At 42.3% G+C, this 72089-nt stretch overlaps 1 protein-coding gene and 1 long non-coding RNA gene across 2 annotated transcripts in view; one reads left to right on the top strand and one right to left on the bottom strand.

Annotated features, from left to right (window-relative positions):
- Positions 1-1279, top strand: part of LOC118501352 — a 5275-nt gene extending 3996 nt beyond the window's left edge. Inside the window, exon 3 of the long non-coding RNA XR_004903991.1 lies at positions 953-1279. This is a non-coding gene — a long non-coding RNA (uncharacterized LOC118501352). The remainder of the gene's footprint in view (positions 1-952) is intronic.
- Positions 1280-42431: 41152 nt separating this feature from the next.
- On the bottom strand, positions 42432-70277 carry EGLN3 (egl-9 family hypoxia inducible factor 3). The gene is given in 6 exon segments (XM_036029428.1): positions 42432-45377; positions 46258-46331; positions 48066-48202; positions 49764-49883; positions 69608-69721; positions 69723-70277. Coding segments are annotated over 6 exon segments (714 nt in total). The 5' UTR covers positions 69966-70277; the 3' UTR covers positions 42432-45351.
- Between the last annotated feature and the right edge of the window lie 1812 nt (positions 70278-72089).

The following is a 72089-nucleotide window of genomic DNA, read 5'->3' as shown; positions in this document are numbered from 1 at the left end:
ATTAAAGTCATTTAATTACTCCAGTACCTCTCTTAATTGTGACAGTACTATAGGATGCACCCCCTATTATAATACTCATACTGGGACCATTAGCCCATTTGAAGCCCTGGCCTTTCAAGTTCCAGCTTTCTAGAAAATCTTTCTGAGGGAGAAATTTTCAAACTTTTGAATTGGTCACATATACTATGCTCCCCTAATTATGGTTTTAACTGCATTCCTAATAGTACCTATTGCTGCTTTAACAAAACTCATAATGCAGATACCAACAATACTTCAAAATGTGTCAGCTGGAAATTGAACCAATCCCTTCAAGAGATATTAGCAAAATTTCTACCACCTCCTACAGGAGAGGAATATCAGGAAAATAATTTAGGGCCCCTTAGGGATTGCTTTTCCCCATTGCCATATGCCCTCCTTAACAAATATAACTCCACCAATGCCACAGTCATTGCAACACCCCTGGGCCTCATCTGGCTATGTGGAACTCCCAATAACTGGTTAACAGATCATTCAGAACTTCATAAAGCTATTGCTTATACACATCTCAGCAGCTCTAAAAGTGGGGATGACTGTACCTTAGGGGCCTTGGCACCCCAAGACCTTACCATTATAAACATAACCCAGAGTCCTAGAAGTCTGTCTCTCATCAGAAAAAAAAAAAAAAAAAAACAAGCTTGGTCTAGTAGTGGCTGGGGCTGCTGCCACTATAGCCACCGCAGCCCTCTGGGGAGGCTCTGCCTACCGTGAGGCCACTCCAAGGGAACTCACTAAGATTATAGAATAAGTCTTCAAAGACACCACTGATACTCTACTTGGACTATCAAGATCAGTAGACTCACTGGTAAATGTCATGGATAACCATCTTGCCCTTGACTATCTTCTAGCAGAACAAGGTGGGGTATGTGCTGTTATCAATAAAACCTGCTGTGCCTATGTAAGTAACATAATTGAGACTAATGTAAGGAAAATTTATGAACAGGCAGAGTAGCTACATAAATATAGTCAACAGGGCCAAGGAATTAGGGATACCCTGACCTCCTGGCTCCCTAACTTAACATGGGTACTACCCCTAGTAGGTCCCCTAATAACTTTGTTGCTCTTATTACTTTTAGAACCTTGTTTAATTTACTTGTTAAATTTGTATCTTCTAGACTTAAGCAGTTCCATGTCAAATTGATGATTCTCCAGGGTTTCCAACCAATCCCTGAGAGTGATGTTGAAGCTGACCAACACACAGCATCCATGATGGCCTCAGGAATCCCTCTTCAACCACTAGATAGAATGGCATGAGAATTTTGTGGTTCTTGATAGGCAGGGACTATTGCCCCATCTAAGTCAGAAAAAGTTACAGAAGAATGATTTTTGCCCTTCAACCACCCCCAAAGGATTTTTGAGAACCTTGTCTCTCAGGGGGAAAGTTGAGGCAGGAGAGTCAGGATGGAGAAAACTCCAGAGGTGCCCCAGGGCTAAGATAAAGGACATGAATACAGGACAGAGACCCTGTTCTAAGACCGGTTGTTCCTGCCTTCTGGAAAAGCACTGAATCATGGTGAAACATGAATGCACCTACACAGAAAATGCTACATGACCCCTGCTTCATTATAATAGCATTGTAATAAATTAACATTGTGGGACCCCCTTTCCCAGGTGACCAATCAAGGAAAATCATGGGAGACCACATGCACAGTAACTTTAAAGTAATATAACTACTTGTACATGTGCAATAAAACCCCACCAAAACTAGCCAGGAAATATCCTCTCTATAAGAATAGAATCCCTCCAGCCCTTAAGGATAATTTCTGCTCAGAGTGGCCTATTCCCATGTTCTGTGGAGTGTACTATTGCTTAATAAATCTGCCCACTCGCTCTCTTTCTACTCTAAACTCTCTGTGTTTGGTTCAATTCTTTGTCTGCAATCACCAAGAACCTGGTTACCTGTGCCCACTTGTGATACCTAGGTCACTAGACCACTTAAATGCTTGATAAGTAGACACAGTATAGACAGACCGAAGGGGAATCCTCAAGGAGGAGAAAGGAAGAAGAGGAATAATCACTAAAACCACCACCAAAAAGCAGGAAAAGAAGGGAGATGGTAGTAAGTCTGAAAACAACTCTGATTAGTAATAGTAAACTTGATGAGGTTTGGGAAACAACATCTTTCTCACAAGCACTTTAAAAACTAGTAGCACCAAGAAAGAATGGAATACAGAGACATGGTGATTGATAAAGTGTTGAAACAGCACAGTTGTATAACAAGAATGTATTTCTCTCAAACTTTACTGAAAATAAGTCTGTAAGAACAAAGCTAGAACATTGGCAGTAATAGAAATAGGTAATTTAAATAAAGTAATTATCAGAACTGAGACTAGTTATAAGCCTGAGGCATAACCCATCCCCTTAAACTTCATTTGCTTATCAAATGCTGACTGCCTTAAGGACTCATCTGGAATGTCTCAACTCTGCAGATTTCTGTTTGGATTATCTCTGAAGCTACCCTCTAAAGACCAACAATGTACTCATTCTACTTCAGAAACTTTAGAAGTGGTACAGTAAATTAGAAGAAAGTTTCAGCGTTAACACTTTGGGGTTTGGGGAGAGATGGGACAGTGGCACTGGGCAGGAAAGGGAATGTCCCAAAGGCATTTTTTAATCCAGAATGAGGAAAGAACACAAGATCAGGGAGATGGGCTCCATGTGCAAACAGTTGAAGGGTCAGTCTTTCTCCCCCATTTTTACTGAGAGGAAAATCAGAGCTCATATATATAAACTTGTTATTCCTTCATTTAAAACCTTTCAACAACTTCAGGCTGCAAAAACCAGTGGGGATTGAGTCTCCAGTGGAAGAAACTACTGGAACCTCAAGCAGTTCCTCTTAAAGAACCTACATACAGACTTACCTACTCAGACTTACTCCCTCTTAGCTCTAGTACCAGGGTAGCAGCTTGAAGGGCACCACTGGCATACTGGGAAAGGCTGAAGTGTCTGTCTTCAAGGCCAGCAGAGGCCATTGTCACTTTTCTAAACCCTCCCCACACAGAGCTGGCAAGATGGTGCTGTATTTGAGACTCCATCAACCTGGCTAACACTGTTTGACCCTCCTTGAAGATCCCCAGAGACTCCACCCCACCCAATTTATGGGTCCACCCAAGCTGCCTTTCCATATGAATGGCTGGTCTTGGCTCATGCCTCACAACTTCCTAAATCCTATCAAAAAGGCAACAGCTGGCAATATCAGCAACCAGATTAGTTTCACAGCTTGACTTCACCTGGGAATCTCCAAACCCAACACAAGGAGAAGCCTTATCACAGAGGTGCCAAATCTGGCCCTCCACCTTGTTTTATCTGGCCTAGCACTTTGTTTCTACCTGGTGGCAGTGCCAAGCTCTCACTTAAAGGAGTAATTACATTCATACAGTCCTAAAATTACATTTGACCCTTTGAAGGCAACCATGAGGCTGATGTGGCCTCCGGTGAAAATGAGTTTGACACCCCTGCCTTATCAGATTGCTTTATAACTCAGCAAGGGCAGCCCCGGGTGGGGGCTGACCTTGGCCTGCACCACCTGAGAAACCCCAGGGTACCCCAGGGACAGTGCACCCAGTGGACAGCTACAGACCATGTTGGAGCACCATCACCCTGCCCCTGCCCAGTTGATCCTCCATGGAAGGTGAAGTTTGGTTGTCTGTGGTCACAGCCAGTCCTTGCAGCTGATGGACCTAAGTAAATTCCTCCCATTGATCTGCCAACAACAACCAACTCTCATCTACAAAAGGAGACTGTACTCAGCCCACATGAAGGGCACACCTCAAGTACCCAGTCTGGCTGACAGAGGAGGCTGTGCCACTGACCCTACAGGATACCTACTACATTAGGCCACTCTGCCAAGACACAGAGTCAAAGCAGCTCTACTTAATACATAGAAACAAACACAGGGAGGCTGCCAAAATGAGGAGACAAAGAAACATGGCCCAAATGAAAGAACAGATTAAAACTCCATAAAAAAAGAACAAAACAAAATGAAGATAAGCAATCTATCAGTTGCAGAGTGCTAAACACTGGTTATAAGGATGTTTGAGGAACTTAGTGAGGACCTCAGCAGCATAAAAAGATCCAGTCAGAAACAAAGAATTTACTAATTGTAATAAAGAACAATTTGCAGGGAAACAACAGTAGAGTGGATGAAGCTGAGAATCAAATAAATGGTTTGGAACAGAAGGAAGCAAAAGCAGAACAACAAGAAGAAAAAAGAATTTAAAAAATGAGGGTAGTATAAGCAGACTACGGGACAACTTCAAGAGGTCCAACATTCACATCATAGGGGTACCAGAAGGAGAAGAGAAAGAGAAGGAAATTGGAAATCTATTTGAAGAAATAATAAAAGGAAACTTCCCTAGTTTGGTGAAGGAAATAGACATGCAAGTCCAGAAAGCACAGAGTCCCAATCAAATTAGACCCAAAGAGGACCACAGCAAGACACATCATAATTAAAATGCCAAGGATTAAAGATAAAGAGAATATTACAAGCAGCAAGAAAAAAGCAGAGAGTTACCTATAAAGGAGTTTTTGCAAGACTATCAGCTAATTTCTCAAAAGAAATCTTGCAGGCAAGAAAGGGCTGGAAAGAAGTATTCAAAGTCATAAAAAAAAAAAAAAACCAAGGACCTACAACCAAGATTATTCTATTCAGCAAAGCTGTCATTTAGAATGGAAGGGCAGATAAAATGTTTCCCATACAAGGTAAAGCTAAAGAAATTCACCATCACCAAGCCATTATTATATGAAATGTTAAAGAGACTTACTTAAGAAAAATAAGATTGCCCTGGCTGGTGTAGCTCAGTGGATTGAGCGCAGGCTGCGAACCAGGCATCGCAGGTTCAATTCCCAGTCAGGGCACATGCCTAGGTTGCAGGCCATGGCCCCCAGCAACCGCACATTGATGTTTCTCTCCCTCTCTCTCTCTCTCTCTCTCTCTCTCTCTCTCTCTCTCTCTCTCTCTCTCCCGCTGTAAAAATAAATAAAATCTTTATTTTAAAGATTTAAAAAATCTTTAAAAAAAAAAGAAAAATAAGATCAAAACTATGAACATTAAAATGACAGCAAACTTACAACTATTAGCAACTGAATCTAAAAAAATAAAAATGAAACCAAAAACAAAGTAAACAACCAGAACAGGAACAGAATCATAGTATTGGGGATCATTTGGAGGGTTATCAGCTGGAAGGGGGTGGGAGAGAAATGGTGCAGGGATCAAGAAGCATAACTGGTAGGAACAAAATAGATTGGGGGGGGTATCAATCATAGTATAGGAAAGGGAGAAGCCAAAGAACTTACACACATGACCCATGGACAGGAACTAAGGGGAGGGGGCATTGCTGGAAGGAAGGGGGGGTACTGGGCAGAGGGGGACATAAGGAAAAAATTGGGACAACTATAACAGTATAATCAATAAAATATACTTAAAAATAAAAATAAAACCCTTCAAAAAGTTCCCAGTAACTTTGAATCAGGTATAAACTCTTCAGCCTGGATTTAACCCAATGTGTCTCCCTCTCTGCCCACCCCTGCCTATCCCCACATGATCTGGTTCTTTCTTCTGCTGCCTTAGTCAATGTTGAAACTAAGACTAAGCCATACTTAGGAGGAAGGTGGTTGAAAGGCAGATGGGTCTTCTATTGCTGTGAAACAAATTGCCACAACTCAGCAGTATAAAACAACACACTTATTATCTAAATTTCTGGGAAGCAGAAGGAGTCTGGGCACAGCTTAAATGGGTCCTCTATTTAGGACCTCACAAGGCTCTAATCACGGTATTGCCCAGGATTGGGTTCTCCTGGAGTTTCAACTGGGGAAGTGTTCACATCCTCATGCTCATGGTTTTGGGGAGCATTCAGCTCCTTTGGGCCATAGGATTCATGGCAGCTTGCTTATTCAAATTCAGAGACACAGATGCTTGCAAGATGCATGTGACAATGTTATGTAATCACATAAACATGATCATACCCATGCCTTTGTTTTTGCCATATGCCATGGATTAAAACCAAGTCACAGGTGCTACCCACACTCAAGAGGACAGGATTATACAAGGGTGTGAACACAAGGAGGTGGGGGATCACAGGGCCACTTTATGTCCACCCACCCACCAAGTCTATAGTTGATAGCCTACCAGCTGCACTAAAGCTCTGGAGAGTTTTCCCAACAAGCAGGATTAATGTAAAAGGAGAAGGGGAGGGGAAAGGTTGGACTTTGGCTCTAGTTTGACAGCTCACTAATATTTTCCTTGGGGATTTATAACCTTCTAGAGTATCCCCCAACTTCCCAGTGAAAAGACACATGTGAACGCCTTTGCAATATGAGCCTTTGCAGGGAGAAATGAGAACTATCCTCAGGTGCAAAATAATAAGCAGAAAGAAAACCCATTGACTGAACCTTCCACATTGGATATGTAATGCATTAAATATTCTACACAAATGCTTAATTTGTGTTTCCTTCTGGGCATGTGCCAATTAAACACCTATTACATGGTACCCATGTAATGCCAGTTGGTTCAATGTCATTGCTCTCTTACAAACCAATAGATGAATGTGGTTTGTGGGAGTAGAGAATGAACAGAGCAGCGTGACTCATCCTACAAACTAAAAAAAGCCTATAAACCATTACATTTCTGTACTTCCTGGGAAATCAAGCAAATTGAAAACCCACTCACATGTTCAAAAAGATTCTTTGGGTGCACCAAATTCTACTGAAACCAAACAGATTTTCAGCTTTACTCCCCATCCCAGAGTTCTAGCAGAATAACCAGTCAAAGACATTTCTTATGTTTTGTTAAAGTAAACACAACAAGAGGCTCTGCCTACATGCAGTTAACAACCTAGAAGGAGAACCATAAGCTACACTAGTAGCTAAATAACTATTGAGCAATCTTAAATGTTAAGTATTATGGGGGGTTGAAAGTATCCCCCCAAAACTATCCACATCCTAATCTCTGGAACCTGTAATTATTACCTGATGTGGCAAAAAGGACTGCAGATGTGATTAAACAAGGATGCTGTGATGATAGATTATCCTGCATTATTGGTATAAGCTTTAAATGCAAATGCATGTATTCTTATGACATGGAAACAGAGGGAGATTATATGCACACACATGCACACTCACACAAGAGAAGGCAATGTGATCACAGAAGCAGAGATTAGAGTAAACAGCCACAAGCCAAGGATCATGGAGAGCCACCACAAGTTGTTAGAGGCAAGGAATAAATTCTTCCCTAGGGCCTTACACAGAAGGGAGCACTACCTCACCTACACCTTGATTTCAGCTTAGAGAAACTGACTTGGGATCTCTGGCCTCAAGAAATGTTGGAAGAATAGATTTCTGTTGTTTTAAGCCAGCAAGTTTGTGGTAATTTGTTACACACGTCTGAGGAAACCAATACAAGTACCATGAAGAAAATAATACAGGAGGATTTCAAGTATCGCAGGGAGCAGGAGCAGGCAGCTATGATGGACGGGAGAGGCAGGGACAGGCTGAGATGACAGAGAGCTCAGAGCTAATGGTGAGAAATGGCTGACCAAGGAGACTGAGAGCGACCATTTGGAGGGGTGGGAGGGAGGTCATGGCTCTCCTGATAAGGACGATTTTAGAGGAAAGGTGACACCTGTTGGAGTGAGTTCAAGAGAGAATGAGAAGTGATGGAGTAAAGACAGAATCGAAGATACTTTAAGAGAAAAGGGACAGTGACCGGAGGGAAGCATGGGGTGGAAGGCCTGTGTATATGCTGTGTTTAATTTAATACAACAATCCTGAAAGAAGGAGCCCCTGAGGTTCTGCAGAGGTTCTGTGATTTGCCTGCAGTCATATGGCAGAAAAGAGACTGAGCAAAAATTCAAAACAGTTTTAACTTAGTACAGAACTCTTTATGATACAGTAACAAAAAAGATAAAAATGGCTTATACTGGGAGGACGGAGAACTGAGCCTGGGAAGATAACTGGGTCCACTGAGCCACGCACACCAACAGAGGCCCAGGCTTCTCAGCACCGGCTCTGCCGCTGGGAGTCCCCGTGGAGACGAACGGCAAACATTCCTGACCAGAAACTTGGTGATAAATACAGGTTCAAGGAGTGAATTAAAAATAAGACTTGTCATCCTCATGTATTGTGTGAGCAACTCCAAGGAATCTTAGTGAAGAAAATGTTGTTAGTAATAAAAGAAAATATTTTGATTATAAATGCTAACTGGTTAGACAGAGTAGACAAGTGAAAGAGCGATAGCATATGTTCTGGTGTTAAAAAGAGTGAATATTTTCAGAAGATCCCTAATAAAACTAAACTGAAAAGAAATATAAGAACTTTAATTTAACAATGAAATCAATCATAAGCACCCAGTATATGTTTTGATCATATTGAGTGCGATTCAGATGACTTGCAGGATCCTGCAAGTAATCTGAAACACTGAAGGAAGTGAGAGCTACTTAGGGCTCTTATTTCACAGTCGATCTTTATGAAGTGTAGATGGCAGTCCCTACTTCCCGGGGTTGTTGGGGGGATTAAGTGAGATGAAGATGTATGAACTCCTAGCCATCAGCTGTCCATAGGAGGCCAGATATACAAAATATCCTCCCCTATCCTCTTCCTCCACTTCCTCCTCCTCCTCCCCCTCTCCTACCCCCACCACTACCCCTACCACCAGCCACAGGTCCTGGGAGATCTGGCTCTGCCTACCCCTGCGAGCTCATTTCCACCCACTCTTCTTCCTGCTGATTATGCTCCAGCTACACTGGCCTTCATTCTGTTCCTTGGACACGCTCTTCTTGTCCTCCCCTGAGGACTTCTGCTCAAGCTAGAAAGCTCGCCCTCAAGATCTTGGCATTGGGGATTCTCTCTCTTCATTCAGATCTGAGCTCATATGCCATCTCTTTAAAGAGGCATTCCACAACCACCACATTAAATCCTTTTCCAGTAATTCATCCTAAATCATAGCACCCTATTTTATTCTCTCCATAGCTCTCATTTTCTGGAATGACCTTTGTCTTCTGTCTCTACACTGATGGAAAAGACCTGGTCTGTCATATTTCTTGCTTCTCACCCAGCACCTGGGACAGTGCCTGGCACAGAGAAATGGCAGTCAATAAATATTTGATGAAGCGAATCATTATCTATGGAGAACATACACATGCTACTTTATGTATAGGTAGCTGTATGATCACAGGTAAGATGCCTGGGATCTTTATTCCAATTCCCTGTCAGTGAAGGGTGACTAAGATCTCCCTGCATCATGAGCATTCAATGAAGTGCTCCAAGTCAAGCACTTAACAGTGCTCGATACAACAGAGTAAGCTCTTAATAACTGTTAACATGCATTTCCTGTCAAGCAGAGAATCATTATCATATGGTACAGACTGTAATACTGTACCCACACTTAGCAAGTTCTCAGGACTACTCGGAGCAAAATCTTAAAAAAAAAAAATTCTAGGATACCCAACTTTAAGGCAGAACCATGGCTACAAATAGGCTTCCTGTTTCTAGATTCAGTGTAGGTTCATTTTAATAACTGGCAAACTGGTTTGTGCCTATTTGTGGTCCACTGCAGGAGGGGATGGCCGCACAGAACACCTTCCAGTTTTTAGGAATACATGTAAATCTCTTGGTTTGTCTGCAGAGCCCTTTGTAACAGGATGACTCAATCTAAACTCAGGTGTAAAAAGAAGCATAAAGTTCTATGTTTCTTTACATCCTTTTGAATGCTCTGCCTCTGAGCTGTTATTCCATCTCAGTAATTATTGAGGCTTCCGTCCCCATAGTCCCACCCCGCGGTTGGGCCAAGTGCTTGAGAGTTTCATACACCACCAAAGCTTTCCACTACCCCTGTAGTTATCAATCCATATCAGTTAGCTCAACAACTTGAGTATCTTGGATGAGGCTGGAAACTCTCATGCCTGGGACCCAGCCTTTCCAGGTGGCCAGCGGAGGTCCTGCAGGTCCCCTGGGGCAATGCCACAAAGCAGAGTTCCCGTCCTCTCTACCCCTTGAACTCCTCTGCCAACGGTCTCCTGCCTCTGGGCCTCTGGGACTGACTCCTCACCACCCCAGCACTCCCTTCTCTCCCCTCACCGCTGGGATCCCCAGCATTATCTTTTCAAAAAACTTGGCATGTCGAGAAAAAGGGAAAAGAGGCACTGACTGCAAGCAGCTTCTTCTTTCAGGTCCTGCAAAAACCCCTCAGGCGGAGAATACTAGGGCTCTAGCTACCTAATTAAAATTCAGAAGAAGAAAAAAATCAGCAAATAAAATTCAAGTAAGTATCTCAAAACATTGCTTTGCCTTACCATCACAGGTCTTGCTGCCTCTGGTTCCCTGGTGCTATCATATTACATTTTTCTAAAACTAATGGGAAAGCTTTAGCTAGACACCCAAGACAATTTGATTTAAAGTATGTATCCTTTGTGCATGCACAAACACACAGACACAATTTTGGAGCAATACACTATTTGTGTCTGTATATGCATAAAATATTTAGAGATCTATTTCAGAGCTTTTTAGAATTGTTTCCCAAAATAAAGGTAATACAAAACTATGTTAAAAACACTGCCTATCAGAATACTCTAAGCTATTTGTCTCACCCCAGAGGGTTAGTTGAGCTGGTAAGGAATATACAGCCCAGTTGCCATTAGCTAAACATTTCATCAAAAAAAGTTCTATATTCCAGAAGTAACTGCTACAAGTTCTTCAGTTACCCCTTTCTCATCAATATCAGACATTTTGCTACCACAATGCATGTTCAAATTGAGTTCTTGTTAGTGAAAGCAATAATATGCAACATATACACAGTGGCTAAACTATCTTGGAGACGTGCCCAACCCTTAAAAGAAAAGGGTTGAAGAATGTGGGCTGTGCTGTCCAATGTGGTAGCCGCTAGCCACACAGGGCTGTGGAGCAATTGTAATGTTGCTAGTTCCACATGTTAAGATGATAGTATTTTGGAGGTTCCAGGTCATATAAAATATATCATTTCAATTATATGTTTGTTTTTACTGTTTAAATATGGTTCCCATCATACAGTCATTGAACAGCACTGGTCTTAAAGCCCTTTGAACTGTAGGGATGGTACCCTGGGTTTGATCCCTAAATGGTCTTGGGTCCTGCCACTTGTTCAATAGATCGTTCTGTGTTCCCAGCAGAACTATCTGACATACCTGAGTCCTGCCACTGGAACAGGGACTCATGTAACTCAGGCCTCGTGCATTGTTGTAGACACTAAGGCAAGGAAAACAGAGGTCAATGCACCAACCTACACGGACCTTACAGAAGAGGTGCTTTTGTATCAATTTACTAAAAATTGAACATACGACAAAATTTGATCAGAAAACTTCCTTTCATTATAACCTAGTAGCAAAGTTGCAAAGAAAAAAAAAATAGCTAATCTCACCTATCCCAGAACACTGCCTCTAGCTTAGAGGCTCTGGCCCTGAACAAACACTTTAAAGGGCCCTTTTCTGGGCTTTTCCTGACACATCCCTCCCCAAAGGCAGCGGTATGTGCCAGAGCCCTGCAGCCTGGTGGGGCTCCGTACAGTGCTGGTGAAAGTGTTGATGTAATGTAGGGGGCCACAGGATGCTTGTCAATGACCAAAGTATCAAATGGCCAAGCCGGATTACTGCCTGGTATAGACCATTCCCCTGGTGACTGATAGGTATGGCTGCAGAACTGTAAATGGGCTGTCTGTTTGCACTGAAATGGGCTGGGACTTGAAGGCTGTACATTGGTCTTCTCCATCATACTAAAATAAAGGTGCAGCAATACCTGAGAGTTGTGTGTGTGTTTTTTTTTAAGATATTTTTTTTTTAGAGAAGGGATGGAGAAAGAGAGAGAGAGAGAGAAACATCAATGTGCAGTTACTGGGGGTCATGGCCTGCAACCCAGGCACGTGCCCTGACTGGGAATCGAACCTGCGATACTTTGGTTCGCAGCCCGTGCTCAATCCACTGAGCTATGCCAGCCAGGGCAAGAATTGTATTTATATTGCATATATAAACCGGGAGATTTATAGTGATCTTTATTGACATATAAATTATATTTATGATACACACATATATTCTATATCCTGTGGGAAATTCTTAATGTAATGACCTCCAATACATCATGCTTCCTACTATCGATGCCTTCACTAGTTCTTTTCCACTGAAGTCTGTCTGGCCTTGGCATGAGACTTGCGTTGGCCAATGGAACATCAGCCAGTGTGATGATGCAAGCAGAGGCTTACACATTGCAGCTTGCTCTCTTGCTACCCCAAGACCACCACACTATGAAGCAACTCAGGTTTTTGGAGAGTAAGGCCTAGATTGTCTTAGCTGCACCCAGTGCCTACCTCGCACTTCACCCACCCATTGAATGCAACTGTTCAAGAGAGCCCAATGAGAGCAGAACTTTTCAGAATTGTAGGAAATAATAAATGTAGCTGTTTAAATATTTGAAACATTAAAAAAATTTTGAATTCTTAAAGCCACTGGGTTTAGGGGTGTTTGTTTATGCAGCAATAGTAATCTCATATAAGCCACCCGTTAAAGACAGACACGTTCTCTGCCCTAAAAGGCTTCTCTGTATCCCACCTGCTTCTGCATAGCAGGCTAGGAGGTTAGTGTTACCCATTCATGAATTAACAAAAATGTTATATGTGAAAATCTGGATTTTAATATAAAATAAGGTTGATAATCTGCTTCATATAAAGATTTCCTGTTGATATTGAAAATATGATTCTAACTGTAAAGCATTTGATTTTAGTGTTTTCATGACTGCTGAATGAGGTAGCCATGAACTAAATTTTTAGCCTTTATAAACTGCTACACTAATATATAGCCTGTCAAATCCTATTCTTATTTTTTAAATGTTGCTACTTATAAGAGACAAGAAGCCCTGCTTCCTGAAAATCTAAAAATCATTCAAGTCAATTTAATATTTTGTCATAAAAAAGAAGATCTACACTTTAGTTAGGGAAGCAAGACCTCCCACACACAAAACTGTTAGAAAACTAAGACTATATGAATAAATGCAAAATTAATGAGCACAGTAGGTAAGTGCTCTGAGACTTTAGAAAAAAGTAGAGCCTAATCTGGGCTGTAATCTGTAAGGAAGAGTCTTAAGAAAAGAAGCTTCCAGTTAAACATGGCAACCAAGCACATTCATTCCCTTCTGATACTGCCTAAAATAATGGTACAGGGGATTTTTTTCAAGACATACAATAAGGACAAAGACAATAAGAGAACAGGCAATAGCAACAGAGTTTTTGTACAAATAGTATCTGAACTTAGCAGACTAAAGAAAGTTGAAAGGTGAGCTGGAAATGGGAGAAACCCAGAAGCAAGCCAGTCCACTTGGCAGGACCACAGCCCTGAAAAAACAGACTCAGGGGACCAGAGGCACCACGAGTCCCTGAATGCAGGATGTAGCAGGTAGAGTTGAAGGCAGGAATGCTTTCAAGAGCTTGAATGTTGATAGAGCAATAGCCTGACCTCTCCTCAGTGCTGGCTTGTGACCATCCTTTCCTAACCCTGTGTGAGTCTGAAGCTCTGGGTTTGGCAACACCAAGTACAGCTGAGGCCAGAGGTGGCATTCTGACAACAGGAGTATTACAATACATGGAAAACTTCATATCGAATCAGACCTCAAGTTCCTTTTTTCCATGTCTCCAAGCTTATTAGCAGCTAAGTGTTTATTTTAAAGGTGAGAGATTAACGATACCCTCTGGGGAAAAAAATGACTATTCAATGAAAAATACCCCTAAGGATACTCATAGTCAAAGAGCCCAGACTACAAATAGCACTCTGGTCAGATTTGATGGACCTTACTCTTAAATAAGAAGGGATGGCCCAAGAATCACCACATAGTTCAAGGCAGCTTCTAACATGAATGAAACACAGTGAGTCAAATAAACAAAGAGACAGTGAAGAGAGCCAGAAAGAAAAAGAAATAGAGTCTAATATAGTAGAATTAATACCACCAAACAACCTCAGAAAATATTTCACAGCCATTATGCTATAAACAAGATGCTGGAAAAAATATTCAAAAAAAAAAGAAGGGAAAAATGAAGTGATTGGAGAAATTATATAAATCCACATAGAAGAGTTGGAAGCCAAAGTGGAAATAACGTCCCAGGAAACAGAACAAAATGAAGCGAGATGGAAAGTGTGAAAAACAAAACTTGAAATTAGTCTCAGAAGCCAATTATGAAAATAAAAAGAATTAGAGAAAAGAAAGGTGGGGGAGGGAAGTGATGAAAGGAATGAGAAAGTGTTAAATAAAGAACAGGAGTTTCTAGACTGTGAGTACATAGCAAGTTGTAACAGAATGAGTGAAAAAAAGATAGAATGTGAATTTTATTTTAAGATTTTATTTATTTATTTATTTTAGAAAGAGGGTAAGGAAGGGAGTAAGAGGCAGAAAAACATCAATGTACAAAATCACTTGCCTCTCACATATCCCCAACCAGGGACCTGGCCAGCAACTCAAGCATGTGCCCTGACCGGGAATCAAACCAGCAACCTTTCATTTTGCAGGCCAGTGCTCAACCCACTGAGCCACACCAACCAGAGCTATAATGTGAAATTTTAGAAAAATGTTAGGCAGAATTTCCTCTAAAAACCTTCCAGAGATGGAAGAGAAAGATCAAAATAAAAATCAGAAATTAAAATGACATCTGATATATATATGTATATATACATATATATAGTTACACATATATATAGTTATACATATATAGTTATATATATGTTATATATATAGTTATATATATATAGTTAACAATGAAAGTTAAAATAAAAGGAAACAGTAAAATCCTGAGGAAAAATGACTTCTAGTCTAGAATTCTATACCCAGACAGATAACCAAGTCTGAGAGCAAAATAAAAGTATTTTCAGATAGGTAAGATCTCAAAAAGTTGGCCTTCCTTGTAATTTTGGTGGGTGGGCAGTTACTAGAGTCTGTGCTCCAGCAGAACAGAGTACACCAGGAAACAGGAAGATGGAAAGCTCAGGAAGCACAAGACCTAGCTCCAGGGAGAAGCACAGGAAATCCCCAGGTTGGCAACAAAAGGAGATCCTGCCATCCAAGGACAACCAGTGTGCTGTTGGCCTGGAGAATGGCCAGTCCAGATAGGAGCCAAAGGACACGACTTTCAGGAGGTCTGTGGCCAGTAATGAGACCAATCTACAGCATATGTCTCCTGCTGTGATACTGAGAAGGATACAACACCACTTTGGTGGTAGTTTTGCCCAGAATGCATAACTTGAATTTGATCTTGAGGCAGGCAAACCCAAACCGAGAGACACTCTACAAAACAATTGATCCGTACTCTTCAAAGTGTCAGCTTCATGAACTAAAAAGACAGACTCCGGAACTGTTGTAGATTAAAGGAGACCAAAGAGATATCACAACTGAATGCAATGCATGACCTTGGATATTTTTTACTATAAAAAAATGTTATTGGGACAATTGGGAAAATCTAAAGAAGATCTATAGTTTATAGTATCATATCATCAATGTTACTGTATCATATCACTAGTATATTAATTTTCTGATTTTGATCATTGTACTATGGCTATTTAAGAAACTCCTTGTTTTTAGAAAATATACACTGAAGTGCTCATAAATAAAGGGGAATGACACTGCAACTTAGTCAAACAGTTCAGGGAAAAAAAAGGTGTTATCTCTATCTGTCAAGAAAAACATACAGCTAATGTAGTACAATGTTAACATACGGGGGGGAATCTGGGTAACAAGTATCCAAGACTCTTTTGTACTATTCTTGCAACTTTTCTGTGAGTTTTAAATAATGTTAAAATGAAACACATATAGGAAAGAAGCTTCACTATCACACTAAGTGTATACAGTAGCAATTCCCAGAGTCCCTCCTGAAGGAGGTCTATGATCAGTTACTCAAACAGCCATTTGTTGGGAGGAAGTCAAGGACCCAGATCTTTAAAGGTGACAGTGATACCCAGAACACCAGAGCACCATTCTGACCTCCAGTTACAGGAAAGATACTTGGAAACAAGTGATGAATGGATTTCTGACCCAGTCCTATTCACCTCAAAGGGGGCTTCTAGGTCCAGGGAACAACCTAGTGGTTATTTCTTTAGTTCCTAAATGTGTAAATAAAATTACATACTTACTAACTTGTAAAACTCTCACATTGGACATTGGTTTCTTAAATAAGAGAATAAAAGAATTGAAATAGGAAAGGTCAAATAGGAGCCCCTGAAACTACCCCCACCTTTAATCAAAATAACAAATTAAAAACCAACATCGCTTCCTGGGGGATGAGAGTGATTAAGGTCCCTCAGACTTAAATGGTGCAGTGGTGATGGTCCAAGACCCCATTTATATTCTCATTTAATTCACCCGAATGGGCCCTACAAAAACCCAATGATTCATGACGGGAGCAGTGGACTGCCATACACTTAATCAAGTGGGAGCCTCAATAGCCATTATTGTGCCAGACGTGGTTATCTTTGCCAGAGCAGATTAGCGCAGGCTATCGCATGTGGTATGCAGCTATTCATCTGGCTAATGCCTTCTTTAATGTCTTTCCCCTTTATTCTTATTGTTGACACTATTGCAGATGTCCCCATTCCCCCACTTTGCCTGCCTCCACCCAGTCCCCAGCCCCCCTTCCCTCCTGCCATCCCCACGCTGTTGTCTGTGTCTATGGGTTATACACGTAAGTTCCTTGGCTAATCCCTTTACCTTCTTTCATCTAGTCCTCCTCTTCCCCCCTCTCCCTAATGCATTCTTTCCCATACGTTTCACGGGGGAAGATCAGAAGCAGGTTGCATTCCTATGTAATGGACAACAATACACATTCATGATCTTGTCCCAGATTATTAATTCCCCTGCTCTCTGTCACATCGTAGTGCCAAAGTTACCTAGAACATTCAGACATTCTGCAGACCATCACATTTGATGACATCATGTTAAGCACACCTGATGACATGTGTTCATAGATATATGGGCTCCACAGGGTGGGAAATAAACTCTACAAAGATCCAGAGTCCTACTACCTCCAAAGTTTTGGGGTCCAGTGCTCTGGGGCATTCCAGGACTTCACCTCCAAAGTTAAGATGATTCATTACTTCATACCTCCTCCCACTAAGGAATAAACAATGCTTGATAGGTTCCTCTGGACTTTGTGGGTAGCATTGTTCATACTTAGGAACACTGCTCACACACCTTTATCAAATGATTTTGAAGGCTTCCAGTTTTTGAATGGGTCCCAGATTAAGGAAGGGATTAATAGCTGGTTCAGACTGTAGTGCAAGCAACCCTGACACAGAGTCCATGCTGCTTGGCAGAGCTGATGGTATTTGGCATAGAAAAAGGTGGCTTGTGGAAGCTAGGGCAAACTTCAAAAGGAGAGTCACCACACAGATCACTAGGATTCTGTATGTTTAGGGGACTATTCACCATTTGAGAAATAGCCCCTGGCATGCTTGAGACGGAGCACCTTATCATGGGAAATTGAGTAACTGTATGTGACCATATACCATAAATGCCCATCATAACCCACATAAGCTCAGAAACAATCAGCCATGAGATTAAAGTGGCACATCTGGGATTAGGCTCAAGCAGGTCCAGAGGTCATAAATCATATGCAAGAACAGGTGACCTAGATTCCTGTGACAGGTACCACTATTACACTGATGCCTTTCCCTTGGCACACACCTATGACCTGATGGAGGAATTCCCTATCATCAGATGACCAAAGAGAAGAAAAACATAAGTTTGATTATTGGGCTCAGATCCCTCAGAAGTGAGTTTGGGTCATCCTACCACACAAGCCATTGGACCATAAGAAGTGATGGCTGAGAATGAGGAGAATCTATAAGCAATGGAAAAGGAGGCAGATGATGAATATTAGTTGTGCCATCATGACTAGTACTACCTGTACTGCTGCTATACTTTTCCCACTAACCCTCCTCTGTATGTTTTTCTAGAAACCGTGACTAACTAGAATCCTGTAGAATCTATGTTTTAGTGAGATAAAGTTACCATGAGCAGTGAACCTGAATAGGGTGGACTGTAGTAGATGCTGTTAGTTATCCACTCAAATCTGAATATGGGGCTCTGTACCCATTCCCTCAGCTATAAGTGTTGGCTGAAAATAGCTCAGGGGCATTCCTTCTATGGAAGCTTGCCCTCAACCAATGGGGACTATCTTGCCCAAAAGACTGCAACCCCCACCTCTCTACCACTACCAACATTGCTAAAGATTAACAGGGTTTGGAGTATGAGAGTGTGATTTATGCTCCAGACCATTCCTCACCCACCCCCATGGAAAAACTACACTTTCCTGGAAACTACATTCCTTGATTTGCTTCTTTCTCTTTCATGTTCCACACTCTTTTGCTCTTCCACAGATTTTTCCCCTAAACAACACTTGTTTAAAATCTACAGACAGGGCAAATTTTTGCTACTGATTTTTGTGAAGGTTTACCGTAAGAAGTTAGCTGTTAACCAGCACTAGTTTATGATTTTTCCCAGTGCCGTTTGCTTATTCATAAGTAAGTTTAAAGACAAATAAGCCAAAGATGGGGTTGAACTCAATTAACATGCCAGGATTGTCAAGAAAATCACATTTTCTTTTGTATGTCTGTGAGGTGATGGTGAGGAGAGGGCTGGAGCAGAGGGTGGGAGAGATCTCATGCTCCCTCCATCCTCATCTTCTTCATCAACCATCACTTCTATCCTGATAATGCAATGAGTATGCCCATCTTATTTTCAAGAGTTTCTAAAAACATGATGAAAGCAGCATTTTAGAAAGGTTAATTTGGAAAAAAAATTAAAACAAAACAAAATGGATTGGGGCTAAGACAAGGAAAAGGAGACTAGTGAAGAGCCTAATACAAATAAGCACCTAGATATGAAGTGGTGAAAGCTTACATTTTCATCATAGCAACAGGAAGGGAAAGGAAGAAATAGAGGTGAGAGTTATTTTATGTGACCCTAACCCAAGTGTTCTCAGGCCCCACGATCCTGTGGGCTCAATTAACCTTAAGGCAACATTAATATCCCAGTTTTCCTGGATCATAACCACACCTGCTAGTGCAAACCTCACCTTCCCCATTCATTCCTGGGCTACCCAAAGACAGCCTCATCCAGGCTTAGGAACAAGTAAGCTCACGTCCTTATGCCTTTGCCTTCTCCTCAGTGTTGGCTTCCTACACACTATAGGAGAATGGTGCCGCAACACTGTGGACCTGAGGCTCCCTGAACACTGACTGCTGTTCCCAAGGCTTCGAAACCTTTGCAGTGACAAGGAGCTGGTTTCCAGCCAAAATCACACCAGAGCTACACACTGTTTGTGCAGCACTGAGGACACTAACTCTCTCCCAACCCCCATTTGTTCTTCGTGGAGACTTGTGGCATCAAGAGCACTGATGAAGAGTTTCTTTAGAGTTATTGATGATGTTGATTATCTATTTGGTATATATGTTGATTATATACCAACATCTCATTCACTGAGTACAGGATTCCCTTCTTATTTGAGATTTTGCTTTCCACAGTTTCAGTTACCCATGGTCAACTGTGGTCTGAAAATTTTAGATGGGAAATTCTAGAAATTAACAATTCATAAGTTTTAAATGGCACACCTTTCTGAGTAGTGTGCCAAAACCTCGTGCCATCTGCTCTGTCCCACATGGAACACGACTCATCCTTTGTCCAGTGTATCCACACTGTGTATGCTCCCCACCCGTTAGTCACTTGGAGGCCTTTTCCACTATCAGCTCTACTGTCGAGGTATCACAGTGCTTGTGTTCAAGTAATCCTTATAGTAGCCTGATACTGCTTCAGAATGGCTGCATTGTCCACCTCACTTCATCTCATCACACCTCATCTCAAATCATCACAAGAAGAGAGGTGCATACATTACAATATTTTGAGAGAGAAAACATTTACATAACTTTTATTACAGTATATTCTTATAATTGTTCTATTTTATTATTAGCTACTGCTGTTAATCCCTTACTGTGCCTAATTTATAAATATAGCTTTATCAGATGTATATATATGAAAAATATAGAATAAATATATATCATACTATCCACTATTCAGGCATCCACTGAGGGATCTTGGAACACATCCCCTGTAGATAAGGGGGGATCCATTGTATTTCATAGGGGTACATGTTGCCTAACCAACTACTTCAAGGACATTTCTTCAAGGAACCTACTTTTTCTGTATATTCCATAACATGTGTAGTGGTATAAGGCATATTGATCAAGTTCAAAAAAATCCCACTTGAACAATTAACCAACAGAAACCTCAATAAGGTTCCAAGTCATTGCTTAAAGAGAACAAACTTTCACTCCATATATGATAGAAGTGACTGTAAGTGAAAGTGGACTCTGTTAATTCGACCATATGGTCATTTATTATCATTTGGAGGCAATAGTGTGCTGGCACCCAAGACCTTTGACAGTGTTAAACTAAAAATAAAAAATGGTCAAAGCAGCAGAATGACCCTTGAGCATATAACACCTACCTACACACTGTCAGTAGGTATTTGCAACCTAACAAGAAACAAGCCTACCAAGAGAGGTGAAGCCATGAAACAGAAAAGGGAGAGCTGCGGGCATGATGTTGGCAGTTCCTGCTCCCAGCCCTCAGGCAGCTGGGAAAAGTACCCACATCATGTTTTAAAACAAAACAAAAAGAAATTTTCTACATGCACACACAAGCCCTAAGATAGGAGCTAGTGGAAATACACTATTTTGCCCAGTGGCTGGTTAGCTCATGTGACAACAACACATTGCTTAACAGCAACAAAAGCTCAGATTTGATCACTCAATTGCTATTAAGTGACTACTTTATAAAAGGTATTCAGGTAAGTACTTCGTTTCCACAAAGAGATGTGCAGAACCAAGGAAAATAAAACATGCTCACTGATACCTACAAAGGCAGTTTGTGGTAAGTTCTTGAAATTTTTAGTATAGTATGATGGGAAATTAAGACAAAGGATAAAATGAAAGTTGTATTTAATTTTGTTTTGAACTAGTAAAAGAACAGGACAATCAAGTGTTTTGCTCCTGAAGCAGCTCATTGGTTTTCAGCTATACCCTTGTTGCTAGATCAAGAGGAGGTAAGAATAAACCTATCACCACAACTAGATCAACTGTTCAGAAAGACAAATCCACCTGAAAGCAGACTAAGAGTGTCATTATTATACAAAAAAAAAAAAAATAGTGCCCGGGTGGGATGGAAGTTCAGTGCTTCACAAGAGAAAGTCTGGCAGCACATCAACTCCTTTCAAGGCAGCAGCACCAAGGCCTGCACTCAGCAACCTCCAAAGTCCTTGAGTTGGATAGGGAGGCATTCGAGGCAGGAGGTTCTGCACAGGCAGTTAAATGCAGAGGTGTGCTCCCTTGATTTGGTAGCCTTAGAAAACCGGGCCATTCCATTACTACTAATAATGCAGGCAGAGAAGCTAAGACAAGAATACATAGCTTTTGAAGAAAAATCCCCCACAGGAAAGCTGCTTTGCTCGGTGTAGGTAGAAACACAAAGGGCTGCAAGAAAAGTCACATCCGCCAACACTTTTATCTCCTTGCTGCCTAGCAACTTTCACTGGTTGTGAAGAGGGAAAATTCTCCTGGAGGCCCAAGAATAAGCAGGCACCGCGTCTGTAATGTCGTCTCTTATGAACTTTAGTAACACAAACTGAAGAGCTGCCCTGTGAGAGAGCAGGCTGCCCAGACCAATAAGGTTTGGGAGAATGTTCTTATTTTTTCATGTGTCTTCATGTAGAGTCTTATTTCTGGTTGGTTACCTGGGCTTTCTCCTCAGCCTGCCAAGAGGAAGAAGGAAGTTGCTATATTATTTGAAGCCAAAGAAATATTATGGTTTAAAAATACACGGGAGCATCCATTTTCACTGCCCTCTCACTCCAGTGCCTCAGCACGACAGTCCCTATTTCTGCTAGTGCCAGCCCAGTGATGAAGAGCAGAGCTTGCTCTCTTCATCCGAGACGCCTCCAGCTCCTAGAACAAGCTTCCTAACCTCAACCCAAAATTAGGCTTTCAGGGATTCTGAGAAAACAGTAAAAGAGGGGAAAGGATCATTGCATAGAAAATTACTTCCCTGAGCAGAAATGGGAAGACTTCACTAACTACAGAACAGAACAGCATTTAAAAGGATAAAAAAAAAAAAGGCTAAACCCAAAAGAGATGTATCTAAAGATATTGTGGAGAAATCCTGATTTTCAGGTCTAGTAGGCTAAAAAGTATTAAAAATTAACTTTAACAAAGATGAGCTAATAATACAGATCTATACATATAAAAATAACTTTGTATTCTTTAGAAAACAAACATCCTCAAATGCTTCTGGAACAAAATGTGTTTAGGTATGAGATTATTGAAATCCTTTTAAGACTTGCAATATGCAATAAAACTGGAAATAAGTAAAAAACAAAAACAAATATGTATATACTGACCACTGAAAGATTTTAACCAAAAATACCCTAATTTTTGATTCAGGAAAAAGTAAACTCTAAAGTTAAAAAACTATTCAGAAATAATGAAAATATTAGTTACTAACAGTAAGCATTCAATTGTTACTTGCATGTCAAATACTTTTTAAACTACAGGAGTACTTTATATTTGATCCTCCTGTTAACACCATCAGGTAGATGCTATCATCTCCATTTCTCAGGTGAGAAAACTGAGGCCCATAAAGGCCAAATAAGTGGCCCAAGGTTGTATAGACAATAAATGGCAGAGTCAGAACTTGCACCAAGGCAGCCTAGTTCTAAAGTCCACACCCTTAACCACTATGCTGTATAACTTCATATAATAACCCATAGGAATTGTCAAAGACATAAATAGGAAAATACATACCCTTAATAGTTTTTTACATTTAAAAAATAGATTTGTTAACACCAGACTGCAACATGATGGCACACTTAGTAAATGATCCTATTGCCTCCTCCTGTACTAAATGTCTGGAGTAGGGGGTGGGAGGAATGGAAATGGGGATGCTCTGCCCAGGAGTAACAATGTCCGCACTGATGGTGTCGAACTGCAGTGTGTAGATCCACGTACATACATGGACAGAAGGTAAGGATTGGGAGGAATCATGGCTTTGACCAGCAATGCCATTAGTGTTATAGCATCTGTGCATATTGAGTCAAAATTAAATTCTCATCGTGAGTACATCTCTAACGGTTTTGATTCCAGTAGCTTGCTAAATGGTTGTAAATGGGGACTTCTAGAATGAAGTGTTGAGAGCTCAGGCTGTGGTGTCAGACCTTGGTTTGAAGCTATGGCTTGGCCACCTGCTAGTTTTATGACCTTATGAAGCAATTCAACCTCATTTTCTTCTTACATAAAATGGGAAAAACAATAGCCACCACCAATTCTATCATTTCCTGGGGTTGTTGGAAAGACTGACTATAAGGCATTTAACATGGTTGCTGGCACAGAATAGCTTCACTGTCTCTGTTTATGTGTTCTATATACATACATTGTTGGGACTAAGTAATGTCTATTAGCAGAACAAAAACTAAAAAATATCCATGCTCCAAAGTCAGAAATAAGAAAGAAATAAATTGTCAGAGGAAACCATAAGATTTCTCTGTAATAATGGGCGAGGATATACAGACAGGTCCTTTAGAAGACAGAAACAAACCTAAAATCTCTGGGTAAAGTACTTAAAAATAAAAGAAAAACAGACATCTTTTTTTGAAAGTTAGGAGCTAACAATGTAGTTGGAAGTAACTGGAAGAAAAGGAACTCTACAGATAAATGAAAACAGAAGCCACTTTTGTCTGAGACAATCTCTTGCTCCTACTAGGCTTGAACTTGCATGTCAAAACATCTGCAGGAAACAGAAAGTTCACCAAGTTATCTTGTATGTAAGAAAAAGAACCAAATAGAACTTCTAGAATTGAAGAATGTGATAACCAAAGTTAAGAACTTAGTGGATAAGTTAACATTAGAGCAGGCACACTCATGAATGGGGATAAAAATCGAAAGAAGTTATCCCAGATGTATCCCAGAGGGACCAATGCAAGATATAGAAGAGCTGATAAGAAGCAGGAGTTATAAAGTCAAGGGTATTTAATTGGGGTCTCCAAAGAAGACAGTGGGACAGAGACCACATCTGAAGAGACAATGGCTGAGATTTTTCCGTAACCAATCCAGATTCAAGAAGCACAATGAGCCCTGGCTGGTGTGGCTCAGTGAGTTGAGCACAGGCCTGTGAACCAAAGGATTGCTGGTTTGATTCCCAGTCAGGGCACATGCCTGGGTTGCAGGTTGGATCAGCAGTGGGGGTTGTTTGAGAGGTAATCATACATTGATGTTTCTCTTCCTCTTTCTCCCTTCTTTCCCCTCTAAAATAAATAAATAAAATCTTTTTTAAAAAGTTAAAAAAGAAGCTCAATGAATTCCAAAATTCAGAATAAATAAAAATAAGTGCACATGAAGACACGTCATAGCAAAACTGCAGAAAATAGAATACAAGGAAGATATCCCTAAAGTCTGAGAAAAACCAACAGATTCAGACTGTCAGACTGACAGTAACAAGACAGAAAACAATTAAATTATCTTTTTTTGTGTTATGTTAAAGATCATTGTCCACCTAGAAAACCATTCCCAGTGAAAATATTCTTAGAACCAAGGTAAAACAAAGACATCCTCAGAAAACAAAATGAGAATTTGCTGCCCAAATACAGGAGAATCTAACAGACACCACTGAGGTAGGAGCAGTTATGATCTGACGATCTGATAGGAGGAGGACTTGTGAGTTCATCTAAATAAACACTGAACACATAAACCAGATCTCATCAGTTTAAATATGGAAAGGTCATTGCATTTGCCAGAAGGAGGGTAAAGTTAACTTTAGACTTTGATACATGGTGTAATTTTCAGGATAACATGTAGAAAGGAAAAAAAAAAGAATGTATAATGCCTAAACTAGTAGGGAAAATGGAATTATAAAAAAATTTTAAGTTGCAAAAAAGGCAAGAGTGCAACAAAATGGTAAGTACAAAGCATAAAATAAGATGTTAGATTTAAGACCAAATAAAACAGTTAATTTAATTGAAATCACATCTAATGTAATTGAAATGTACAAAAGAATGAGGAAAATCTACATGAGCATATAAGGTAATTTTCAGGATATATTTTTAAGTGAAAAACATACAAAAACCTATGTGTCTTTTCTGTAAGAAAATAAAAGTAGAATATACATATTTATTTTTATAAAACTAAAAGGATAAACGAGAAAATCAGAGACCTATGGAGTGCGCGGGGTTGGTATCTGTGGAGTGGAAGGGATGGAGAAGGAATGAGACTTCTAAGTATAACTTTTTATACAGTTTTGACTTTTAAAGCATGTTAACGTTTTAAGCATGCAAAAAAATAAATTGAAACAAGAATGGAAAAAACTCTAAAATTGAATGCAAATCGAAACAAAAGAACCCAACCATAGCCTTGTTCAAATTGATACATGATTACACAGAAGGAAAAATTAATCTAAATTTCTGAACACAGCAGTCTGACAATGTACCCTCACAGGAATATGGTTTCATCTAAGAACAAAAAGAAAAATTCAAAGAAACCTTAATCTTGACTTAGTAAATTTTTTCTTGATGAAGCCATTATGAAATATTCTGAATTTATTGCAGGATTGAGCAAAAATACTGTTGAGACCCCAGGTTTCCACTGTGGGAGAAGAGAGGTTCGAATACTGAATGTGGGCAGGAGAGAGAGAGACCCTGCATTGTTAGAATGGAACTAGAGACATCATCAGTAGAAATTCAATGTTTCCTAGCTCCTTCCTCAGAGAGGGCCTGGAAGCACTTACATCTCTTGCCAAGGAGTTCACCTAGCATCAGATCTTAGTTTTGAATACTATTCCCCACTGTAACAGAACATTATGATGTCTTGGAGAAATGACTGGTTTCAGGGCTGAAAGAGGGAAAATAAAAGAGAAACCTGGAAGGCCTTGTTGTACCAGAGAGGGAAGACGTGCTCGACAGCTAGTGGGTATAATGGAAAGGACACAGGAGTGTGAGGGCTCACAGTGGCTACATGGGATAATTTAAACCTCAAGATGAGTAATAGCAGGAATAGATGATAACACTGAATAAACAAGATAATCCATGAATCCATCCTGATCTTAAAATTTTATTTTAAAGGGGATGGTACAAGAGAAGGGAAAAGAAAAAGCTTTTCCTTAGAGCAGAATGCCTGGTAATAAATGCAGAAGGAATGACAGAAATAGGAAACCATTACTTCACAACAGGAAAAATCACCAATGGATAAAATATTGGGTAAGAGACTGTTGGAGAGCAGATTGTGAAGGAATGTGACAGGCACCCACCTTAACAAGTATCAGTACCACCCACCAAACATGCCAGTAATAATGGGACCCACTGTACCATGCACCCCTAAATACAGCACCCTGGGAGAACACAGCGGTATCCACCTATGTAGCACTGACAGAAATGTTTACCAGGGCCTACTCAGGAACTAGGATAGAGACAAATACAAACAGAGAGATATGCTGCAAAACAACTGAGCTGGATTCTTTAAAAAAATAAAAAATAAAAGAGGCTGGGAACCTGTTCTACCTTACAGTGAAAAACTAAATGCAATTCATAACCCCTGGGTGGATCCTGGGTGGGGGGAAATTTTTTAAAAGACCTCATTGGAACATTTTGGACTATCTGAATGTGGACTATATATTAGATGATAATATTGTATCAATGTTAAAATTTCAGAGTGGATAATTATATTGTGGTAGGAGAACATTCATGTTCTCAACATAAATACTCAATCTACCAACTCTCATCCAATTCAAAAAGACGTGTGTATATGTGTGTGTGTGTGTACAAATGGGCAAAAGTAGGTTCACAGTTCCAAGTGCATGAAAGAGAGTTTATTCTTGTATTATATATTTTTCCATGTGAACAACTATAAACCTATTTTGCCCACCCCTGTATATACATACATTTATGAATTTCCTATATATACATGTGCATTTGTATATAAACATTCATAGAGAGAGAATGTAGCAGAATGTCAATGATTGGTGAGTCTAATTGCTATTTATTATTCTTCCTGCAAATTTTCTGTAGATTTGAAATTTTTCAAAACAAAAAGTTGGGGGAAATTTAACTGAAACTTTTAGTCATTTAAAAGACACAGATTACCCTGAGAAATGTGACTCAGTGGGTTGGGTATTGTCCTAGGAACTGAAATGTCAGCAGTTCAATTCCCGTTCAGGGCACATGCCTGGGGTGCCAGCCAGGTCCCTCGCTGGGGGCGTGTGAAAGGCAAACAATCAATGTTTCTCTCACACATCCATGTTTCTATTCCCCTCTTTCTCTCTCCCTTCCTCTCTCTCTAAAAATTAATAAATTCTTGTTTTAAAAGACAAGGATTATTATACCAGATTTAAACAAAGAAAGTCCAACTATATGCAGAATATATAAGAGCCACACACTAAAGGATTGGAAATAAAGATTTAAAAAAGAGAGACTAGGGAGCTCTGTAAACATTAGACAAGGGAAATTTTAAACAAAATCACTACCAGAAAAAGAGTTCTCTTAATGCCTTTTCAAAAAGTTCAGTTCACAAGGAAGATATTTTAAATTCCAAAATTGTGTTTGTCTAATAAAATGGCCTCAATATAAGCCAAAATCGAAACAACCACGAAGAGAAATAGGAATATTCACATTCATAGTGAGGGATTTTCACCCAAATCTCAGTTATTAATAGACCAAGCAGCCAAAATAGCATTCAAATGAGAGGTGGAAAAATTCAGACATGCAACAATGTGAAATTTAGCGCCATGAACACCTTCTGAAACACTATGGGGTGTTCTCTTACTAAAGGAAAAACTAAAAATAAATGAATCCAAAAGAAAGATGAAATATTTAAAAAACAATGACAACCAAGGAAACAAAGCAAACAGGGGAAAAAAACCTCTAACAATTTGTTATTACAGAAAAAATAACCGTAGTATCTGAGATTTTCTTAATGCAAGAGGAGCATACAATAGAGGAAGAAGGAACTGAAAACATGATTATTTTGTGCAGGAGGAGGCTATAGATTCTGATTAACTCACAAGAGGATGAATACATATCTAAAATTTAAGGTTAATCACTAAAAAAACAATAGTGGATTGTTTCTGAACCTCCGGAGTAAACACACACACAAACATGTACACAAAACAGGAATAAGAACAAAAGCAAAAAAAAAAAAAAAAAAAAAAACTTGATCAAGGCCAGGAAAGGAACAACAACAACAACAAAAATGAGAAAACAAGAAGCATGGTAAATTCCAGCATGCCGATCTAAACACTTCAGTGACTGTAGCAGGTAGTTTGTATGAGGGAAAGCAAAACCATGGGCTATTTACAAGAAATAACCCTAAAATAAAATGACACCAAAATGTTGAAAATAAAGGGATGAAAAAAGCATACCAGAAAAATGCTAATAGAAGGCAAATAGAACAACATCAATCTCAGACAAAACAGATTTCAATGTAACAATCACTAAGGGGAATCAAAAAAGTATATTTTTACTTTTGAAAAGTTGCAGTCCACAAAATCACTATAGTCACAAAGAGTTGTGCATTATCCCCAGAATTTCAAAGTGCACAAAGCAAAAAACTTTATAGTTTATATATGTAGACTATAAGAGGAAAGCCCACAACCCCAGTAAGTCTGACATTAGTGGAATCCACTCCCACAGGTATTCTCCAGGTGTCTGCTGATATAATTAGCAAAGAGTTACAATTTGTTCAGTGTGTAAGTTATTTCCTCTTAGGTCACAGTAGATTCCTGTCCCTGGAGCATGCTGAGAATTGATCATACTTATAGGGCTAATTACTGGTAACAAGCGTCTTGAGAAGAGTGAGCACCCCATTTCAAGGCCTCTGCTCCCAAACAAGGTTATGGTGGGGTTTTCAAGCAAAGGGCTTGTCTCTTCTGATATCAGAGGGCAAGATGCTTCCACTGGGCAGGGAAGCTCAAGGTGAGTGGTGGGAGGAGGCAGGGAGGTGTCTCAAGATTGTTGTTTCATCAAAATCTAACCAGATATTCTCATTCCAAGTTTCAGATTCCCATTCTTTCCCTGTAAAAATCCTCGACTTGAACATAAGACATCTGGCCACACGGAATTTCCCAGTCATAATTCAACAACCCACACAAGTGAATCTCGTATCTGATTTCGGCAACATCATGCCTGTGGCTACTGACATTCTATTGTCAGACCATAACTTGAGCTGAATGAAAGGGTCTGAGCTTGTCATGTTCACTCTGTAAATACTCAAGTATATGCAGGAACACCCACTCTGTGTCTCAGTGCTTGTGGTCATCATTACTGCCGTTAAGAGTCAAGTCAGGCAGTTACTTGGGGTTGTGAGGCATTTGTTTCCATTGAGGTTGCATCACAGTTAACCACAGTTGACAGCTTGATTAGCTGTCATGCCACTGCATGCCATAGGTTACCCACACTCCATTTCCCATCAGCAAGAGCTGAGTCCTGCTCTTAAACCCAGACTCATCCCAAGACACCTTCTGTGTATATGGGGGTGGAGGGGTGGAGATCTATCTTCTTGGACCACTCCTGGTACCAGTTCTATATTGGTCAAGGTCCAGGTGGAGATAGAAACTGCATATGAATGTCAACATGGAAGTTTAACAAGAAGATCCATTTATAGGGAGTCTCTCCAGAAAGATAAATACCCTAGAGCCGAGGAAGAGTAGCCAAGGAAGGAACAGACTTGGAAGGTTGGCTCCTTCCCCAGGCTGAGATTCACCTTCTTCCAGAGGACAAGGCTGCAGCCCACAGGGTGATGGAGAAGTGCTCTAGGTGCCCAGGGATGTGCTAGTTCAAAGTGGGTGAGGAAGGAGAGGCTGCTGGTCAGGAAGCCTTCTTCTGGGTGCTGCAGGCAGAGTGCTTGGCTTGAGGACTGACAATAAAATGCTGAGTGAGTGAGTTACCCTATAATCCTTAGAGGGAGAGAAGGCAAGGTTACAGAGAAAACCGAGGCACAGACACCTTATGGAGGTTGCACAGTTGGAAACATCTGAACTGAAATTCAAAACCAGACCTGATTCCAAAGTCTACCTTGTTTCCAACAAACCACGCTGCCTCCCTACCACCTGCCAAGCTGCTCTGAAGTACTAGTGATGAAGTTTCGCACTCCGAACAACCAGTGCTCGCTGAACAACTAAGAGAACCACCTACATCTCACAGACACACAACACCCAGAGTAGTGCCTAGCTGCTTCCATCATTCCCTGCCTGTTTGTGCTGTTTCCCAGCCCAGAGCAGCACCACTTACCCAAGAATGCCCAAAGTGTCTCACCTGCATAGTTTGAGTTTCCTTTCCTTATCTCAGAGCTGTCCTTTTCCAAGCTTGAAAACACTACAGGAATAGCTCACGGGTCCAGGGCTTCGGCAGTGTATTGCCACATTTCCTCCCCTGTGGGCAGGGAAACTAGTCTGGCTCAAGTGCGGTCTTGCAGAGAAAAAAGCATAACTACAAAGGAGGGATTCAAGCTTCTGGGAGATAATCAGCTGACCTTTAAGGACGCCTCCAAGCCTGAGCTTGGCTCGTGAGTCAAAGGAGCAACAGCTGTGAAGGAGCTCAGCCTTCACAGGTGGTCACCTGTCACTGATGCTTCTCCATTGAGAGACGGTGGGGTGTGGCCAACGCACCTTGTAATTCTCTATTTTATGAAGCTTTCTACCTCCACAGCACACTAAGGGGAGCGGGAGAAACACATGGCTGGGATTTGGAGAAAATACTATTACCTACAGAAAATGCAGAGCAGTTTTTTAAATTTTTTCATAACAAGCCCCTGGCCATAATCTAACAGGGAAAGAAATAACCGTGATGTAATTATTCTCCTTAGAGATGACACTTCATAGTAATAGTACTTTCATGTGTGTAGGTCACCAGCAAGACCAGGCTCTGATGTGGAATCTAGAGATATGACCTCATTTGCACAGCCCCACGTGCTCAGCCCAGGTCAGGCATTCCTCACCCGCTCATTCTGTCCGTCTCACCAGTGAGGCAAAACCCACCTTGGGAAGTGTGATCTGAGAATAAGTGCCTTCAGCTGCTGCCACCCAACAGGATGCCACCCCCTCCACACCACTCTCCGAGCTCGGGAAGCGGGGGCCTCCTTCTATCTGCTCGCCCTGTCTGAAACCTACTTCCTGGGTCTTACACTCTTTCTCAGAGCCAGGATGTCCAACCCTAAATCTGAGTCACAAATCAGTGCACATGTGAGGAGGCACATAGGCAGCCTACCACTATTTATGTATATTTTTTAGTAAGATAGAGTTTTCACCTTTTATTAAGTGAGACTAATTGCAATTCACTTCCGTTTTTAACAAGGACTGAAAAAGTAAATGTGACCCTGTGCAATTTGAGGGGCTTGCCCTGCCCACGTGCCCTTTTGAGAGAAACAGCCCTAAACAGCCCTACATGGAACTATGTGGCACTCTGCCTTCCCTCTCCCCACTTCCACAACACTGGTGAGCACCTGACCACGGGGAAGTCAGTCCAGACTTTTGGTCCGGCACTAAAAGATGAACTTCACAAATCAAGATATTCTTTGCTTGGGATTTAGAAAGCTGAAAGCAGCTGGAATGTCACACGTAACTGGAAAGTGGCATGGGAAAGTCACATAGCTAGGGTATCGTGGTCCAAAGAAACTCCTCAGCCAAGGGCAAGAGCAGAGCAAGAGAGAGAGGGAAAGGTGGGCGCTGCCCTGAGAGTTTCCTCAGTCCCCAGCTGCTCGGGGCCGCCACCGTAAGTCCCAGGAAGTATCTGCCATTCTTGGCCTGTCCCTGGCCTGTTCTTGGATGCCTGTGACATTTCCTCTTCAATCCACACATTTTGAGAGCTCTACCTAAAGAGGATGAGCATGGCAGCTGACCAGGTAGCAGAAAACTTGGAGCAAAATCCTATCCTCAAAATGAAGAGTGATTCTGAAAATACTTAACAGTGTGTGACAAAGGCTCTGCTCACCAAAATGGGGGTCTGTGCTGTCAGATGCCAGCTGGTGGCTGACATCTTGTCAGGAAAGTCAAGGCCAGGGCAGGAAGGCCATCAAGAATGGCTTCACACCTTTCTCTAGATAAACCAAAGCCACAGAAGCTCACTAAATTGTCACGTGTGATACAGTCTTCAGATTGCTCTGACCCAGACCTGGCTCCTCAAACCTCACTCCCTGGTCAATGGTGCCCGCAAGGAGTGGAGTGGGTGGGACTAACACAGTCATTTCAAATTTTGGTTGCTCCACATTCCCAGAAGTTAGAATAAGTCAGCTATAGCCATCAGAGCAGGGAGAAAATCTCTGTGAAGCTCTTGGGGGAAATTTTGTAAGGCCCTATAAAGAAATACAGTGCAGGTGGCCACGGGAAACGGCACAGGCATGCCGTCTTCCCATCAGACGGGAAGGACCACTCACCCCTTCACACAGCCCCTGTTGGGCACTTCAGCTTCATCAGGGATAGCCAAACATTTTTGCACAACCCAAATAAAAGTCACAAAAATAGGTACCCCTTGCATATTTTTAAGCCGATATCTAAACGTTCCCCTCTAAGCTTAAACATTTGCAAAGAAGACAACTTCCAGTTAAATATCAACATTTTAAAATAAAACTGTTCCATTACTCTCTTCAGTATAAACATAAAAGTGGCTAGTGAGGTAGAATATGACTGGAGGGTGATTTAGGGAAAATCCTCTTTAAGAGGCTGAGATCTAAACGACCCATAATCACCCACACAAAACAGTAAGGGGAAAGCACTTCAAGCAGAGGTAACAAGTGCAAAGGCCCGGAGGCAGGAACAAGCCAGACTAGTCTGAGGAACCAGAAAAATTGTAGATTAGTGGGAATGTAGCAAATAGGGGAAAGAGCAGTGAGAGATAAGCTGTGAGGGGCAGAACCCCGGAGGCCATTTGTGCTGACTCTCTTCTTTATGAACTCCACACTCCCCACCTCGTGCCCCTGCACTGACCCACAGGAGGCTGACCCATGTCTCTGTCAGTGGGCTCAGTTGACGGGTGACTTCTAGTCCAGGGTGTGCTCCAGCAGATCCGAAGAGGGAAAACCAGGAGGGTGGGGTGTTTATTTCCCTGGCTCCCTTCTTACAGGGTCCTGTAGGCCAGCTGGGTTCCTCCAGCAGAGGCCCCAGCTCCTGCCAGGCAGCCTCTCTACCCAGACTGTTTCTGGCTATGTGCCTTTCCCCTCCTTTCCCGCTCCCCTTCATGCCTGGGATAGTACTACTCAATTTCTTATAGTTTCCCTACACCCTCCCAACCTTGGTAAAAAGTCCCTTTATTTAACTCTTCTCCAATTCTCTAATTTGTAGGTATCATCGATTTCTTCCTGTTACCAGAAAAACGACCTGGCCCTGAGCAGGTCTGCCTAGGCCAGCCCATAATGTGTGGGGTCTTGACTTTGTGCAGGAAAGAGTTGGCAATACAAGTCCAGGTGATTTTTAGAGGACCGTTATTAAAGCCAAAGACAGTGAAACGAGAAAGGGCCCAGGATACTAGGTGGGGAAATGAGCCTAGGAGAGGCTGCTCTGATTCACTGTGTCAGAAAAGGGGGCCATGGGAACAGGTTCATGGGGTTAACCCTGAGATGCACTTCTGCTGCCCATTGATTCCTGGTAGCAAGCCTGCTGGGGTCCTTACAGTTTAGGAGATGCATGCTGTGGAGGACCCAGGGGGAGTGGTTCAGAGGTGATCCTGGGAGGGACAGAGCATGCTGGGACCTTTGTTTTGAGGGGTTTTAAAGACAGGGTTTGGAGAAGGTCTTAGAGGAGGACCTCAATAGAATATTCATCAGTTTTATGCTGACGTACCAAAATTTATTATCTCCTCAACTTTATCTATCCTTGGGTGTGTTTGGCAAATGGCACTAATTGGATTTCTGCTCTCAATCTCCCTGAGTAGGGTGATTTAAGTTATTTACCCTCTGATTGGGAAAAAGAAGTGCAAACCATTTGCTCTTAAGTGTCTTTGGTCTAGGGAAGATAGGATTTACTAGATGGATGTAAACTGCTTGGTGGTTTAACTCTCTGTCTATTTTCCTATTCTGCCTGTTCTGGTTTGCTACCCTGTCTCATTCCTGGGACCCTGGTTGGTACATGATAAAGTGCTTACATATTAGTGGTAGTATTCTTAGATCCTTTGACATTTGTGTGCCATTCTGCAAAGCTACTCCATGAATCTCTTTTGGTTTTTTAGCATGTTTCCAAGTGCCTATTACAGTGTTATAGGAAATGCATAGTGACTATACATGTGATGCATGACAGAGCTAAGTGCTACTTGAGAGACAACTGGTCCGCTGAGAAGAAAATGCCATTGGAGGCCATGAAGTTCAAGTCTGGAGCACATTCCCATGCACAGCCCTCTCTGGGGAATGCAGCCAGTCACTGCAAGCTCCACTCCCCTCTCAGGTTAAAAACTTTCTCTTCGCCCTAGTGTTGATTGGAAAACTTCCAGTCATAACCATATTTAGTCATATTTAGGGAGGAGGGAGTGGCAGGGCAAAGAAAAAAAAGAGAAAAAAAGAACGTATATGTACCCGTATTTTGCCGGGTAAATGCACACCCACGTTTTTGTGCACATTACACACGGTATTATTATGCTCTTTATTATATATGTAATGTGTGGTCATTATACCCATGTATAACAAACATCCTTAATTTTCCCTCAAAAATTTGGGCAAAAAATGTGTGCATTATGCATGGCAAAATACGGTACTCAGTGTAGCTGAGGTCAGTTTACTCCTAGCATAATTGTCTGGGAAAGCCTCAGTCAGAGGTCATATGACCAACAAAACAAAACAGAACCCTTTCCCTTCACTTGGGTGGACACTGGCTGTTTTCATTCATCTCAATCCAAGAATCATCATGTTAAGTCATGACTCAGTCACACTGTGGGAGCCCTAAGCGGTTGCAAGGCCACTGCTGATGGGAGACTCAGTCCCTTCTAATCACCGCAACCACAGCTGTCCTGTTTTCTTAAAGCATGTTTCCTTCATCAAGATAAGATAAATATACTGACTAAAGGAAATTTACAGATAGCTCAGGGGAGAAGGAGAAGATAAGAGCAAATTGCCCAATTTAAAGCAGGAAGGAACGTGGGCAGAGGAGAAAGTTTCCCTGACCCCAGCCTCTGAGCCAGTTTCCCACCACCCTGAGCAGCTGCTCCTGGACCGAACGCCCTGGTGCTGCATGCCGTAACCAGAAGTTCTGCTCACACCTTCTGAAGCCAGAAAAGGCTGAGCAAAAGGCAGAAAAGGCTCAGGAAAATAAGCAAAGAGGAAAGGATGTAGAGGTTGGTTAAAAATAAAACCTATCAGATGAAAATTAAGTCCTGAGAATGTTATCTCTCCCCACAGGAGTGTGGAAAAAAAAATAGGCTTGTCAGGGAGAACACAGGCCACAGGATGAATAAGCATAAAAATAGGAGGAAATGACAGTGCAAGCATGCCACCGTGCCACTGCCACCCGTGCAGTGGAAGGCCCTTCTGGGGGTGCTAACTTTCCAGGATTGGGCAGATAACCAAGGGGCTGTTTCTGGTGGAAAGAGACGTTTTGTCCCTTTATACATTCTTCTAACTATTTGCTTTTGGTTTCCCATCTGCATATTACCTTTCAAAATAAATAAATACATAAACAAACAAATAAATAAATAAATAAATAAATTTTGGGTGGGAGAGATTCTTGGGAATTCCTAGGTCCCAGCATTTTCATAGCGGGTAACCCAGTTCCCAAAGAATGCTTCAAAATCCAGAGAGTGGGCGAATGTCCCTGTCACTTGCTGGTGTTTCCTTCCTTCCCACCCAGACAGCTACCCACCTCAGCCCCCAGCACCACTCCCAACAGCTTTTCTGAGATCTGACCTGCGTTCGGCTGCTCCCAAAGCTCTCTTCAAAACAGGCCCATCAAAACCAGACCCTGTTTTAATGACCATGAATGGTAAATGAAATGCTCCTTCCATTCCTCAGTCCCAAGTGACCTAATTCTACCCCCAGCAGGCATCCATCATAAGGGATATGCCCTTTTCCCCTAAACAGGCACAGAACAAAGATTACTTATTAAGTTAATTTTTAATGACCCAGTGTTTATCTGTTCCTAAAATAATGAATTTCCCTCCACGACTGCTCTTAAATTCATATGCAAAATTGTAACAGTAAAACAACAGCTCTAAGATGTTTCTCTAACTTTAAAAAATAAACCACAAAATGGTCTTCATAAATTTTCTGGAAAAGTCTCAGTACTCAGGAGCATGAGCAGCAACTATTTCCATAAAAAGCTGACTTTTCTAAGTGCTAAGTTTATCAAAGGTTAAACAAACAGGATTCAAGAAAGAAATCTGGGGCTCTTTCAACACTCAATCTTTTATAGTATTTAAGCAAAAGTGCTGTGTTTTTAAAAAATTAAATGGCATCCTTCTACTACTGGCCACCTTAAGGAATGGGGGTGGGAGCTGGGTGAAAGAAGGTGAAGAGAGTTAGCAAAGAACACACACATATATACATATCCCATACATGCCACATATATGATATACATCATATTGACACAGACAACAGTGTGGTGACAGTCAGGGAAAATAGGGCTGGGGTAGGGCAAAGTGGGGAAAATGGCAGCAGAAAGAGACTGCGCTTTGGGCGATGGGCGGACCATGCAGTGCGCGGATGATGTTGGGTTGTGCACTGAAACCTGTATAGTTAGTGAACCAATGTCCACCCAATAAATTCAATTTAGAAAAAATAGGTAGAGATCACCCAAGTGCTTTTGAGAATTAAAAATGTTTTTAAATCGCCACTCAGTATCACTCAAAGGTGATAAAAATGTTCCTTGAAACGACAGGACCTCAGTTGGTCTCTTTTCTTAGTTTCCATTTGTCGGATATTTTTATTGGTCAGCAACAGAACTCCACTGACATCTCAGCTACCTCAAGCCCAACGGGAACATTGGGTGTGTTAAGAGGAAGAAGAGATGTTTCCCCTTCTCCCCTCAGAATGTATGGACATAGGGACATAAAGGGTGGCTGCTTATACACTGTCTAAATGCCCCAGTGCTCTGGGGCCTGCTGGGAAGTCTCCAAACCTGTTTTCACTGCCAGGTGGCCTTAACTCTGGCCTACTGGGGACAGCACACCCCATACAGCTCATTGCGCAGCATTGGCCCCAGAGGCCAGTATTGGACATACACCCAAAGTGTCTCTACAATCCTGTTACGAAGTTAGGAAAGAGCCTGTGGGGCAAAGGAGTCAGTCAGGCTCCCTCACCAGGATATCCGGAAGACTGTGACTCAGCAGTGTTCATACAACCATGATAAAGGCCGGCACGCACAGAATCAAGCTCCGCTATATAACCAGTGATGTCGTATATTGGCACCCCGCTGGGTTTGTGTTCACTTAGTATGTAAGGGAGTCCAGAGTTTCCACGGGTGAAGATCGCTCCACCCCAGAATAAAGGCATGTCAGACATCCCGAGGGCTCCGCGTATTTTCTTCCAGCTGCCGGAGTCCCACATTAACCAGCCCAGTCTCGAACAATTGTGGGACACTCGGGGTAGTTGGCAGGATTCCTCGCAGTATGGTGTGGAACCATCAGCATCCCCAGAGTGGGGCTTAGAGAGGTAGCCTCCCACCGGCATATGGTATTTGGTAGCAAATCTTCTTGTGGCTAGGCACCGTCCCTCCAGAGCTGGCCCAATGTTAGTGGTGCTCCAGACATGGCAGAGGGGGTTCTGTAGGCTGTAGGGGAGACCCTGGAAAAGCCAAGTGCCTGGGTGGCCGCAGGGGCCATAGGCTGGGTGTTTCTTACAGCCTTGCCGGCTGCGACTGAGACTGCACTTTGCAATACGAAGTTACAAGAACTCCAAAAGAGAAAGAAAGCCTTGGAGGCTCAGAACCCCACCCCCCAGACCCACCTCCTCCCGTGGAGGAGGACCTCTGGACAGTGGATTCTCAGCGGTCCCCCTCCTAGACCATTCGGAGGAGGGGGAAGAAGAACCAAGTCCCCTGTGAGCCTGCCCAGTAGCAATACAGAAGGTAAAATCACAGCAGCCTATGCACCTGGTGGGGATCTGGTTGGCCCCACCCTGATGGTTGAGTACACTATGTCTTGTCTTGACAGACAGACTGGCTCAGCTAGCAGATCTGGGAAAGCAGATCCCTGGCAGCGGTGGGCAGAGCCCTTGGCAGTATGGCACCTCCGCCTTTGAGATTTAGGAGTGGATAGTATTATGTGCACTGATGAGATAGAAAAGTTAGCTTCCATTACGACTCACCCCTCCCTGAACCAGCAGCTGCAAAATAGCCAGCAGCATGGAAGAGGACAGGGACCTCATTCCCTGTTAGAATGGGTCATGGCCACTCTCCGTATGGTCTGGGCAGATGCAGGAGATGTGCCGGACACTGTGAGAAAATGGCAGTCCTATGCGGACTTAGTGCAGATCTTACTGGAGCTGGGCACGTTCCAGGCCATGTTTAATGTCAATACTCATGGCCCTGCTGATGAACGCTTTACAGCAGGGATGAGGGATCTAGTACTGCAGCATGTCCCCTCTGCCTCTTTTGGATCCCTCATGGCTATTTTGGCCCTGTACGCTGGGTGCCGTATTAATGAGGTCACCACAATGGTGGCAAGTCTGGGAGAAGCAGAGAGTCGGCTGCAACAGAAAGGAGTCTCGATGGTGTCACAAGCCCCTTCTGTCCCTCAGGCAAAAAGTGAACCCAGGTGGGTGACTAGGACTCAGATGTGGTTAGATCTTTAGCGGCCTGGAGCAGGTCGAAATAAGATTGATAGGAAACCAAACACCTACTTATTAGAACAGTGGAAACGGTTGTGAGCTGGCCAAAGCTTCCTGCGGCCCCAGAAGAAGGAGATAAAGGGGAAACCCAGGATGCGACTCGGGAGGCCCATCCTGTCCAGCTGGAAGACCACCTGGCTGTGCCAACTTTCCGAGAAGAGGGAGGAGATAGCCTTTGGAAATTTGTATAGGAGGAGGGCTGAGGAACCCGTCTACAGGGGACAGATGGGGACTAGAGGCAGCATGTGGAATTGGCTGTCCACTGGGCCCCTACAAATGTCCAGCGGGTCATGGCCTAGTAGGCACGGAGCAGAGTGTACACTCCTGTATGGAAACCCTGACAAGTTTCTGGGGCCTATAATGATGGTTACAGGGAGCTCAGTGTGAAAGTGAAGGCTGTGTAGCTCTCCCTGAGTATTGGGCAATTGCTTCCCACCACCGCCGTGAATATACTGTTTATGTGTTCCCCATTCCCAAGTATATCCTGGGCACTGTTGTGCTCCAAGGATTGTGGCTGCAAACCACTGCAGGGGAGTTCTGCTTGAGAGTTCAAGTGGTAAAAGCCATTCAGCAGGGGCATGCCAAACATCCCCCATTCAGCTGCTCTCTCCACGATGAGCGTCAGCAGTTAAGCAGTACCAGCAGCCTGGGGGTCGTGAGGAGATTACGGCAACTATAGGAGAGTTGGACAAGGTGGGGATAATTAGGGGCACCCACAGTCCCTTCAACTCCCCCATGTGGCCAGTGCAGAAGCCAGATGGCATGTGGAGAATGACAGTAGATTTATCGGGAACTAAAAAAGGTCATTCCCCCAACATATGCAGTGATCCCTGCTGTGGCAGACTTCATGGACCAGTTAACCAATGAGCTGAGAATCTACCATTCTGTGGCCAATCTGGCAAATGCCTTTTTCTCCATTGATATTGCTCCAGAGAGTCAAGAGCAGTTTGCTTTTACCTGGGAAGGCCAGCAATGGACCTTTACAGTGCTCCCTCAGGGGTACTTGCACAGCCCGACCATCTGTCACAGGCTTGTAGCAGAAGACCTGGCTAAGTGGCCACAGCCCACAGTGCACCTTTTCATCACATTGATGACATTGCTAGCCAGTGATTCTCTTACAGAATTAGAAAAGGCAGTATCACAAGTGCTGTCACACCTGAAGTCATGTGGCTGGGCAGCCAATGAAGCCAAGATGCAAGGGCCTGAATTATCTGTCAGATTTTGGGGGGTTGTCTGATCAGGTGAGACAAAAGTAAGCCCTGGTGTGGTAATAGATAAGATTCAGGTGTACCCTACCTCAACCACTGTGAAGCAGCTCCAAATGATTTTAGGCCTGCTTGGGTGCTAGAGAGTGTTCCTACCCCACCTCATTCAGGTTATTCACCCCTTAAACACTTTGGTAAAAAAAAAAAAAAGAGCAAGATGGGACTGGACCCTGTCTTTGGAACATTCCAAGGAGCAAAGCGCATCATTAAATGTGCTCAGGCCTCGCATGCTTTGGGCCCTGCTAGACCTTGTGAGCTGGATGTGCATATCACACAGGAAGGCTTTGGGTAGAGTCTTTGGCAGCAATTGGAACAGTACAGCAACCTCTGGCAACACCACTGGAACAGTACACATTCCTTATGAAACATGACCTGGACGGACATCTACGATGGGGCAGAGCAACAGTATGACCGGCCCTGGCCATTAGTTGGCTACACCATATGGGATGACTCGGGTTGGCTCCCGGCTGAGGCAGTGGAGTTGGCTGGACCAGCCTTCCTGTCTATTGAGAACCTCAGAGGACAAGCCCAAGTGGGCTGGACTCCAATAGGTCTGTGTCAGAAGCATATTCTTAAGCATTACAGGGAGGTAAGGAATAATGCATGGGCTGCAGTTCCCACTGGCACCCTCTGGGTGTGTGGCTCACATGGGTGGCCTTACTTGCCCAGAAATTGGACTGGCCATTGACCCTGGAGGTGGCCTTATTTGCCTACCTGAGTTCAGAGAACTCTCACAATCCGACCAGTCAATTGGGAAGCATTTCAGGCATAACACCAGGTACAGAGTACTGCTGGTTGTACTACCCATTAGACACTTTTTTCTCCTTAAGCTGCTTGTATAGTAACTGAGGCCAAAATAATTGCTTTGGCTTTGTACACCGCTTATGCTTTGAATACAACACACGGTTCCTTGAGCCTCTTAAATGAGGAAGTATATCAACTGCAAAAAGTAGCCTTATAAAATCTCATGGCCTTAGACATGCTCACTGCATCACAAGGCAGGGTATGTGCCCTACTTGGGGCTGAATGCTGTGTATATGCTCCAGATGTCCATCACAGTGTTAGCCAAGCTTTATGAGCATTAGCTTCTGAGACCCATGCTATCGAGCTCCTGACAGGCGATCCCCTGCAGGAAGGGTGGGCATCCTTAACTACTGAATGGCAGTGGGTCCTTGCTGTCTCAGACAGCAGGGCTTGTGTTTTGGTTGTTTGCTGCTGCAGCTTATTCTGCTGTTTCGACATTTGGGTGCAGGGCTCTGCCCTCCTCACCAAGGGACCCTCATGGAAAACACCCTCATGTAGATTGTATGGTGAAGAATCCCGAAGGGGTAGAATGCAGGGACAATGGAGTCAATCAGCCTCCCTCACCCGGATATTTGGGCGACAATGGCTCAATAGTGTTCATACAACCATGATAAGGGCCTGCATGCAAAGAATCAAGCTCTGTTACATACCAAGTAATATCATATATTGGCACCCTGCCAGGTTTGTGTTCACTTAGTACGTGAGGGAGTTGGGAGTTTCAGCTGGCGCAGATCACCCCACCCCTGGATAAAGTCATGTCAGGCATCCCAAGGGCTCCACCTACTTTCTTCCAGCTGCCTGAGTCCCGCGTTAACTGGCCTGGTCCAGAACGAGTGCAGGACAAGCCCATTGCAAAGTCAAGAGAGAATTCAAGTATAAAGTTGGTGTTTCCTGCTCATGTGGTTTATATTGAAAAATTGACATGAGAAAAACTGACATGAGCAAAATGGGCATGAGATCCTCGTTGATAATCAAAACATTATGTAAAAATATCAAGTAGCAACAATTTACATAAAACCCCCTCTCTCCCAACTGCACTCATCCCACTCTCTCGTCTGGCATCTCCTCGGGAGATAGGAGACCCCAAAGACAACAATACTCAGCTGGAAGTCTTGAGTTAAATCCTGGTGGGTTGCCGCATCAGCCTGTAACCTCTGATAAGCCACCTAACCAGTTCCTTGTGTGTAAAAAGAGCGAGCTGTCTCAGAGGCTGCAAAAACTAAACATGTGAGAGCACATAGCACACGCATGGCATGTAGGTATTCTCTGAGTACTTAAGAGTCATTTTACCAATTGTTTTATATCATGACTCTAACTAATGAGTTTGGCCTTGCAAATGTAAAGGAAATAGGCCATGGTAAATCCACCCTATCAAGAGAACTAATCTATCACCAAGGTGAGAGAGCAGCATATTAAAAAATCACATTTGCATAGTAAATTGGGTCTGAAAACAGACTGGGTTTTAATACAAACCAACATATGTTGCCCAACAGAGTTCACTATAGCCAGCTTCATTTTGAAAAGAACCATTTATTTCCACTGTTTTGACAATAGTCTCTGACCACCTAGCTAATCAGTATTCTTGTCATGCCATTCAAAAAAATTCAAGATTGAAGCTAAGTCAATTTTGTATTATTTTCATTTGAAATAACTTTACCAAGAACATTCCTTGTACTTGTCCTCGTAGTTATCAAATATAAAAGTACCTGACATGTCCAAACCTTATTTCATACAACTGCTGACCCAGCATGGCATTTCTCATCATTGCTTTCTGGAACACAGGAAATTTGAAGACTGACTGGCCAAAGTAAATTAGGATGACCCAACCTCTAAAGAAATCTGAGTTATTTAAAGAAGGAAAAACAAAATTATGTCTGAATAGATAATTCGTGATTCAGACAGCCTAGTATTTAATTGGTATTAACTACTCTACTGAAGATCTATTTAATGCACTTAGGCAAGACTTTTTATTTCCATGAAATTGGATCTTTGGTTCAGAATTTAATCTCCTAAGAAGGACTCTGCACTATGTAGGTGACGTAACACTGAGGTAGGCTCTTAATATTTCATTGCCAGGAATATAAAAGAAATTGATCAGATTATTTGCCAAATAACATTGCTTTAGCAAGACAAAGTCATTGCCTAAGTGGGCTGTCAAAGAGAAGCAATATAGCAGACCCTATTACAGCTGTCTTTTCCAGCTTAATCTTCCAGACCTCAAATTCAGCCATGAAAAGATCAGTGCATTAAAAGTTGATTTAATATACAGTTTATTCATTTATAGGACCTTTGTCTGAATGAAGTAATAAGCAAGGCCTCTGATATTTTGGCAAGGCAAAATATGGACCAAAATAAAAGATACAAGATGTATCATTGGAACAACATGAGATTCTTTCAGAATATTCTCACTGTCATTCATGACATTTGTAATTATGGAAAAAAATCCTAATTACAATTTTATAGAACACAAAATTGTCAAGAAACAACCTTCTTTCTTTCTCTTTAATGAAGTTTTCCAAAATTGTTCTGAAGGAAGAATGTACTCTGCCCTATCTGCGGCTATTCACGCAAACTACCTCTGCGTTCCCAGGGCAACCGCAGGGCAGAATTCTCTGTTCAGTTCAGGTTCACAGGGGTCAGTGACCTGTTCAAACAGGTAAACAAATATGAAATGACATGATGACCAATGCTTTCTAAAAATCTTAGCCTAAAAGTGTAAGTCAACAATGAGAGGTGGGTATGTACAAAAATTCCAGCAAGTCCTTCCTGCCAGAGATGAAGGAGATTAATCAAACCATTGAAATGCTAAGGTAGGAGAGCGAGTTTATTCAAAAGTATTTACTGAGCCCTTACTGTGTTCCAGGTACTATTTTAGGTGCTGGGAATACATTCCTGTTACCTTTGTGCTTAGGAAGGATACAAGAAAATAACACAATAAATAAGAAAGTTACACAGTAAGTTAGGTGATGAGTAGTATGAAAAAGAGAGAGAGAGAGACAGCAGTTATGAGAATGAAGACACATCTTAGCTGGAAATTTTCTAAAACCAGAAAAGGAAAAATAAGGTTCTTTCTTGCAAAGTCTCTGTATCTGTAAATGACCAAAGGAAATAGTCCTGGCTCTTTAAAGTTCATGGGATTTTCACACAAGTAATAAGAAATTTTCAAAATAGGAAAATGGAATTGGAAACTAGGAAGAGTAACTTTCACAGAGAAGGCACTGGACACAGAGTTCCTGAGGAACCTGTGTCAGCTGGCCTAGCAGAACCCTCCTCGGTCCTAGCAGACCCCTGCGGTCTGGCCGCACTGCCAACCACAGTGGATCTGCAGACTCAAGTCTGTTGAGACGAGCAACTCGGGACAGAAGATGTGAAGAATTCAAAGTTTTTCAGAATTTTTTGTTTTATTTCCATTTCCACTTTAATAGCACCCTACTTTTTAAATATTTTCTTATTCTATTAAAGAAGGGTGAGCTCCTTAAAAAGAAACACTGAAAAATGAAAATGTCCACATTTCCAACTCCACCTCACTCTCAAATTGTTCAAGATGCACACACATTTGTCGTATATTGGTAGACCCAGGTCTTTCAACACCAGCATCAGAGGTTGCCATCTCTAAACTACCAGGTAAATATTTTTCCATTTGCTTTAAATTCAAATTTCATTTCAACAAAGCAACCAAACAATTAATGTCTAGTTTTTGCCCCTGAAGAGTTAGGCTCTCCAGGTAAAAGTGAGAATAGAAAATAAATGATGTCATTTTTTATCAGAAAGTCACGTGTTCAGTGAAATAGGGCAGAGGCAAGAAGTCCAGGTTGTAGAGTCAGGAATAAGGAGTGTTTACCCAGAGGACACTGATAATGCTTGACTACGACAGCAGCCCTGTCCAGAGGTAATAATGTCATTAGGTTGTGATAATTCTTCAGAAACCCCAACAGCCCTTGGATTAAAAACATCTAGAATTGTTCAGATGACACAAATTCCTGTTTCTTGCTATTAAGGCTTCAGTGATGCCTCTCTGTGCATCTGTCACCATTTTTTTTCTTTGCAAGCCTCCTCCTTTCAAATTGGGAAGTGTACATAAAGTGCAAATCAGATTTACTCCCTCACCCATGTTCCTGGGCTCTCATTTTGATAGATGGTATTCCCAAATCTATCAATTAAACCGCTGGCCACAGAGGTCTTCTGCAGATATTTTCAGAGTTGGATAATGAGTTCATCTGGCAAAGAGAGTGTCCGAAGGTGGATGTAATCTTGGCAAGAAAACACCAAGTACCATTCGCAATATAGGGATGTGAATGATGCAAGCAGTAGGGGGTTTGCTGGTCACCAATTCACTGAAAAAGGCTTCTTTGGGTCTCAACTCTGGAAGAGAATTCAGGAACTATTGTATCAATGAACGAGGCCAGCGGAATTTGGAGCACAGTCAGTCTTCAGTGAGGGCAGATTCTGTTTTTCCCTGGGTTGGGAACAGAAAGGAAAATGAAGAGGGTTAGGAGCCAGATCTGATGAGTTTAATATCATACATGTCATTCAAAAAGCCTCTAGTAAACATTCCCCGACTCACAGAACAGAACTGAGCAGAGTACCTCCTGATCGGGCTTAGCAGAATGGGTTTTCTCAAGTGTTTAATAGGTACATAGTCCAAACGGGTCATGAATTAGATGATGTTACCTATGACTTTACTGCAGGATTTCTTAGATCAATTTTTCTTGGTCAATATGCCAGTGGGCACTGTGACTCTTCAAGACAGGAATACAATACGTAGTATTTCCCATATTTGGGAGGCAAGGAATTCACCTTCTCATAAACCACCTGGGCAAGACTATCAGGACTAGTGTTTCAGTGCAACATACTGTGGGAAATGCTCCTTTACAATACTGGTTGGAGGGGAGAGGAATGTTATTAAGTCATATTCAGTTTATATTATATGAGTCCAGTTTTTATATTAGGAGTCATGGTCCCACACACATATAATGAATTAACCATCCTAGCTGGGTTCCATCATATTTCCTTTGCGATGTGTCAAATCCTGGGCAACATTTAACATTATGCAGGATGGGTGAATATTAATAATAAAAAGTTAACAATTTCCCATCTATTATAAACTGCCATGCAATCAGTGGGCATTCAGAAAGGATATCCTTTACATTTTTCTGATTTTCCCAGCAGAGCTCAGGCTAAGTTTTCAGGATTAAGCCCATCAGGATGTCATTATATATGAAGGTAAGCCACAGCTGAGAATGAACAGAGTAGACTAGAATATACGTTAAAAAAATCTTGAATAGAAGTCAAGGATTGATTTGATCAAAAGTCACAGAAAATTACCAAACACATACTAGTTAAATTCCTGAATTTCCTTTTGGCTTCTGCCCTTTCATCAGCATCAAAGTACCAGACAGTCATAGCGTATCTGTGAAAGATAAGCAGATGTTAGAAAAGGTTTAAAACTACTACCAATTAAAAAAAATGCATCCTACAACCCTCCCCTCAGTGTCATTTGTAAAGCTAACATTTAAAGTTTCCCTATTATTAGAAGTCCATCCCAATTTTAACTTCAAATAAACTTCTTTGGTTTCAATTCTATTTAAATGTAATAAAACATGTAAGGAATTCCAAGTATGCGCCAGACATCAATGGGGGGAATGGGAATTCAAATGACATGCGAATGTATCTGCCTCTTCCTCAGGGAGCTCAGCTTCCAGTTGGGGAGCCAGGCAATTTAACAAAAAAAAAAAATGTAACAGGCTGTGCAATGATCTTCATGGAAAGGACAAAAAGGGAATCATTCTGCTACAGACGGAGAGACCCACTTGGTGGGGAGAACACAGAGAAGAGGAGGTGACATCTGAGTGAAGCTTTAAAGAATAACTTATTTAAATGACAGGACACATAAAACTCTTGGCGTTCTTCCTTCAGTTTTGGACACTGAGCCAAAGGTGCAATGGAATAATAATGCCCTCAAGCTTTCTGCTGTGTTCTCATTAATAAGCTTTATCCTATCTGTGAGCTAGACTGGAATAGGAGTCCTTTTATGCATGAGTTTTCAAAAGTTTCATTTTATAACTATTATTAGCTACTGGAATTTCAATAGCACTTGATTTTTTCAATGGCTTCCCATCAACATTTGCTAATGTTTCCTGTGACTCCAGCCATCCAGGGCCTGTGGAACAAGGAGGGAATTCCAGCACAAATGACAGGGCTTAATTATTGGACCCCATTAAACAAGCTACAGGCAGGCTTTGGTGGTAGAATAGTTAGTTACCTGCTCACCTAGGGCACATTTGACATTTAATATGCAAGCCTGTGTGGGGCTCAGATCTGTGATTTCTGGAGGAGGACACATAAATCTTAAGGACTTTACACATGTGAATGTAATTTAAGAAGGCTTGTTAAGGTTTAGTCAATATCCTTCCACCCATGTGCTCACCCCTTTTCCCCAGCTGCTATTCCCAATGCAAGCTGTACCCCACAGCACTCCAGGTCTGCCTGGTTTACAGCTTTGGCTATAAAACTAAGCAAATGAAAGACAGAATCCAAAATTAAGATTATATCAAGTTCCTAGATTAATACTAAACAACATTAAATGGATTGGATACACTGAAAATCTTCCTATGCATGACCTAAGGACAGAATTATTTTATACCCACTTGTTGGGATATGATCGGTACAGAGAGCCCAAACCAACTTTATGCTAAGGAAAGGGTTAAAAAGAACAGAACTCAAAACAAATTCTTCTTTCTTTTCTCAAAGTTCTATCTCTGCTTTCAACTGGCAACTCATAAATTCATCCAGAGTTGACCAGACAGAATTCCTGGTATGTGGTAGCTAACATTCTCAAGGAGTAGTAGTTCAGTGTTATGTTTTTGAAGGGAGGGATGGGAAAGAAAGGAGAGAAGAGAAAAACATTCTGGGAAATTTGGCATCCAATATGCTCATCTACAAACTGACATTAAGTCTTGTATACTAAAGAATCCAAAGCTTCCACTTTAAGGAAAACTAAAATGTATTCCAAACAGGTTTGCTATCATCAGCTTTGGGGTGTGGATACTCCCTCATATGCATAGGACACGAATTAAGAGAATTCTCTGGGAACTGAGGTTTAGACAAGAAACTTCTCTTGAGGAATCCTGGCCCTGGCCATTACCTGGTTGCATAGGAAGGCTGGACTTCATGAGGGTTCCTGCGGTCTGACCAGAAGAACAAGAGTCTGTCAAAAATGGGCTCCACATCTGCTACAAACGATTTCCCTTCTGGAAATATCCGCAGGATGCCACCGTGTAGCTGAGGGCCACAAAGAAGGAAGATTATTTCCTGGCCTCACATGTAGCTAATTAACAATGACATTTAACACGTCTAAAAACAAAGCCATCTTCCAACCTCCACTCTAAGCATATACTCCCAAATTTTTACTTCAGCCTCATACTCTGTATTAAATTTTATTTCAGACTTGGCTAGAGCTGCTTCCTTATTCACCTCACGCCAAAGAAAGCCTTCCCACCCCACAGTCGTGATGCCCACGGACACAAAATGGATTTCTATTAAGTCAAATCATATAGAATCACCAATATTCAGCAAATTCGACCAACAACCCCCCCCCCTAGCAATTTCACATGGTTCAATCTAATATTAACAGCTTCCTAGGATAATAATTCCACATAACCTCCCCTCCAATTAGGGTTTACAGCTTCCCTCTGAGCTCCACTAGCTCCTATGTGGCCTTGTTAGTTGGAAGAGACATGCTCTTTTTTCCTGAGCTCTCAGACCCCCTTATCTATAACTTTTATTACATGTCTTTCTCTTTTCATTGAATTACTTTTTTCATTTCATGTGTACACCTGACCTGTCCTACCAGAATAACCATAGCAGGGTGGAATTCAGGCCTCACACATCAATGTTCCCCCACAGCACAATGCCTGGCACTAGCCGGCATTCCAATATTGGTTGAATGATTTCATGTTTTGTAATATATTGTCACAAATCTGACAACTTTACTGGCTTGTCTGTAACAACACCTTTCAAGATTTTAAAGGACAACTAAGGGATCGATTCTAGTCATGTTACCAAATAGGGAGAAGAGACAAGCCTTGCCACCGATTCACTGGATTCCCAGGTTTAGTTTTCTGACCCCAGATAAAAGATCCTAGCCCATGACCGCCAGCATCTGCCCTAATAAACAGGAAATGGAGATGCAGAAGGTTCAAAGCCAAACGAGCTTATAGAGTTCTGACTTCTCAGACTCCTAAATCGTCCTTAGTGTTCAGAAAGGACACACATTCCAGATAAATGTTTGTAAGTGTGGAACCAGGCTTCATATCTCTTTCTGTCTATATGTTCAAAAAAATACAAAAATAAACCATAAAGCCTTTGGCATCCACAAACCATAGCAGGCCATGGCAGGCAGCCACCAATGAGATGTATCACCCCAAGAGAGAGGACTGTGTGGGAAACCTCGCCCAGGGATGGCTTTATATCCTACAGTTCTATTTTTGTGGAATTCTCTCAGTGTTGCTGCTGGAAGGGAAAAGTGTATATCTTATTCTGCACTAAGAGTCTTGTCAGCTCTAGATTACACTAAAAGTGTCAATCCCTAAAATAGCAAATTACCTTCTCTTCATCGACCATTCCTTCCATATCCTAATAATGACCCAACGCCCCCATCACATTCACTTCATATTCATTTTTTTCATCTTCTCAACTTTAGTACTAATACCATGGTGGGGGGAATATAAAATAGAAAAGATTCACCAGTGGGAATTATGAACTCCAAACTCTCCTCTAAGTCATCTGAATTCTTTTCCTCTCATTTCTAACCCCATGCTCTCTTCCCATTATTCCAAAGTACCTTGGAATCCCAATTCTTGTTGAGATAGTAGATGCAGGTGATACAGCGGCCGTCACCGTTGGGGTTGTCTACATGTCGAACGTAACCTGTTCCATTTCCTGGGTAGCAAGCCACCATTGCCTATGAAGAAGAGATCCCAAGAAAGATGGTTAACAAAGCTGAGACAATCTTCTCCCGTTGATGAACAGCTGAGTAACATATTCTCCTTGGGTACTATGTGACACATACGGGCACTGCTGGCATCTTAATTGCAAGTACGGTACATAAATTTGGACTCTTTGGCATACAAGATTCAATGGCCAAGTCATACCTATGGCGCAGCCCAATAGAAAGTGGTTTAACAATATTCCCAGAGTTGTAGAACATTTTAGACAGTAACCCATATATATCTCATTAGGACACCCGCCTGCTGTTCTTCAATCCTCCTTTTTGAAATAGCGGGTTCTGGGTTCCTTCTCTAGATCCACAAAATCAGAATCACTAGGCATGGAATTTAGGGATTATGCCCATTTAACAAGTGCCTCTGAGTCACCAAATTACCTCTGTCTTAGATCTAGGCCTCAAGATATTTGCATTTACAAAGAGGTGGAAACCAATCACCAAGGAAGAGAAGGTCAGGCTTGCTCAAATGATTAGGGAAGAAGGAAGAGGGAGCAGTCAAAGGGAAGCCGTGTCCTAACTTGTGAGCAGAGAACCAGTCACGTCTGGTTCATAGAAAAGGCCACAGACACATCTTATGTTTCCCAATGCTTGTCTTCTTCCCACCGATAATTATCAAATCAGATGATAACCTGAAGTTCTCTTCCTTTTCCCAAGCACTGTCTGTATCAGCCACGTGGAGGAATGAAGCAGAAAGCCATACTAAATACTCTACTGACTGTTACTATTAAGTTACTATAAATTCTACTGAGAATTACTATTAAGAGGATAACAAACTCCTAATCCCGGGGTGTCCAACCCATGGCCCACAGGCCACATGACTCCCAGGATGGCTATGAATGCAGCCCAACACAAAAGCATAAATTCACTTAAAATATTACTTAGTTTTACTACTAAGTTTTATACTAAGTTTTATTACTTAGGCATATACATTTTCTATATTAGCGATCAAAACTTCAGACCTGTTCAATGATTTTAAAAGATTATCAAAAGGGCTGCTGCACAATTAGGGTTATTATGTGAGGACTTACACCTCTGCCCTAATCGTTCCACGGAGAAATTATAGCAAGAAACAGGACAGCATAAGCAAAAGCTAGTTCTTTGCATGGACACTGCTATATTTCTAAGATGTTTTTATAGAGAAGAGATAGATGCAGAGAAGATATTGGAACTGGCAACATAAGATGAGGAAAGCGGTGTTTTTCCTGTTTCGGGCACTGATGTATTCTCAGTGCCCAGAATAGCACCTGACACATAGAAGGTGTCTGTTTAAAATGTGATATAAACAAGTGAATGAGTTAGCGAATGACTCTTTCCTCTAAAGAGTACGTGCAGTATGTGTACGTTCTATCTAAATCAATATAGATTTCCATCATTTTAAAAACCTATCTTCCAATATACATGTAGCAATCCAGTTCGTCTTTTCTCCTATAAATGGCAGGATTGTTTTATTGGTAAAGTGATCAGTCAGGTAGAGGCCCAAACTAATGCACTAGAGTAGCTCAATGAATCAGCTTCAGTGCTATGGGTGGCAAGTCACTCCCAGTAGCAACACGAAGACGTGAACGAGGCATATAGCTTTACAGGCTTCACACACACACACTGCATATTGACTTCATAAAAAACCATGTCTCTAAAACAATAATAAGGCTGAATGGTAACTGGGTTTTGTGGTGCTCTTAAAGCTTAAATCGCCATCTCTATCAAACTTTATATTCCTATGCAGCCAGCAATCCCCATACCCTACCTTTGAACATCTAAAATGTCAATGCAGTGTCATCTAGGAGGTACAGTTAGGCTGTTAGTGTGAACATCTTTCAAAAGGTGGAATTTTGAGGCTACTGTAATCAAGATTTAACAAATGATGGTACCACCAAGCAAATAATGGCCCGGGGAAAGGTGATTGGTAGCAGACAGAAATGACGGGCCCAGCTGCAGAAGAAGAGATAAATGAAGTCACCTATAATGAGAAGGGAATTACCTGTCCCTGGAAGCAGCTATTAGGATTATGAGAGCCACCACTGAGCCAATAATGAAAGTCATTTAAGCTACAAATAATTACCATCTCAGGCTCACCCCTCTGTGAATCCCTGAAAAGAAAAAGCACTCCATCGATGCTCCATAAACCTACATTCTTAAACAGCTCAATTCTAAGGAAAAGGTCAGTGGTCAGATACCTGCCACCTAGTTCACTCTGCAACTAATTGTATTTCTTTTCTATAAAGAGGGCTTTGGTTACATGGCCTCTGACAGTCCAGGAAGATCTAAGACTCAATCTAGGCACTACCTCAGGAAAAGCAAGAGGGACAGTTCTCCAGGGCATTATGAATACATACCTGCCTCAGGACTCATCTTAGATTCAAATATTGAAAAAACAGATACAACTCACAAAAGTACATCCTTAATGAATTGCTGTATCTATCAAACACACAGAGAAAGAGCTAGCAAATTCCAGGGGACTTAGCAGGTGGACAGAGCCTCTAACAGTCAGAAAAGTATCTGATTGCTCAAGGAAGAGCAACAGAGAAAATTTCTCTGGCCAGAGTAAATCTTCACCCTTTCTCCTGGTGAGTGAAGCCCCTGCATCAAGTTGAAAACAATGGGAGGAAATCACTGTGGGCCTCAGTGGGCCTGTTCAAACCTCATACATTCCATTTTATCAGTGCTTTCTGGACAACAGCCATAGGAGATGGGTCTCAGCTTGGGCACACTCCTGGCTATTTGCTGGTCTTTGGCACTGTCTAGAACCAGGAAGCTGACGACGCACTCAGGAGCAAGGATCACGTCAATAACAAGTCACTAATTTCTGTGCCAATTTGTGCACGGGACAGGAACAAACCCCGGAAACCGGCGGGGTCAACTGAGTGGCTCTTTAAATCTCATCAAGCCCGGGAAGGGATTTAGAGTGTATAAAGGAGAGTGTTTCAGAACAACAACAACAGCGCCAAAGTACTTTCATTATCATGTGACAAACATGCCACACAATGATTTGGACACAGATCAGGAAGATGTCTCATTTATTACAGACTTCGTATTTGCAAAAACCTCCTGACTGGATTAATATTTGAAATGTCAGTGTGATCTACAGAAGCATATACAAGAGAGTCTTTTAGTTCCATTGCTGGATATGCAGATGAATCCACAAGTCCCCTTATGCATTTACCATTCCTCCCTCTAACCCCAGCATGGAACCGCCCCCCACCACCACCACCCCCATCCTCAGAGGCCTCCCAACAGCTCCATAGCCAAAGGAAAATCAGCTGAGGGATGAACCCCTCCCAGGCTCCCAGGCTGGCTCCAGACCAAAGATAGGTACTCTAGACACAGAGGCAGCCACGTTCAGGCAGGAAATATGTACGTATTCTTTAAAGATGTACACAGATATATAAAGTTTAACAGCCAAATACAAGTAACAAAATATGCTCCCCAAATGCTACAAGTGGAAAAGAAAACAGTTGTTCTATCAGGGTTCTTGGTAAGCTGACTTTATAAAAAACCAGATCTCATCAATCACAAAGGTAAAGTTAAAAATGAAAGTCAAGAATTTCCATACCAATGCCTAAATAGAGTGTTCTTGATGGAAACTAACCACAGCTTGATTGTACAGATGAACCATTTCAAACAACTGGCGTCAGAGACCCCCACTGTCCATTCAGCGATGATGATCGTGTCAGACACACGGCTGCCAGGGGGGTACAACTGCCCCCTCCCAGCCTCCAGTTAGGCGCACCACTTCTCTAATAACAATAAACAATGGATTTTTTGGAGCCAGATTCACTAGTATGACTTGATCTTGAACAAGTTATAATCAAGTGGTATTTTACATAAATTTTAAATCAGCAAATTGAAATATTAATAAAGTCTTACTTTATTTGCAAAATGTGTAATAAATGGGAATCTATTTTTTAAAAATGTGTCAAAAATAGCATTACTTCAAAGCTGACTGGCTGGGTGACCTGTAAACTGGTATTTGGGTCCATGCCAAATGCTAAGACCCATCTAACTGCTATGCAGAAATAGCAGCCAATCTTTGTAAGGATTTGTTTTGTATTATGAATGGTCTTTGTAAAATGCAACCTAAGTCCAAAAAACCTGTACTTAACCTCTTTGCACCTCATTTTTCTCATCCATAAAATGGGTTTAAGAAGACTGAAGGAGATACTCCTTATGCTGCTTAATGTTAGCTATTTTTAAAGTTGATGATATGCTTGTTTCTGTTCCCTTCACTGGGGCTTCAGCATGCCTCCCCTTCAGGGATCTGATTCTACTTAAGTGCTTCATAGCTTCAACTCTTTTTGGCACTTGTGTGTAACAAATAATTGAAACCAATCATGCATACATGTACATGTCAGAACTCTGGAGTGCACGCTATGCTACCTACACCAGGGAATTTACCATCCTTTGCAAGGGGGGCCCAGTATTAGAAAATTCTCCGAGTTTAGGGTAGTAGCAAACAACCAAACTGGATTTGTAGCTAAATGCTTCTGAATATTTTTTATCCTGATTTTTAAATTAGGATCACAAAAAATACATCAGGTTGTATTTTAAGATCGCTGTCTGAATCTCCTAAGAAATCAGCTATCCTGTGTCAACTCCTGAGCTGTAAGTGGGCACCTTTCCCAACTCCCTCCACCAGGTTCAGATGTTTGCTGTCCAAAGGCACAGCCTCGCCCTACAGTGCAAACCATGTTCCACCTGCCTCCTCCATAACTCCCTCTCCTCAAGTCCTTCCCCTGTGTCCACTCTGAGCAAAGCAAAGGAGACCCAGGATCCTTCCCTCCACCCCCCATAAGGCACTAACGACATGGAGAATTAGATGTGGAAGGAGTTGAGAAGAAATACACAAGACTATGCACCTTTTTTAGCTTGGAAAACCAGCCAAGAAACCCATCATAATGGAGAGTGTAATAGCTGAAGTTTTCTGGCCAAAAATGGGACTAATTTATATTCAGGTGACAACAGCCTGGTGACAAACTTGCCAATGTTTCTAGTCAGCTGTGGGTGGAGGTGCTAAAGGCTATACTCGTGGGGTCATTCTTTCTGGGTGGTTTGTGTTCAGCACATACTTTAACACACGCCTTCAGTGTGGACAGTGGGCAGGGCAGCTGCATGGTTGTATACTTTATGTCCTAGATCCATAAAGGCACCAGCTGGGGAAGGGGTCCCATTTGGTAATTCATTGGGGGGGGCAGTGTTAAAACGGAAACAAAGGCACTACATGTGCTAACAGCAGTTCTGAAATAAAAGTTTTCCTATTTTAAAAGAAAACCAAAAATAAAAGTTTTTAAGTATTCAAAATGCTAAGTAGAAACACAGCACAGGAAAGGCTGGAGTGACAGAAAAAAATGGAAGAGGCATGATTATTGCAAGTTTTCTTCTCTAAAAAGACAAACAAAAAAACCTAAAGTTAAATTAAGCCAAAATTTCATTTTCCATTTTTTTCTATTGGGCTGTGACAAGGAGTGGGAGAACTCCAAAAATCCTCTGCAAGGGCAAGGAACTGAAATCCAGAGGCCTTGGAAAGCAAACTGGAATTACTGCTTTAGCCTGTCCTCGTCTCCCTCATTCAGGGGTATGTACTCTTCGAGGACACCTCATGTGACCCACTGGTGTCACTTAAATCCAATTACTATAGTACAATATTCACAAGGCAACTTCACAGTATGGTGACAACTATGCAATGCTTTTTCCAGCAGTTTCAAGGAAACATTCTCAAAGTTCACATTGCTGCCAGGCCCCTCCTTTGTGGGATGTTGAACAAAAAAGTAAGTTCTTGACGTGATGATGGACAACACAGAAGCTTGCAAAGTGCTTTAGAATTTCTATATATTCACTCTAACTTCATCTGGATTGGCATAAAGAAATTAGTTGTAGATAACTCGGGCATGTTGGAGAAAAATAGGGAACTTTGTTGCAAACCATCATTAGTTATCTGGCAACTTGTCTGTCATCTATCTTGTTGGTGAAGAGCCAGCTGAGCTATTTCCTTCCTCCTGGTGCCTCTCATTAAAGACGAAGGCAGCAGCAGGAGGAGGAACTAGGAAGCAGGTTTTTGTTGGCAACAATGTGAGTTGTGTCCAGTCACCGCACTCCCCTCCCCAATGATTCAGTGTCTGACCTGGCAATTTTGGAGATTCAGGACACCAGTCAAATACGTGTCAGGTAAATTCGGCAGGTGCTCGAAAACGCTGTTTTGTTACAACACCAATGAGATGCTGTAGGAACTTAACTCTTGTTTATATTAGATAGCCTATGGTAAAATTGGTTTCATTAGACACAGGTTCATTTGTAAAGTCACAGAACCTACTGACAAGACTGAGGACTTACTGCAATCTTTTCAATGAACCCCAAGTTACTCATCAAAATATTTTTTACAATTTTGTTTCTACACTGAGAACTACTTCTGTCTTCCTCAGTTGTCCTACATACATACTAAAAATTCCTCTCTGAACCTACACCCTCAGAAGCCTGCGTGACACACACAACCTCACTTCCAGTTTGCAACAATAATCATCATCCCTCATAGCTGAATTTTGTTGTAATACAGGAACTTCAGTAATTCTGAAAGTGAAAAGCAAGACGTTACAAGCAACTCTCAGTGGCTCCAGTGAAGTGGGTCTGTGGTCCCTCCTGGTCAGGGAGAGCATCCTGGGCAGGCAGTGACGCATCTCCATTTGAAAACCTGTCCCCAGGTAGACCTTCTCATCGCTGCCCTTGTTTTACTATGAACTCAATCCTAGATTCACAATCATCCAAACTGCCATCAACAATTACCTGGACTCCTAAACCTTCTATTTAGTTCTTCTAGCTCAGTGAAAATAATGCCATGGGAATCCTACATTAAAGAGCTGGGCTCCCACCCCAAGCCCCCAGAAAGTGCACGCGCGCGCGCGCACACACACACACACACACACACACACACACGATTACAGCGGAGTCGAGGGCGATGAAGTCTGACTGTTCTCTATCAAAATTCCATTCCAGAGGACCCTCCACTTTGTGCATGAACTTAAGTGAATCTGAATTGCCCTTCCCCAAGAAGCAACCGAAGCTCTGAGAGGCCAGGAATTTAAGAGACTATTGTCATTCCTCCAGGAATTGTGGTTAATTCCCCCCCTCGGAGGGGATTCAGCCGGAGCCCTGCAATTAAGCACAGTAAACAGGCCAGGGAACATCGACATATCAATACAGGCTGCTTGGGTTTGGGAAGGCAAGTCCTTCCCGCAGCGGCCTGGCTCTGGGCCAGCCGGGTGACGGCTGAGTGACAGGGCTACGTGCGCTGCGTGAGGGTGGCAGCCGGCCCACACCCAGAGCACACAGCCGAGGACGCAGAGGGAACAGGCACGGGAGAGCACCTCCCTCCCCCTGTCACTGCCCCAGTCACCAGAGAAATGTTTTGAATAAGGGCTTCCTTGCAATTATGAAATCAGTACAAGCCAGCCAGGCTCAGGGTTGAGAACAGCAAGAGAGGCATGTAACCACACCCATTCTGACACCTTTTTGCAAATCTAATAGCTGCCATTTCCTGAGGACCCGTGGAGCCAGGTGACACTTCAGGGTGCCGCTTTAACACATATCTCATTTAATCTCCTGGTGGGGGGCGAAGGTGAGCAGCAGTCATCTGCATGAGTGACACTGCCCTCTTTTCCACAGAAGTCATTAACCCTGGAAGTTATAAGGACCTAGAAGTTATCTCACTTCTACACAGAAACAAATTCATGAGTAATTCTTAAGGCTACGTGAGGGTAGGGAGTCGCAATATTTAACTTTGATGTGAGAAGCAGTCTCATTTGAAAAATAAAACTTTACCGGGAGCTCTCTAAAGGTTCCAGGTGTCACAGAAAACAAAGAATGTTTTCAACACTTGGATCATCAGAATACGGTTGTCTTTAAATTCTCATCTGCAATGAATCCCAAAATACTTTAGGGAATCTATGATAACTTAAATACAAATGGTAAGACAAGATTTTATTAATGGGTAATCTACAAAAAATAGTTACTAATCAAAACATGTCCTGAAAAATGCCTGGAAACATTATTTTTAATAGAAACCAGGAAAACACTTTACCTGCAATTCCCAGTGAATTTTAAGAGTATTAACTTGGAACACTGCAACTGTGCTGGAAAAAAATAAAGGTAAAGAACTTGCTGGAAAACCAGATCGTATATTTATATTTGCATTTCAGCACTCGGAAATATACAGTTGCTGAATGACAGAAATGACACACAGCAAACCAGTTAGAACTGAACAAACATTTGTACAGTGCTCCCTACGTGCCTGACCCTGGTCTACATGCCTCACAAATATTACCTCATTCAACAGTCATTAGAACCCCACGAGGCAGGAACCATTACTGCTTGCATCCTACAGATGAGGAAACTGAGGCAGGAGGAGGTTTGGTAACCTGTCTTTGCGAACCCAGTCAGTCTGGCTGTGGAGTGGGAGGTCTTAACAACCAAGTCATGCCCTACCAGGACAGCCTATCAAATGTCTAACATTTGCCAAGTGACCCTATTTTTGAAGGAACTAAGATCTTCAATTCTACTTAAAGCTTTCAACTCCCCCTCACCCTGGCCTACCATCTTTTCCATAACAATAGAAAATCAGAAAATACAAAAAAAATGAAAAATGATTGTGCTTGGAATTGAGTATGTGAACTACAAGCTTGGGGAGGGGGAGGGTTGGTGCATAACAAAAGCAAGGAGCAAAGGAAGTTGACTGAACCCTGTGGCAAAGCACCAGTTGTCTAGTTGTCTTTGCTTCCACTACTCTCACTGCAGGACAAGCTCAATCCCACTGTACACCCTCCTCACTCTCTGCAGGGCCCATATCCACTTCCCATGCAACTGGTCAAAAGTCAGCCCGAGTCCCCCTCCCCATGGGGTTGCTCTGCCCCTGCCAGGTTCTGTGGAAAGCAAGTAGCCAAGGTTTTTGGACTTGTTTCAAAGTTGGAAGACAAATGAGCAATTAAGTAAAAATTTCTAAGGAAATACAGAAGTATATTCCCCTTGAGAAGACAAAGGGTGAGATAAATTTTCCTCACATGGGTGCAAAACTTGTTTAGGAGACATCTTTTTTTTTTAAATATTTTATTTATTTTTTATTTTTAGAGAGGGAAGGTAGGGAGATAGAGAGAGAGAGAGAGAGAGACATCAATGTGCGGTTGCTGGGGGTTATAGCCTGCAACCCAGGAATGTACCCTGGCTGGGAATCGAACCTGGGACACTTTGGTTCCCAGCCCGAGCTCAATCCACTGAGCTATACCAGCCAGGGCGACACCTTAACTCTCTACTACCACATTAATTAGCAGTCACTGAATGCAGTACTTTCTAAAATTATGTTAATTAGAATACAATGGATACAGATCCATGTGGCTCATAGGAGGGTTGAGATCCAGAAGACCTCTTAGACCGGAAGGAAGTAAAAAGCTCTTCCGAGAGAAATGTATAAAGTATTTTGGGGAGCAGTGAAAGGACCAGAAATAAAGGAGCACCTGCCTCTGAGTCTGGGGCGGGGAGCAGGAATGATTAATTTAATTGCCCCCCCCCCCCCGTGTTCCTCCAGGTTAGATACAAGCCCCATTTTACAAACATACAAACTGAGAGGCAGACACAAAAAGTAATTTACGGGACACTATAGACTTAGGCATGGTCTCTCCACCACTAAACACTACTTCTAAAATATCAGGAAATCGTGCTAACTCAGAATAGGGGTTGTTATTTCCGGAGCGACCATGGCTGGAGTCGTCTGCCTTCAACACCAAAATAATGCAACAAGGGGTTCTCAGCTTTCCAGTACAGGCTCAAATCCTAATTGAAAAAGCAAAGCCCTGTGCGGAAGGAGGAAAGGTAGGTAACACATACTTCCCAACCTTTGCCTAGTCATTTGATTCATTTGTCAGCTCCACCCCACCCCACCCCCACACACGTCAGCTTTCTGGGTTCTCCCTCAGGAGGCCCTCCTTCCCAGAGCACCAGAAATCACCGTAGACTTCCGTGTGGTGATCACAGTCAGCACATACTACATGCTCAATGCAGAAAGAATCATCTGCTCACAAGACACTCTAGTTCGTGCTCATCCAAAATCACTACGATTCTTTTCTCATTCTTGCTGGTGCTGGTAGCTTGCGCTCCTGGCGGGGCGGTTAGGTACGTGTGGAGGAGCAATTCGCTGCAGCGATTAGCCAAGGCTTTTCCCTCCGTTCACCACAACAGGAAAGGATCAGTTCCAAATTTCACTCTAATTCTGGTTCTGGAAAATTAACTTTATTGGTACAAAAATAGGGAAAAAAATGTGTATGTGTATACTTAACATGTTAATGCGTGGCGGTTTTTTTCTCAAAAAATCCAAATTGAACTAAAAACGTGCATTTTTCAATTTCAGCAATGAATAAGCTCAGCTTTGATCAAATGTCTGAACTCCGATGTTCTCTGTAATAGAGAAACTGTAGGAAGACACAGCACCATCCCATTTAGCCTCCTATTCATTTTACTCAGTAATTCTCAGACATTGGCATGGGTGAGAATCACCTGGAGGACTTGTGTGTCTCTGTTTTACTGGGTTTGGGGAAAAAAACCCAAGAATTTGTAGAAAGTTTCCAGGTGATGCTGAGAACCATGTGTATTTTGTGGCAAGACCAAGAGTTCCGGGGCAATGCCTTACCCTAGATGAGAAAAGGTAAAGGGGAATTAGTCGGCTGCACTATTAATCTGTGGAACAGAAGGTGGTGGGCAGAGCAGGAAGCAAGAGGCATTCCTGGGGCAGTTTCTGGCACGGGCTTGCAGTGTGGTTCCTAAGGCTGGCGGGAAGCCTTCCAGTTGTGACTCTGTAGCGTGCTGAGGATTACTGTCACGTCAGTGGGCCTCCCCGGGTGTGACTGACTGCTGGTAGTCAGCTCTTGTCCGGAGTCCAAGGAGAGGCACTGAAAGCACCTCTTTGCCCTCTCAGGTGAAAACTTATTCTCACTTTTCATTGAATTCCTTATAATCCTGGAGGCAGATATTTATTATCGTATCCATATTATAAAAGTCAGGCTCAGAGAACTGACTTGCCCAAGTTCACAGTGAGATGACACAAAATGTAAAAACATCCATCCTAGGGTGTAGTGGTTAGGTACTGACTAAATTAAGCTAAAAGATAAAAATAAAAATCAAACCCATTCCTAAAGAAGTGGAAATGGAGGTGCTCAGATGCCACTTTCCAGGGGCTGAGCTAGGACCAGACACCAGGACTCCAGCCTCATGGTCCACAGTCTTCTCTTGCTTCTCTGAGCCAGACCTGGATGAGTGGGCTGCAGGGTCCAGGGGTGCCTTCCCAGGGACAAGCACAGAACTCCAGCACTGAGGAAAAAACCTTACAAAGCCCAAGTCCCTCCTTTAAGATGGTCCCTCATAACATGTTAATGTAATAAAGTATTTAAACACTTTGACATCACATTAGGGACCAGGGTACAAAACCTTTTTTCTGTTTTCTTTTTTGTTTTCTTTTCTCTTCTTTTCTTGTCTTTGACATCCTGACATCCTTTGAAATCAAAGTTCCTTTTGAAGATGAAATTAAGTCAACAAGCACCTATGAATTATCAAGGACTGTTCAAAGCACTAAAAGTATATATTAAGCTTAATAAGCTCTGCCTTAAAGGGACTTTTAAGTAAATGTGGGGTTAGGGTAAGCAGTCAAAGAAATAAATGTATGGGGGCAGCCTGGACTGAGCCACCCGCAGAGCGCTAGGGAGCAGAGGGAGGACTTCAGGAAGAAAGCACTAAGATGGATTTGGAAGAGCGGGAGACAATGGAAAGCTCAGTATGCCTGCAAATCAACCCATAGCATTTCAGGGATTGGGAGAGAAGGAAGGCAGTGAGCAGGAGATTAAGTATAGAAAGGTCAATGGGGTCAGAGGGGGTCAGAGGGGGCCAGATGTGGAGGAACTTAAATGGCGCACCAAGAAGCGCTCAGCATGTACAGTAGACAATGGGGGCAGAGCCCGGTTGGGCCTTTGAAAGCGTGGCAACTGCATGACTGGAGACAGGCTCTGGACCATTTACACTCTGACAAAAGCACATTAAAATGGATTGCAGGGAGAACGAAAACAAAAGGCAGGTGATTTATGGTTAAACCAAGTCTCTTTGAAATACTCTTTCTTCCTCAAGGAATTCTACTATGAAAGCAAAACTAAATTTAGTTAAAAAAAAAGACAAAACTTGAAGTTCCACAGTGAACCTAAAAAACAAAAAAAAAGCCAAAACTTTGACCAATATCAGTGCAAGTTCCTGCCTGAATCTTCAATATTCTGTTTTTAAAAGGTTTTATTTATTTACTCCAATCATTCAAATTAACCTATAAAACCATATGAACAGGAAAAAAAGCCATCAAAAACAAATAAACAAATGAACACACAAACAAAGGACTCACTGTCAATTTTCTGTGGGGTATTGAGATTTCTGAGCAATAGTCCCTCAGGTTTGACTAGATAGATGGTAGAAATGGGAGGGGATTCAGATGGAAGAGCACAGCAGATTGCTGTTCTGTGTCTGCAGAAGACACACATGCTCCAAAGGATGTTCAGACTGTTTAAAACAATATATCTTTACTTCTTCCAAGCAATACTCAAATAGAAGAGTATTATCCTGGAAAAAAGAAAAAGAAAAAAGAGTATTATCCTGAATACTTCAAAGCATCTTCAAGTTCCCCTAGAGAACCAAAAACAGATGTCACTGACACCTGGAATTGAGTTTTTCTTTTGTCTGCTTCCCACTGGCAAATACTCAAGACAACTATCATATTCTTTGTATTTTGAAATTATTCTATATGATAATATAGAATACTTTGGCCTCCTTTTGGAAGGAAAGCAGTATTTCATATGAGGTAGGTGAATTTACTCCAAAAACTGAGAAATGGTGATCATCAAATCTTCTAAATCAAAAATCAGCTTGACTTGGTAAGGAGGCATTGACATGGCACTGAACATTGAGGACACTCAGTGAGTAGGTACAGAATGAATCCAACACAGATCTGAAAGCCTGCATTATACAACTGCAAACCCCTGTGCCTGCCAGGCTGGGGCTGGGTTGGGGCAGGGGTGAAAAATAGAACACTCACTACCAGCTCACCAGAAACAAAAATAGGAACTCATCCACAAATCCCAATATCAAAAGAAGACACAAAATTAAGGTAAGTGCCATACTGGTTTAAGATGGAAATAACTGAAGGAAAAGGGGTATCAATTCATGTATAATGAACCGAGCTAACTAATCTCGCTTGGCAAACAGACACACAGCTCTGAATCTGAGCCAAGTCAACGGCCCCTGGAGATCCGCCAAAGCCGAATTCCTTAGTCTGGCACCATAAAATGATTTGTCTGTTGCATTTACAATTCCAGTGCCTCTAGATTCAGCTACCGGCTGGACACCCCTGGCAGTTGCCCAGCAGAATACATCTGAACTATGGTTACTGTCAGAACATGTGCATCTGACAAAAGCTATGGAAAAAATGACACCCATTTCTTGGAGCAATATTAGTTCACAGCTACAAAGTGCTACTACGAAGGAATTATCAAGCCTGTTGCTATAATAATAATTAACAAAGGATCAATAACCTTCTCCATTGTTTGAATGTGCAAGCTGCTCCTTAGTAGTCAATAGGCAGAGGTGAAAATGTCACTTAATTTACCTGAGGCTGCAAAGGCGAATCAAAAGCAGAGAGGCCTTGCCAAACTAAGCAAATGCAGCCCACAGGTGAGATGTCCTCTGAGTTTTTTAGTGACATGCACACTGCTAGGGTGCTTGGAGAGGCTTCTCAGAGGTGCTCTGCTGACTAGGGGACAAGCCCCACCCCCACCTTTCAGCATCATCAGAGAAGTCTTCCACACATGCCGTGTTTTCAGAAAGGCACTGTGACGTGCAAGGTGGCTTACTATTTATTAAATCTGAAATTTTTGTAGCCAGAGTCAGGAATCGGGAAAGAACTTACCAATTTGCTTTGGGCTGAGTGAGGTCAGAAAAGGAAAAAATTCATGACACCCCCAAGTGGAATGCACAGATAGACTTACATAATTCCATGAAAGGGTGCTTGTCAATTTTAAGTTAGAATTATATTTAAAATTCCCCAATAAAATGCTGATGCAGCTGAATTAACCTACCGACCCTGTCTCCTAGTCTACCTGACTTACGGAGAGACCCTGGCCAGGCTAGCTGCTCTCTATTTAAGCACCTTTGCTTAGGCCCAAGGCTGCCCCAGTCCCGCCCCAAAAACCTGCACAAAACCTCAACTCTCCAAATGTAAAAACTGCTGAATAATTGAGGGATTGGGTAGCTGTGATTCCTGATACCTCTCTAACTTTAAAAACCTGCACCATTAAAATCCTGTATAGTTTGGGTAACTTATTTTGATCACTTAATTTTAAAACAGAGAAATTGGAGAAAGCCCAAAGAAGAGAAAGAAAAATGACTAATCAGTGTAAAGGTAGACTGTTTAACCAGAAAAACAGAAAGTATAAGTTGGTGACAACTATTTCACACCACTCAACTTTCAAATGCTTTAGGTGGTTTTATAATCACTTTTTACTTCCCTTCCCTCAGCCACTTACAAGTCTACCACAGTACAAGACATGTAACAATTTGTCAATGAATAAAATTAAACTGATACCCCCTGACTTCCCACTTCCCTGAAAGCAGATAAAGCCAGTGGCCCAGAAGTGAACAAGAAAAATTATAAAGTACGTACATACATGCACACCACACCTACCTTCCTTGTTCCCATGTGTTATTCAACAAAAAAGACAAAAAAAAAAACACTATGAAAACCGCCCAGTGGAGAAACTTGCTTCACTGCCATTGAGGCTGTATTCTATAAATTATTTCCTTGGATTAATTTCCTTCTTCCAAGAGCCAAGTTATTTTTAAATACAAACCCTTTTATAGGAATCTGTCACATCCTACAGAAAAATGTTCCAGTGTTTCAAATTCTGTGCCTCACCCCCTTAAGTACCTCATTCATGAGTAGATTTTTAAGATTTTAACGGCACCACATACCTTGTCTAATCTTCAAACCGAGTGCTCAAAGAACTGCACTGGTCATGGGTCCTGGCATGGTATTTGGGACCCCTGATGCCACGCATCCCGCTACCACCCAAACCGAGGCTGACGGCTCGCCTGAGCCAAGGCAAGACCATCCCACTTTCTCCCGGGAAGAAAAAGCAGAGTCTAGAATGTTTGTTGGTCAAATATCTGCTGATCTCAAACTGAAGCTGAGGACCTTCTGGTTCACAGTTCATGGCTCCAGTTTTCTCTGTGAACCATGCCTGCATGTCCTGCCCTTGGGTCCTGAGAGAGATCCTGAGCCTCAAAACACATTATCCCAGTTTTGCTTAAAGTAATTTGCAGCCATGAGAAGCTCCACTGAGTAATGGCTATTCCTGATATCACATGAGAAGGGTGGGCCAAAACTGTTATTGCTGAACAGCAAAGGAACAAACCCACCCCTCTGCAACACGTTTTCTTTTATTCAGACTTAACGGCTGTTTCATCACTTCTCTGCATATTTCCAGGGGGAGGACTGAGCCCCCACCACCCCATCATCCAAAACTACTCCAGTCAGGGATCCTAACAACCAACCTTATTAACAAACACTTTCCCTGCCAGTATCAGTGGGAAAACATTAGCACGGCCCTACATTTTCTCCCTCAAATGTACTTCGCTGACCCACTTCAATTTAGGGGTTTTGTCTTCCTTCTTTTCTAGGCTTGAGAATTAATCTGTGTGAACTAGAAGATCCTGCAATTCAAAAGTGTGAGTGAATGTTAAGCCCCACGAGGCAGGGATTAAGCTTGTTCACCGCTGTACCCCCAAGCCCTGCACAGTACCCCACACTGAGTGAGCACTGGCCGAATAAACAAAAGGATGAAAAGTAGGAGCATCATAGGCAAGAACACAGACTCTGGAGTCAGACAGACCTGGACTAGAATCCCACATCTTCCACTTACAGCCTTATAACACTTATAAACACTCAGATCTGCTAAGAATTTTGTATATATTATCTTATTTAATGTTCCCTCCCTGAAAAGCTCTAAGGAATTATCCCTCATTTTACACTTGGTAAAAATTGAGCAACTTTCCTAAGGCTACAAGGTCAGTAACCCCCAGCTTAAATGTATTTCTTTTTTTTAACTGAAGTTATTGGGGTGTCACTGGTTAATCAAATTATATAGGTTTCAGGTGTACAATTCTGTAACCCATCATTTGTATATTGTATTGTGCATTCACCACCCCAAGTCAAGTCTCCTTCCATCACAATTTATTCCCCCTTTACCCTCTTTACCTCCCCGACCCTCCTTCCCCTCTGGTAATCACCCCACTACCACCCCGCTATTGTCTATATCTATGAGTTTTTCCCTAATTTTTATGATACACTGCTTCTTACCACTGATTTTGTGACCTTGGGCAAATGATTTGATCACTCCATTTGCTGAAGATTGTGGTTCTGAAGACTAAGTCAGACAGACAGTGTGTGTAAAGTGCTTATTAGCACAGTGCGAGACAAAGGGCTCATTTAAAGGTAGTTATTATTATTAGTTACTCACTAGCGAGCCTATGGTGAATGTCCTTCAAGCAGGACATTCAGTTCCATAAATTACACGTTCTCTGGAAAGCAGCCATTTTCTAGGCAGTGAAAGCAAAAGGAGCAAATTATAACCAATATTTATTTTGGATATGGTCTAAATTCTCCAAGAGGAAATAACAGACAAATCTTCTGATAGCCTGAGAGCAATGATCATGCTTGAAGTTAGGGGGCACCATATTGCCACATTACATTATGGAAACCACTTTCCCAAAGAATATTGAGCACCCTAAGACTTTTCTCCAACCAAGTAAATAAATTCTGACCAGTAACAATTTTTTTGGCAGTTATTACTGCCAAAATTCTGACCACTAGTAACTTTTTTGGCAGTTATTACTGCCAAAGGGAGGGGGAACCCTTTAATATTTCTTTCCACACTCTTCCACAATTTCAATTTCAATCCCAGTATCTATTCCTACTTTATTGTCAATGCCTTTGCTATTGCTTCATTGAGATAAAGGGCATTATTACATCATTCAATGACCTTTAAAAAATCCAGGAAAAAGGGTATTTAATTAGGATCAATACACTAATAAGCACAACCCCAAGAATTTAAAGTACCTGAAAACTGACTGTTCTAAAATAAATGTATGTATTGGCTAATGTTAAAAATGGGTGATAGGAGCTCCATATGCTAGCCTAAATTATTTTTTTAATTTTCATAATAAAAATTTACAAAGAAATTTTAAAATAAATTCACATGTTCTGCTTTTTAAAAATTAATTTTCCCTGAAAACCCACTTGAAGGACGCAGCAGGAAACCAGGTCTCTGTCACAACTCTGAAGCAGCACAGAGTCAAGTACTCAGCTGAAGGAAGAGAAGTAAATAAGGTTAAATTAAGGTGAAACTAATATAAATCATGTAGGGATGGAATGTGTTTCTGCAATGCTCTACCAATGAACTTCAAACAAGAGACCCAACGCCACAGACTCTACTAAGGAGACTTCTTTACACAGGCAAATCAAACTTTTAAAAATTTTTTACTGTAATAATTGTTTGTTCAAGCCTGGTTTACATTTGGTTCTAATTGGTTGGGAATATCCCAGTCTAGAGGGGGTTTTTCTAAAGGGAAGGAATGAAAAGCTCTATGCCAAGACAACCAAAGGAAAGCTGGGAATCTGGGTGTGGGCAGGCAATTGTGTCTTCAGTGGACAAAGATGGATTTTCTCTTTTTAATTCACATTCATTTTCTGTGAAGTGAAAAGTTATTTCGTTCTACTCAGAAGATAACCCACAATAGAAAATCATGTCTATAGATCTTTTTTCCTTAGTCAGACATACACAGTGCTTTTCATTCCATTTGTGGAGCTAACTTCTGGCTAGTCAAAACCCTGCCACTGTTCTTAAGACAAAGCTAAATAAAAATACTTAACATTCAAATATATTAGTGACCCCTTTCTACCAATTACTTCTGACTCCCTCAGAGCCAATTCTGTTCCTAGAATGCTGTGGAAGGGGTAGGAGACAAGGGGGAGTTTCCTAATACCTAAGTTTACAGGAAAGTTTTAAAAACTGGTAAGAAGTCATCTGCTCTTTCAATTTGAAGCTACAAGCTCCTCTGCAATACTGAGGCCAGCTATTCCCCTCTCCTCCCCCACCCCGCCCCAGCCGGGCAAGGTGCAAAAATAAGGCTAATCAAGACAAACAGCTTTCTAAACCACCACGCAAATGATACAAGGAAGAAAACTAGCATCAATCTTCTACTGATTCCAGCTCATTCTAAATTTTCCCCAAATCAAAGTGGAAGTTCGAAAGCAGCATTTTCTTTTAAGATTGACTTTTTGTGTTTGATTATTAACAACGTTGTCTGATGTTCTATTCATGTTCTCCTACGTGAAAGGTATACAGTAATCTGTCTCTCCTCTACTCCACTCGCCCACTCCAAACCCTTCATTTCTACACATTTCCGGTCTTCACCACTTGCCCTATATTGAGTGTCCCTCTCAGCTTATGGGACCAATAAGACAACAAAGGTGTGTTATCACAGGATCAATCTTAAATTGAGAAATACAACCTATATGGTTAAAGAATGGTACATAGGTGAATGTTCACCTTCCTTCTCATGCTAGCATGTTTTGCCTTGCTGTGTTAAATAAACTAAAAGTTTTCTACAGTTTGGAGTGCCCCTTGACCAGCCCACAATAAAAAAAAAAAAAAGCAAATCACTCTCAGAACTGCCACAGGAAAACTGGCTGGCTTATCATTTGTAGAAAAGACTGAGTTGCTGCACTATCCCAAATAAGGTACATGGTTACTACACATTCCCATACTTCTGCCAATCTACCTGTAAATATTTCCAAGATAAATTTCCACCCAGGAAGTCACTTCTGGCTGTGAAGAAAAACATGATTTCTTTCCAGAGGTACTTGACTATCCTCTCCCAATCACATAACTGGTGGTTTTGAGTAGATTTCCCCATCAGCTGATAGTTAGGAAAGAGAAGGTGGTGGTGTGGGCTCATCACCAGGAGAGAAAGTTCAAAAGCAAGTAGATGATCTAAGTGTCCTGGATGTAACAAGCCAAGGGCAGCGCTCAGAAGTGAAGAGGAACTTTACTCTTTCATGGGGCAAACTCTTCCCCTACCTGCCAAACTCCACCAACTGAATGCCACACTGCAAAGTCACAACTGTTTCCAGAATTTTTTAAGAGTGTGTTCACAGGAATCATTCGAAATCAATGCAGGGCAATATTAGGTGACTTTAAAGTAGACATTTAAGGTCATGAGTTTACGTGTATCTAGAATCACACACAATGTTTCTAACAACCCGTCCCTCATTTGAACCTTTTGAGAACCTCCATGTCTTAAAATCTGACCAAAAAGTCAGTTTGTCCAGCTTATACCAACCACTAGAGCCATTATTTCAAAGTTATCAGAAGGTCATTAAAAGTATAAACCTAAGTTCCTTCAATGGATTTTTCCCCGGACGGGGTGGGGAGACCAGACTGACTTTTTCCTTCTTGGTGAAAAACTAAAGTTCTCTTGTAGCCCTGCGAAGGCGACAGACAACGGACTCTGCATGTCTCTGGTCCCTGCGGGCTGCAGCAGCGGTGGGGCGCCCGTGCGCGTCCTACCTTGGACCTCTCCTTGACGTAGTATTTGCCCAGCCGGCTCCCGCAGTACAGGACCAGCCTGTCGATGAGGGACAAGAGAAAGCTGATGGCCTCACAGCCCTCCTCGTTGCCCCCCGATCCACGTGATCTGGTCTCCCCGCAGGTGCCGCTTGGAGACTCCCGCGCGCGGCCCGGCCAACTGGCCGTCCCGCAGGACTCCGTTGCTGTGCAGCTGCTTGACACGCTCCAGGACGCAGTCGCCCACTACCTCGCCCAGGAAGTTGTCCAGGTAACAGAAGCCGACCTCGTGCAGACAGGGCACGATGTACTCCAGGGCGATTTTCTCCAGATCCAGCCTCATGATGTGTCCCAGGGGCATCTCGCCCTCAGAGTCGAGCTCAGGGACCCCCAGCGTGTACCAAGAGTGAGCGACCTAGGAGCGCGCGTAGCTGAGACACGGCTGGTGTGGCCCGGAGTTCAGCTGCCTGCAGCTGACTGGGTCCCGGAGCCAGCCAGCGGAGCGCCAGGGAGAAGGGAAACTTGCTCGAAACTCTGGGAAACGGGGATCCAGTTCAGAGACCAGCGAGACTTGTGGGGAGCTCCACGACCGAGGACCAGACTGACTCAGTGAGAAGTGAGAGGGCCCCTTTTGGAGACGCACAGCAACCAATGGTGCGGAGGCGGCCCCAGGCAGGGAAAGGCTGAGGTCCAGCCCCGCAGCCGGCCCACTTGATGCGTCATAGGCCCCACCCAGGCCCCGCCCCTGTACCGCCTCCGGGACCGCCCTTCTCCCCCGCCTGTCACCCTCGCGGGGATCTACAGCAAACAGCCTTGGTTGTCCAACTAGCGCAGAGGCTGGCTAACAGATGGAGTTTTCAGACTGCTATAGATTTGCACATGTTTTGCATAAAGTTCAAGACCAAACTTGAAAACGTGGCTCCCAGCTCTGAAAATACAAATGAAATTAACAGCACAGTACACTGCCGCATTCTGGCTGGTCACCTCACACTCCTGAACAAAATAATAAACTCAGGAGAAAATTTTATTTATATTAAACAGTGGTTTCTTTCTAGGTTTACTTGGTGCCTTCTCTTATTCCCTTTCCTCTTCTGTTTGACCCAGATCAGGATGTTCAAGCCACTGAGAGGCTGAGAGGAATCCAGTTTTAACTAAAATTAACATTTTCCTAATCCCTGCTCTAATTCAAGGCCCTCTGTGCCCAGTGAAGAAATGCTGGGTCCTATCTGATTGAACCCTGAAAACACCATATTTTGCTTTGCTAGATATTTTCATCCACTAATCTTTCAAATTTACTAAACCATGGCATTCTGAAAGTCTACCTTCAAAACTAACCACATGCTCATGTAACAGCCAGCTTAAGTATGTCTTCTAAAAGATAGTCTGTAGTCCTCTCACTTTCCCACAAGAAGCCATATTTACATGGGAGGGCAGCACCTAGAAGACTTTTGAGTTACCCAAAGGTAAGCTGAGTGCTTCATGGCTTTTTAATTTCCTGATGAAGACCAGATCAAGATCAGGAAAAAAGAGTCATAAATTGCATGCAAATCTATTTCCATACTTTTAATTTTACATTAGTTTTATCCAAGTTCTTCATTTAAGTTGAACAGAAGAATGTACAGTCAGGTATCATTCATTTTGTACATAATCCTCTACAGCTTTTTCACCTTTATTCTCCTTCCAATAGCCCTCTCCGCTCTGCATCCAAGGGGGGGAATATGATGGGAGGTTGGAATGAAGCCCAGGCCAAGAACGAAGAGTAGGGTGGGAAAGGGACACTGCTGCTGCTACATGGTGGAAAGAAGCAGACAGAAGGAATTGTCAAGAGGAGCCCTCAATGGGAAACTCGAGTGAAACTTCTAGTTCTGTTGAGGAGAGATTCTCTGCCAAGGCGGTGATTAGTTGGCACCGTTGGTACAACCTTTCAGCAAAAGGCACACCAATGAGGGTAAAGTCTTGACTCGGCCAGCCTCGAGGAACTAAGTTCCCTCGGCAGCTCTATGATGCCCACATCCTTGGACCTCCACACTTAGCAGCCAGTAGGTACCTAATCAGGTGGGCCCAGGTAGGCTGTGGCTTTCGGTTTGTGCAGCTTAGGGGACTGTTGTAGACCTCAGAAGCAGATATCCCTGTAGAAACCAGAATTTAATAGGGAGGGAGTGGCCAATAAATCTCGGTAGGTGGTTGAAATTTTTCTAGCTGAAGGTTCTTCATAAGTACACCTGACAGTCCTAGGAATTACTGGGAGGGACTTGACAGAGGGCCAGACATCTGCAGCAGCAGGCAGTGGAGATTGTGTAGTAGCAGGTGTGTTTCGTGCCGTTGAGATGGCTCTGACTCCTGGTGACTCTGTGAATTAGTCACAATGTCCACAATGTCCTGTTCTCAGCAACCTGTGGACTCAAGAGCTAATGAATAAAATTACAGGTCCACCTCTCAGCATGAACATGTTGACCCAAGACTTTATATCCCAGAACTGGGCAAA

The sequence above is a fragment of the Phyllostomus discolor genome, chromosome 1 (assembly GCF_004126475.2).
Source record: "Phyllostomus discolor isolate MPI-MPIP mPhyDis1 chromosome 1, mPhyDis1.pri.v3, whole genome shotgun sequence".
NCBI classification, from domain to species: Eukaryota; Metazoa; Chordata; class Mammalia; order Chiroptera; family Phyllostomidae; genus Phyllostomus; species Phyllostomus discolor.
This window is presented reverse-complemented; position numbering and strand designations above follow the sequence as displayed.